The sequence below is a fragment of the Hyperoodon ampullatus genome, assembly GCF_949752795.1.
Source record: "Hyperoodon ampullatus genome assembly, chromosome: 13".
Lineage (NCBI taxonomy): Eukaryota > Metazoa > Chordata > Mammalia > Artiodactyla > Ziphiidae > Hyperoodon > Hyperoodon ampullatus.
The window spans coordinates 72822597-72894685 of NC_136926.1; positions in this window are offsets into that span (position 1 = coordinate 72822597).

Genomic DNA, 72089 nt, shown 5'->3' on the forward strand with positions numbered 1-72089 from the left:
CAGCCCACGTGGCCTCCCGGGGCCTCAGTTCCCTCATCTTCCTGAAATGCTCACGCCGGTGGCTCCACAGCAAACATGGAAGCTACATCAAGAAGGCCGCTTCTGAAATCCTCCTTAGTGATCTGGAAGGGTTAGGTCAGGCCCTTTCTCAGGAGTACACATCGACTTTCTAAGTCAGTTCATTGTATCCCTATACGGAAGAGATGAGATCACTGAAACCAATGGTTGGGTTTGAATGGCTGAGTTTTAAAGCTAAGACTCCAGTGGTTGAGTCTGAATGGTTGGACATCCCTCTGGGAGAGCTGAGGGTGGAGGTCTGGGGTTGGGGCAGCTGATGGGGCCGGGAAGCCCTGAGGCCAGGTTGGGGAAGCCCATGCCGAGTGGTCAGTGGGCTCAGGGCCCCTCCTTCCTCCCAGTGCCCCCCACCCAGCACCCCGCATGCGAAGCACGTTGTCTCCTCCACGAAATGCATCGATTCAGAAATAATTTATTTTCCTACTTTTTTTTTTTTTTTTTTTTGCTTTTTTTTTGCGGTACGCGGGCCTCTCACCGTTGTGGCCTCTCCCGTTGCGGAGCACAGGCTCCGGACGCGCAGGCTCAGCGGCCATGGCTCACGGGCCCAGCCGCTCCGCGGCATGTGGGATCTTCCCAGACCGGGGCACGAACCCGTGTCCCCTGCATCGGCAGGCGGACTCTCAACCACTGCGCCACCAGGGAAGCCCATGTTCCTAGTTTTTGTTAGTTAGCACTGAACAAAATTGGTAACTGAGTGTCTAGGCAACCGTACTGAGTGGACAAATAATTCCAGGCAAAATTTAAAAACAATAATTATATATACATCTATATATACGTGTATATATGTATACATATATATATACACACACACATATACCTGTACAGCTTATTGTGAATAAGTGCATGCATGATTTCTTTTTCTCTCTTCAACAATTGAAAACAGGTCATGAACTCTGGCTTTCGAGCACTTCCGGGATCTGGGAGACTCAGGCTGGGAGAATGAGTTTCTAGATTAGGGTCAGGAAGAGGGCTCCAGAGCAGAGGGTGGCAGACCCCTGTTTGGGCTGCATGGAGCCGGAGGCCCTGCACCCTCGAATCCCCTCCATCCCCTCGGAGCCCCCCACCCACCCCCCACCCCGCTCCATCGTCAGCGCAGGGACCGACCTGACCTCCTGTGCAGGGTCCTCTTGGCAGCCCGCTTCCAGGCAGCCCTCACGCTCTTCATACCCCAGCCTGTGTCTTGGCTCGCAGCTCATCTCCCCAGATCGCTGACACAGGCTAATTGCTTGTAACAAAACTTGGCCTTAGAAATGTCAGGCGTAATGGGAAGATGGGGGAGGAAGACGGGAATCAAAAACAACAAGAGAAATTCGGCAGAAGCCACCACGGAGGGTGCAGCCTCCGGGGCTCCCGGGGCCGGCCGGGTTCATTAACTGATCCAGATTTAGAAGGTCACCACCTTGCACAGCAGTTGCTCCAGCTCCGCGGCCCCCAGGTAGCAGCTGTCATGAGAACACCTTGGAAAGGGCAGGGAAGTGTCAGCGGGGCCCACAGCTCTTCAGAGTGCTCTGAGGCCTGGCCCGGCTCTGCCCTCCTCCAAATGCCAAAGTGAAAACATTTATTAAGCGCGTTCCCTCCAGGCCGCTGGGCCCATCGCTGACAGGAGGCAGGCTCCTTTGAAGGCTGGGCCTTGACTCTTGGAGGCCACAGGGCACCTTCCTGACCACCCACCTCCTCCTGCAGCTGCTCTGGGTAGGGCAGAGCTGGAAGTGCATGCAAGATTCTAGCTGATGATCTTCGCTGGAAGCTAAGAAATGGCAAGCGTGACCTTGGGATTTCCCCCCCAGGAAACCCTGATTGCAGCACATTACTGATCTCTGCTTTCAGAGCTCTTGATTTCACAGTCATTCAAAAACTGGTAACAGTGAGGTCTGGTTTCTGGACTATTGCAGTTCTCAGCAGAAAGGTCTGGCCAAGGGTACCGCCCCCGGCAGAGAGGCTGGGATTCCCCTCCAGGCTGTGCAGGCTTCCTTGGCTTTTCTGCCCCATTACCCCAACCCCCATGAACCCCAGACCAATGCCACCTATGCACTGCGTGGGTCCCCAAGTGCCCGTGGGCGGGGAGGGTTCTGCTCCTCCCCCCACATCCAAATGTCAAAATTAAACATTCATGAGGTCAGCTTCTTGCCTCCCCGCTGAGGTCCCCTTGCGTGTTCAGAGGCAGCTCTTGGGCACACAGCTAAACCCACCCAGCTGGTATTCTGGTGTCCCAAGCAGACAGTGTGGGTGTTAAAAGCCAGATTCCCTGGGTTCCCTTTCTCTGCACCTTCTAGCTGTGTGACCTTGGGCAATTCACTTCACTCAAATGCCCCACCTGTAAAACAGGGTATGGTATCTACGTCCGTGGGGTTGTCCTGTGGATTAAATGAGTTAGTATGTGTATGTAAAGTGCTCAGAACCACGCCTGGCACGTGGTAATCTGATATGAGTTTATCAGTATCACGCTTTGTTCATTTGCTGTTTGAAATCTTTGCGCTCCTGTTATTAAGGGCGGCTCTCCTTTCCCTAAAACCCGCTGTTAGGAGAGGATCTGACGGAACAGCCTCATATGCAGACACACACGGACAAGGCAGACGCCAGGCGGATGCCCGTCATTTGCATCTCCCCAATGGAAGCCGTTTTTCGCACGTAGGATGTCGGCAAACCTGGGTAGAAAGGTCCGTGGCTGGCAGATGGTGCCAAGGGCCACAGGGCAGGAGTGCTGAAGGGCTCAGTCACTCCAGTCGGCCCGGGGTGGGGGCTGGAGCCAAGCCCTCCTGACCACAAAGGTGGGTATTTGGTTGCTAATTTTTAAAAGAGTGAAAGAGACTTAATAGACATATCAATTAAATCTGATATGTGGACCTGGCTTGGATCTTGCTTTGAAAAACCGACTGTAAAACCACATTTTTGAGACAATTGGGAAAATTTGATCACGGACTGGTTGTTAGGAGTGATCGTGGTATGTGGTTATGTTTCAAAAAGTCTTTCTTGATTAGAAATATACACAGGTGTTTATAGATGAAATGTTACAATGTCTGGAACTTGCTTTATTCCCAGCTTTATTGAGGTACGATTTACAAGTAAAAATTACATATATTTAGATTGTACAACATGATGTCTTAAAGGTGTACAATGTGATGATTTAATATATGCATGCTATGATTACCATAGCCAAATTAATTAACACATCAATTACTTCACCTTTTGTGTACATGTGTATGTGGGTGTGTGGTGAGAACACTTCAAATCTACCCTTTAGCAACTTACAATGCAATATTATTAACTATAATAATAACTATAATAATTAACTATATTATTATTAACTATTAACTATATTTATTATAATATATATTTAACTATTATTATTAACTATAACTATTATTATTATTAACTATAATAATCATGCTGTACGTTAGATCCCCAGAACTTATTCATCTTATAACTGGAAGTTTGGACCCTTTGACCAACATCTCCCCATTTCCCCATCTTCCCTCAGCCCCTGGTAACCACCATTCTACTCTCTGCTTCTATGAGTTTGACTTTTTCAGATTTCCACACAGAAGTGAGATGATACAATATTTGTCTTTCTGTGACTGCTTGTTTTAGTTAGCATAATGTCCTCCAGGTTCATCTATATTGCTACAAATGGTCGAATTTCCATCTTTTCATGGGTCAAATAATATTCCAGGGTGTATATACACCACATTTTCTTTATCCATTCATCCATTGACAGACACTTTTGTTGTTTCCATATCTTGGCTACTGTGAATAATGCTGCAATGAACATGGGAATGCAGGTAACTCTTCAAGATACTGATTTAATTTCCTTTGGATAGTTACCCAGAAGTAGGATAGTTGGATCATATGGTAGTTCTATTTTTAATTTTTAGAACCTCTATACTGTTTTCACAGTGACTGCACCAATTCACATTCCCACCAACAGTGCACGAGGGTTTCCTTTTCTCCACACCCTCTCCAGCATTTGTTCTCTCGTCTTTTTGATAAGAGCTAGTCTAACAGGTGTGAGGTGATATCTCATTGTGGCTTTGATTTGTATTTCTTTGATGATCAGTGATGAGCACCTTTTCATTAACCTGTTGGCTATTTATACGTCCTCTTTGGAGAAATGCCTGTTGAGGTCCGTTGCCCATATTTTAATCAGGTTTTTGGTTTTTTGCTATTGAGTTGTAGATGTTTCATCAGGAATTTGCTGTACGGTGTGGGGTGACAGGGAAAAGAATGAAGATAAAACAAGACTGACCAAATAGGATAATTGTTGAAGCTGGGTGACAGCTACAGGGGAACTTGTTTCACTATTCTCTCTATTTTTGCATATGTTTGAGAATGTCTGTAATAAAATGTTAAAATGAAAACACAGTGGACCCCATAAACATAGTCAACTGATCTTTGACAAAGGAGCAAAGGCAATACAATTAAATGAAGATTGTGTCTTCAACAAATGGTGCTGGATCAACTGGATATCCACATGAAAGAAAGTTAATCTAAACACAGACCTTATACCCTCTACAAAAATTAACTCAAAATGGATCAGAGACCTAAATGGAAAATGCAAAAGTATAAAACTCCTGGAAGATAATATAGGAGAAAATCTAGAGGACCTTGGGTACGACGATGCTTTTTTAGATAGAACGTCAAAGACATGATCCATGAAAGGAATAATTGATAAGCTGGACTTCACTAAAATTAAATATTTCTGAACTGTGAAAGACAATATCAGGAGAATTAGAAGAGAAGCCACAGACTGGGAAAAAATATTTGCAAAAGACATACCTGATAAAGGACGGTTATCCAAAATATACTAAGAACTCTGAAAATTCTACAAGAAAATCTGATTTTAAAAGTGAGCCAAATGGGAATGTGAATTGGTACAGCCACTATGGAGAACAGTATGGAGGTTCCTTAAAAAACTAAAAATAGAACTACCATATGACCCAGCAATCCCACTACTAGGCATATACCCTGAGAAAACCATAATTCAAAAAGAGACATGTACCAAAATGTTCATTGCAGCTCTATTCACAATAGCCCGGAGCTGGAAACAACCTAAGTGTCCATCATCGGATGAATGGATAAAGAAGATGTGGCACATATATACAATGGAATATTACTCAGCCATAAAAAGAAACGAAACTGAGCTATTTGTAATGAGGTGGATAGACCTAGAGTCTGTCATACAGAGTGAAGTAAGTCAGAAAGAGAAAGACAAATACCGTATGCTAACACATATATATGGAATTAAAAAAAAAAAAAATGTCATGAAGAACCTAGGGGTAAAACGGGAATAAAGACACAGACCTACTTGAGAATGGACTTGAGGATATGGGGAAGGGGAAGGGTAAGCTGTGACAAAGGGAAAGAGAGGCATGGACATATATACACTACCAAACGTAAGGTAGATAGATAGTGGGAAGCGGCCGCAGAGCACAGGGAGATCAGCTCGGTGCTTTGTGACCGCCTGGAGGGGTGGGATGGGGAGGGTGGGAGGGAGGGAGATGCATGAGGGAGGGGATGTGGGAACAGATGTATATGTATGACTGATTCACTTTGTTATAAAGCAGAAACTAATAATAAAAAAAAAAAAAAAAAAGTGAGCCAAAGACCTTCACAGACACCTCGCCAAAGAAGATATACAGATGACAAATAAGCATATGAAAAGATGCTCCACATCCTATGCCATCAGGTAAACGCAAATTAAAACAACAACGAGATACCACTACACACGTATTAGAATGGCCAAAATCCGGAACACTAATAACACCAAATGCTGGTGAGAATGTGGAGCAATAGGAACTCTCATACATTATTGGCCGGGAATGCAACAGGGTACGGCCACTTTGGAAGACTGTCACTTTGTTATACAACTAAACATACTCTTACCATATGATCCAGGAATCATTCCCCTTGGTATTTGCCCAAAGGAGTTGAAAACTTATGTCCACAAATAAGTTTATAGCAGCTTTAATTATAACTGCCGAAACGTGGAAGCAACCAAGACGTCCTTCAGTAGGTCAATGGATAAACAGTGGGACATACAGACGATGGAATATTATTCAGCACTAAAAAGAAACAAGCTATCAAGCCCTGAAAACACACAGAGGAAACTTGTAAATGCATATTACTAAGTGAAAGAAGCCAATCTGAAAAGGCTGCATGCTTTATGATTCTAACTATATGACATTCTGAAAAGGGCAAAACAATGAAGACAGTAAAAAAAGATCCGTGGCTGTCAGGGGTGAGTAGAAAGGGAGAAATGAGTAGGCAGAGCATGGAGGATCTTTTTTTTTTTTTTTTTTTTTTTTTTTTGCGGTATGCAGGCCTCTCACTGTTGTGGCCTCTCCCATTGCGGAGCACAGGCTCCGGATGCGCAGGCTCAGTGGCCATGGCTCACGGGCCCAGCCACTCCGCGGCATGTGGGATCTTCCCGGACCGGGGCACGAACCCGTGTCCCCTGCATCGGCAGGCGGACTCTCAACCACTGCACCACCAGGGAAGCCCTGGAGGATCTTTCGGGCAGTGAAAATACTCTGTATAATACCATAATGATGGCTACGTGCCATTACGTATTTATCCAAACCCATAGAATGTACAAACCAAGAGCGAACCCTAAGGTAAACTATAGATTTGGATTATTATGATGTGTCAACGTAGGCTCACCCTTGGTAACAACTGTACCCATCTGGTGAGTGACGTTGGTAATGGGGGAGGCTGTGTGTGTGATGGGGCAGGGGGTATATGGGAAATCTCTACCTCCCTCTCAATTTTGTTGTAAATCTAAAACTGCTCAAAAAAAAAAAAAAAAAGAAAAGTAAAAGAAAAAAACCACACGCAATGGAGAGGCAGCTGCTTTGGCTGGGACAAAACCTCCCACGACCTTGCTCTTCACAGACGGGCATGGTCACCCGTTCCTTGTCCCAGTGGCCCCAGTGTAACCACATCCCCTGTGTCCTTACCGTGGGGTGAGCACACTTCGACAGTGAAACCAGTGGTTATAGGGACCAAGAATTCATATTTTTGAAGGAGCCCTACAGGTAAAACGTGGAAACCAGGAGAGTCCATTCCTTGGGTTGCAGTGCATCTGCTAAGCAGCCTGCCCTCTCCCCGCTCTGATCCAAGGGCTGCCAATGAATTGTTTTGCCCACCCTCAGGCATGCAAGAGGAAGAGATTTCCACTGCCTTAAAAGGCCCCTGTGTCCCGGGGCTCCTTTGCTCTGCCATTTCCAGAAAAGCCTATTTGTGGGAGAAAGCGGGCTGGTTGCAGCCCTATCAATGTCTGAGCCTAGTGCTTGAAGGATCCATCCCTGAATGTCTGCGAGATCGCTGTCACTTTCCAATTGTTTACATGCAGGTCCTAGATGCTCCATCACTCTCCCAAAACATCTCCGGAAAGTCACCAGAGGTTCCTTTTCTTCTCCCTCCCTCCTTCGATGAGTCCACTCAGCACCCCTTTTTGGAGCTTGGGAGGGTGGCGTGTGCGCGGGGGACGAGGGGGCTGCTCACCGTCGTGGAAAAGCAACACGGCCCCCATTGGACTGTGGGGAAGGTCCCGGATTAGAGGTCAGGAGCCCTGGGCTCCCCTCTTGTGTTATCTGGTCTGGGTCATAGAGGACAATGCCTTTTGTCTTTCTTCAGTCCAATTGCTCTCCTTTAGAGGACTGGATTGAAAGGCGAGTCTAGCTCCAAAAGTCAAATATTTCCTTTTTTTTAAAAGAACAGCTGGCACATTTCCATTTTAGGGAGAGTCCCACAAGCCCATACGGATCCTATCTCTCCGTGCCGCGCCCCAGTGATGGTGGGAAGAGCCTCCGTGCCTCCTGATGCTGCCAGCTGTGCACTCACACAAGACCCTGCCCTGCTGCCCTGAGCGCTCACCATGCAGTCCTCCGGGAGGAGAGCTGAGTGGTACCCAGGTCAAAACTATCCCTTGTCCCTGTGATGGGAGGGGACATGGTTTTGTCAGATCTGCCTGGGTCTGCATTCTAGAATCTTCTGAGCAATCCTGGGGATGTCAGCACAACAGTTAGCAAGCTCCTGTTAAGCCTGTCGCTTTCTAATCAGCTAGCTAGATTTCTTGCCGTTTGGGAGCTTTCCCCAGCTACCCATAATTCTGGTCTCTCAGGCCACACCAGCCCCATCTGGAGGAGCGGGTGGGATAGAATGCCGTCGAACGTTGTCTGGTTGGAGTCCTTCCTAACTAGCTGCTGGCGCTCTGCCCCAGGTCCCTCTGACCTTGGGTGTGGTGTCCCCCAGGCATACAGCACCCAGAGCCAGTTCAGTGTGGCGGTTAAGAGGAAGGTTCAGGACCCTCCGGAGTCAGATGCCCGAGGCCCACTCCCAGCCCAGCCACGGACCAGTTCTATGTGCTAGGACCGGGTATTTAACTTCTGTGGGCTTTAGTTTCCCCATTTGTGAAGTGGGGATAATGAGGCTCCCTACCTTAAAAGTTTTTTGGTGAGGGCTTCCCTGGTGGCGCAGTGGCTGAGAGTCCGCCTGACGATGCAGGGGACACGGGTTCATGCCCCGGTCCGGGAAGATCCCACGTGCCGCGGAGCGGCTGGGCCCGTGAGCCATGGCCACTGAGCCTGCGCTTCCGGAGCCTGTGCTCCGCAACGGGAGAAGCCACAGCAGTGAGAGGCCCGCGTACCACAAAAAAACCCAAAAAACCAAAAAACAAAAAAAGGTTTTTTGGTGAGAGTTAAATGAGTCAAGCTCTCCGAAAAGCACCTGACACAAAAGAGGGCTCAATAACCAACAGTTACATTATGATTATTCCACTTGCTGCGCCCATCACCACGTGATTTCCGAAGAGCCAACTCTGGCAGGTGGGAGTGGGTGTGGAGTTACTGTGTAGTGGGAGGTGCGGAGGGACGAGAGTGTCAGTTATTTTATCATCTCACAAGTGGGGGTCTATGCAGTACCCTGAGAAGCAGCTCAGACCTTATTTATGTCTTTGGGGGTCACCCTGCCGCTCTCCTGGGCCAGGAGTTTTGGGGCTGAGTGACGGGAAGGTCAGCTCTTCCTGGACCTCCGGTCCCACACCCAGCGGCGGCCACCAGACTTTCCCTTAGAGAGTAACCTGGGAGGCAAACCTGTTTCACCTGGGAGGTGAGTTAGTTCCCTTGGATGCCTTATTTCTTGAGTGCCTACGATGTGCTCCCACTTGACCAGGTGCTGTGGACCGCAGACTGCGTAAGACAGAGGCTCAAATCTTCTCTCAGCCTCAAGGCTCCTTCTCACACACACCCCCCGCCCACTGAAAGAGCTCCACCCCAGGTCCACGCCCAGTGCCCTCTTGTCTCAGACCCTTCACCTTGCTGACCCCTTAGCTTGTGTGTTATCTTGGAGAATGATACACACACGACTCTCCCTGGCTTCCTGCAGGTCCGTGCTCAAATGACACCTTCTCAGGGAAGCCTTCTCTGATTTCACTGTTTAAATCAACCCACCACTCACTATGCCTTTCCCCTGCCTTTTGGTCTTCAATGAACCTATTACTACCTGACATTATCTTACATACTCATGTAATTTGTTTTTGGCCCGTCTCTCCCAGACTTGGATATATATCAGGTGTTCTTAAGCATTTTTGTGTGTCCCATGACCCCATTAGCAATCTGGTGAAGACTACAGATCTCATTTCAGAATAAAGTATTATAAATGCATACGATCCAGTACAGCGGGCCCTCGGTATCTGCTGGATTGATTGAATCCACAGATGTGAAAACCTGCAGATACTGAGGGCTGTCTGTACGTAGTTTTACAAAGGAAACCAACCATACTGAAATATGGTTATCGAAATACAGAAGAACCCACAAATTTATGACACTGGGGTATATGTGCTTCTTTAATAACACATAAAATAACACTTTAGGGCTTCCCTGGTGGCGCAGTGGTTGAGAGTCCGCCTGCCGATGCAGGGGACACGGGTTCGTGCCCCAGTCCGGGAAGATCCCACATGCTGCGGAGCGGCTGGGCCCATGGGCCATGGCCGCTGGGCCTGCGCGTCTGGAGCCTGTGCTCTGCAACAGGAGAGGCCACAGCAGTGAGAGGCCCGCGTACCGCAAAAAATAATAATAATAATAATAACACTTTAATGATCTAAAGTGGTCTGCCAAATCCTGAGTTTTGAAGTAATGCTAATTCTAATAAATATTCCCAGATATCTGCAAGAGCTTGTAGTGTGATATGGAAATATTTATTGCTTTTGGTGACAAACCACAGGTACTGCTAATATAGTGGTTTGTGGCCTATATTCATAATCGAAGGAATGCTAAAGTTTAGTTATTTTAGTGAAAATAAAGATACATTTTTTTCCCCATCTGAGTTCACAGATTCCCTGAGTGCTTAACTTCTGCTTAAGCTCTTCAGGCCTACTAGCAGCCAAAACCATGCCTGGCATATCACAGGCACTCAGTAAATATTTCTTGAATAAATAAAAGCTTATGTTACAATCTAATAGTTAAAGGGTTAATGTTTTTCCCTACTCTTTCACATCCATTTTAATAATAAAATGACAGCAGTAGGTAGTGTTCAATGATCATTTGCTATGTGCCAGGCATTGTTTTATAAATATTATGTCATTTATTCCTTCCAACAACTCTGAGGAAGGTACTATTAATACTCCCTTTCTGCGGTTGTGGAAACTGAGCCAGACAGAGTTTAAGCAGTCTGTTCAAGGCCACACAGCTGGTGTTCTAACAACTGTGAGTCCAGAGCCTGTGTTCTTAGACTCTGAAGGTAAGCTTCCTCAGATGTCTCGGCCTTGGGAACTGGCCCTCAGTTCCAAAGGTCCAGCCCTGGTCTCCTCCTCTGGCTAAGGCTCAGACCAGCTCTCTCTCACCCTCATCTTCTGAGGTGCCATCTGAAGGATCTCAGCCACACCCCAGCATCACACAACCACCTCAAAGCTAATGACCACCATCAGAATGGCTGTCATTAAAAAGTCTACAAGTAACAAATGCTGGAGAGGGTGTGGAGAAAAGGGAGCCCTCCTATTCTGTTGGTGGGAATGTAAGTTGGTGCAGCCACTATGGAAAACAGTAAGGAGCTTCCTCAGAAAACTAAAACTAGAATTACCATATGATCCAGCAATCCTACTCCTGGCCATATATCTGGACAAAACTATAATTCAAAAAGACACATGTGCCCCTATGTTCATAGCAGCACTATTCACAATAGCCAAGACATGGAAACAACCTGAATGTCCATTGACAGGTGAATGGATAAAGCAGATGTGGTATATATATTCAATGGAATATTACCCAGCCATAAAAAAGAACAAAGTAATGCCATCTGCAGCAACATGATGCAACTAGAGATTATCATACTAAGTGAAGTCAGTCAGAAAGAGAAAGACAAATACCATATGCTATCACTTACACGTGAAATCTAAAATATGACACCTATCTACAAGACAGAAACAAACTCACGGACATAGAGAACAGACTTGTGGTTGCCAAGGGGGAGGGGGTTGGGGGAGGGATGGAGTGGGAGGCTGGGGTTAGCAGATGCAAGCTATAATATATAGATTGGAGAAACAACAAGGTCCTACTATCTAAGCACAGGGAACTATAGTCAATATATTGTAATAACCTATAACAGAAAAGAGTATGAAAAATAATATACATACATAGCATTCACAGTGGCTTGTATTGGTTTGTTATATATGTACATATAGCTGAATCACCTTGCTGTACAACAGAAACTAGCACAACATTGTAAATCAACTATACTTCAATTTAAAAAAATAAAAAGCTAATGACCACCGGGTCGGTATCTCCAGAGCAGACTTTTCTTCTACTCTCCAAATATCAATGTCCACCTGCCCCCTGGACATCTTCCCCTGATGTTCTTCAAGCCCTGCTGTGCCAATGTAAGGGTCACCTTCTCTGTGAGGACTTTCCTGACCTTTCCCGGACAGATCTGACCACCTGGTATCTCCACTGTTCTCTGTACACAACTTATCACCAGCCCAGTGATATGGTGCTACTCAATTTGCTTACATGCCTGCCTCTCCTTACCATTCCGGCAGCTCCCTGGAGACAGGGACTGTTTCTAGTGTGTCTCTAAGTCCCTAGGACTTTGAGCAATATCTGACACAGTAGGTGCCCCGTGGATGCTTATTGAATGGGTGAACAGATGAATCAATGAATAAATGAGTAAATATATGGTCCAACTTTACTTACCACTTTGTCTATTGTGTATATTATAATTCACAACCAAGCATCTAGTACCATTAATGACCCAAGGGAAATGAATTCCGAAAGTGCGAGGACAGAGTTCCTCTTTATTTCCAAGCTTGAAGTCAGTCTGAGCAGTAAAAATACAAAGAACTAGATCACAACAGGGTATGATAGTTATTTGTTTCAGTTCCTCGAATCAATTCAAACCCCGTTAATACTTAATTTAATTCTTTGGCTTCCCCCCCGACCAGAACATTAACAGATATGTTATTAAGCTGTGGGGTCATCTATAATTGGTCATCTCTCTGTGAATTAAATTTTAAAAAGGAAAAGTAAGATCAAAGAATAATCAAATTTCCTATTTATACAGGACAACTGAGTTAAATTATATTTACTTTCTAAAAATAGATGATTTTCTTAAGAATCAAACATTTATTTTTATCTCAAGCAATCTCCATACATCTTATGTAGAGTTAACAAATAAATTCCAGGTAATAGTATTACATATTTAATAAATGTAGCATGTACAGGATGGTGTTTGAGTGCAAAGCATCGAGCAAGCTCTTGAAGGCAAACAAAGATGGATTGAATGGTGTCCTCCCTAAAAAGGAGCTTGTGAACCATAGAAGGGTGTGAGCCTTGAGGGAAAGACTGAGCAAAGCTGGCCACAGAACTTATATTTCAAAACACCAAATTGAAGCTTTGAGGCATTTTGAAGTCTCAGCCTAGTGGCACGGTTAATGGTGGAGAGGTCTGTTGGGTCTGAAGATAAAGGAGAATGTGGGATAAAAGGCTTCTTTACACCACGCTTGCCTTATTAATTCCCCTCAGGCACCTGGAGTGTGTCCTTATTACTAGCTGCCACAAGCAACACTGTGCTGAGCATCCTTGCACCTGTTACTCTATGTGACATTGCTGGCATATGTGCCCAGGATTGCTAGATCACTAGAATGGCACTATCCGTCCTGATAGCACAAAATATATGAGATAGGACAATGGTTCTCAACTGGGGACAAGTTTTGCTCCCCCAGGGAACACTTGGCAATGTCAGAAGACATTCTGATTGTCGTGCCTGGGGGGGGTGCTACTGGCCTCTAATGAGTAGAGGCCAAGGATGCTGCTAAACATCTTACAATGCACAAGACAGCCCTCACAACAGAGAATTATCCAGCCCAAAATGTCCATGTGCTGAGGTTGATACCCTAGTCAAGGTATCTTAATCTTTGGTCCATATTCCTTTCTGATGATCTATTGATAGACTTGAGTGATTCCATGAACCTCCTGAAAATGTAGGCCAGATTTTATGCATGTGTGTTTCTGAGGTGTCAATCGTATCCTCCCTACCTCCTCAATTCATGTCCACCCAGAACCTCAGAATATGATCTTATTTAGAAATAGGGTCTTTGCAGATGAAATTAGTTAAGGATCTCAAGATAAAATCTTCCTGGATTTAGGGTGGGATCCAGTGACTGGTGTCCTTAGAAGAAGGAGAGATGGCACACAGAGATACACAGGGATGAAGGCCACATGAAGGTGGAGACAGAGAGAGATTGGAGTTACGCTGCCACCATCAAGGAATGCCAGGAGCTGCCAAGAGCTGGAAGAAGCAAGAAAGGATTCTCCCCCAGAGCCTTCAGAGGGGGCATAACCCTGCTGGCCCCTTGATTCCATATTTCTGGCTGCCAGAACTCTGAGAGAAAACATTTCTCCTGTTTTAAGCCACAAAATTTGTGGGAATTTGTTACAGCACTGCTAGGAAACGAATACAAAGTATGTGCATTTTTACTGGGCAAAGAGTTTATTTTTTGCTTGCCCAACATTCTTTTTCTTTTGTTTTGTAACAGTACCCCAGTTTTCCTCCTACTCATTTCATCCCAGAGGTTTGGGGTGGGGTTGACCTCATCCCCAGTCATGTGACCCAGTGATGTTTCAGGATTAGACGTGGGGCTCCTCCTTTCAGCTCAAACGGCCACACAGCTACATAAGGCTGCCTTTGTTGGTGGCCCTCTTACCACCGTGTAGAGAAAGCCTGCTGAGAATAAAATCAACACAGAGGACAACACAGCCAACAGAGAGAGACGATATCTATTGATTTCATTGGAGACCCTGGGTCAGTCTGTTCTTGAAGATTTCATCCTTAAACTTTCCTTTAACTACTCTCAGTCCCATACTTTTTTGGTTTAATCCAGGATAAATTGGGTATTGGTCAACTGAAAATAGCTAAAAGAGTTCTGACAAATAGAATCCCCAGCTTTCATTGAAATTGCCATAGAGAGAGTCCCCTCAGATGTTTAGGAACCCCTGACCTTTTTTTATTATTGTTAGCAAAGTTTGTAATTCTGTGCTTAAAAGGACACTTGTATGACCATAATATTAACTGGACATTCTCAAACCCAGGAATAGGGTTTCTTTGATTTATCGAATTTGGGATTCTAAAAAGTTTTCACAAGTTCCTAGAATCATGGAATATTAGAACTGAAAATGATATCAAAGATATCCTGATTTTTTCTAAAGATAAAAGCATGGAGGAAGAAGATATTATACACCAACCTTCCAGATCATTAGAAATATAATTTATCTCAAAGGTCCTTTAAATAAGCAATTTTCATTGCACATGTAAAATAAAATTTATTTAGAACGATATTTCTCCTTAGAACTTCTTTGGAATGCATCTATTATGTAAAGAAAGATGAGCTTGTAAATGGCACAATCATATATTCAAATGAGAAGTGAAGAGGAATATTAAACACCCGCTTATTCTGGTCAATGTTCCCTTTCTGAGATGTCTGTCTGACTTCCCTGTGGTTTGTGACTCCGCCAGTGTGCTCAGAAGTTCCTTAATAAACAAGGTCAACACGTCTCTATTGTTTGCCCTTCCTCTCTCCTCTGAGCACCCCTCTCTGGAGGGGTGCCCTGAAAACATTCATTGGAAAAAATGAAAATGATGATGCTTCGGTCTTTACCACAGTTATGCATAGAACCAGTCTTGTGGATTCGGGGAGCACATCTCCAGGTTGAGCCACTTGTTTTTGGTGGCTTGGAAGGTGCAGCATTTTCACCCCTCACTCGCACACCTACATGAGGTCTTGGTAAGGGTCCCCATCTTGTGCTCCAGGTATTGGCATGATGGCGTGACCTCACTGATCCCCCTGACCCCTTTAACATTGTAAGGCGGAAGTAGCAGCATCTTTCTCTTCTGCTGGAACGAGGAAAAAAGATGGTATTGGCTAAACCCATCCATCCCTTCTCCCCGACATTTCCCTAACTTGGGGGATATTTGATGCTCTCTTGAGCAGATCTCAGAGTTGACACTAAAGTAACACTGAAGCAGCTGTTCTTTTTTTCTGCTTTCTTCTGAAGAATGACCTTTAGATTCCGAGCAAGCTGCTGCACAATTGTGTCCTCATGCTGGGCAGGTCTGAGGGAGGAAATGGCAGGATAACTAGGCCTGTATCCCAATAGTTGAGTTCACCTCCACAGCCTTCTTAGGAACTCAGGGGGATTTCTGAAATTGACCTAAAACTGCAGCCAAACTAAATAAGCCCCACAAGGACATGGATTTCAGGCGTGTGTGAAGGAATCTCAATATAATATTAACCATTGAAGAACTAAGACAAATCCTACAGAGGAGTCTCCCTGCACACACATTCTCTACCTCTCCTACTGGTGATGTGTAGACATAGAATCAGAGGTCCTTAGATAGTTATAGTACCCAACCTATTCATCTTGCTTAAGACTGGACAAGTAAAGGGATCCTCCGATATGACAGAACTAATTGCAAAGGTGGATTCATGCCGGGCAGCCTGATTGTGATGGTTTTAAAACATGTCCTCCAAATTCTTTGACATTCCTACCATTGAGAGAGTGTCTATGTCCCCTCTCCTTGAATCTGGGCCCCGTGACTGACTGACTAATAGAACAGTGGCAGGAGTAAGTGATGCTGTAGTAGTTTCCCAGCACAGGAACTTAAGAAACTGGCAGCGTCTGCCTTCTGTCTCTCGGAACTTGCATTCTTGGAATCTAGCCACCATGTTGTGAGGAAGCCCAAGCAGCCTGTGGAGAGGCCCGTGTGGAGAGGAATGAGGTCCCTGGCTGTTAGCCTCAGCTGAGCTGCCAGCCAACAGCAATATTGACTTACCAGCCTTGTCAGTACGTCATCCTGGAAGTAGATTCTTCAGCCCCCCACCCCAGTTGGTGTCACATGGAGCAGAGATGGGCTTTCCCTGCAGATTGGTGGGTTAAATAAAGGTTTGTTTCTAGCATTTAATGGTTTTAAGCCACTATGTCCTGGGTGGTTTGTTATATGGTAATAAATGACACGAACACTCCCTGTCTGATACAGACCCTATTACCCCATCAACCAGCGTCTTTTGGGGTGTGGGAGCGGGGCAAATAGGAAGGTGCTACATCAGTGGTTGTCACACTTAACCAGAGAGCAGAATGGCATGGGGAGCTTGTTCAAAATGCAAATTGCCTGACTATCTCAGTAGCTCTGGTTTGGGTCCGAGTACCTGCATTTTTTTTTTTTTTTTTCGGTACGCGGGCCTCTCACTGTTGTGGCCTCTCCTGTTGCAGAGCACAGGCTCCGGACGCGCAGGCTCAGCGGCCATGGCTCACGGGCCCAGCCACTCCGCGGCATGTGGGATCTTCCCAGACCGGGGCACGAACCAGCGTCCCCTGCATCGGCAGGCGGCCTCTCAACCACTGCGCCACCAGGGAAGCCCCTGAGTACCTGCGGTTTGAACACACACCCCCGCTGGCCAAGAATATCGTACAGTGATCAGTTAATTAGATTATAGTTACTCTAACGAAAGAGCAAGCTGGCTGGACAAAAACGCTTTGGGAAAATTACAGCTGTCCTTCTGATCTACCCTCTCTCCCGCCTTCATTATCTTTCAGCTTGAAGAAGACTGGTAGTTGGCATTCTAGAAAGAAGGATAAGATATTGCTTTAACCCACCTAATCACACGTGGTGAAGCTTCATGGATTTGAATTCGTTCATTCAAACCTTGTATGTTCAGAGCTGCCAGCCCCCAGCTCTGCCCTGTGTCCTCCCAGCTGCCCGTCACTTACTTGGGGCAGGGTTGCCTAGTGGTTAGAACACATACCCTCAAATCAGACAAACCCAGCTTCAAAGCCTGGGGGGCTTATTAGGCATGTGACCTTTAGCCAATGACTTCCCCTTCTTAGATCTCCAATTACTCATCTGTAAAATGATCATAATCATGTTGCCCGTCTCGTAGGATCTCTGTGAGGAGTAAACGACTAATGCACATTAGATGCTCAACACAATGCCTGGCTCAATACATATTTGTACTATGACTGGTCCAACAGAAGATAAAGAAGGGGGGCACTCTACATATCACTCATCCCGAATTTATACCTGAAGACAGAGAAATGGACAAAATCAGTGGTAATGTCGGCCTGGTGTGAACCAGGGTCAAATCCCTTGGGCACATCTTTAAAAACACAGATTCCCAGGCCCCAGTCTCACAGATTCTGATTCGGTGGATATGCACAGGCCTCAGAATCTGTGCACATAATTCTGGGGTGCTGTCAGGTTTGGGATCCCGTGGGACACTCAGGGCCCATTGCTCTTGAATATGATGACTACCTTATACACTAAAATAATATGCAAGATGTTGTTCCATTGCAGGAGATTTGCATATGCATTTTATGCACCTCTGCGAGAACGAGGCTACTGTGCTCCTTAACCAACTTGAAAGACACAGGCCTCTGAGGACCAGTCCTGTTTCTATCCTCCAAAGAGGCTGGACCTCCAACATGTCCAGGGCACAACCTCAGGGTGAGGGATGTCCCTGGGCACCTCTGCTTCCCTAACCTTCCGGAAGCTTCACAGTAGCCACCTGCACACCTGACCCAGTTCTCGCCCACAGGATGGGAGTAAATGTCACTGCTGGAGATTTTAATTAATCATCTTTCTGTTTTTTTTTTTTTTTTTCCTTTTGGGTCAGACTCTTAAGTGTCTATCAAGTTGATGTTGCTCTAGGGAGTCTTTTGTTCTGAATAGGTGAAAAATTGTACCCACAAAAAGAGCTCCTCATCCAATCAATTCTCTCTAACAACTTTATTGATTAGCTGCAGGAACATTTTTCATTTATTAATTATGAAGAAGATGTCTCAGAGATTTTTTAAAGTTAACTATTGTAAGATTTTTTTTTTAATACTGAGTTAACATTGACTTGCCTCAAACTGCTTACCAGGGCACAGTCCTAAAGCAGGTATTTGGGGGTCCTGGCAAAGGAAGGTAATAAAATGCCTGTGAGCATACACAGTGGTCTGAATCTTCATTTGGGGCTGATTAATTGATTCCTTGAAAAAAAAAAAAACATGGTTTGTCCTTTTCAATAATGTGTTAGCATCAAAATATCATCCCATTATGATGTCCAGGCTAGTGATGGTTAATTAATTAATTGCCGCCAGTTAAAAAACACTGTTCAACCCAGGTAAATCTTTCATTTATTAAAATCAATTTTGATAATGGCTTTGCAGAGGGATTCGGGGGCAGAGTCAGGAGTCTTGACGGGCCCCTCCTTCCCTCCCTGCCGCTTCTCTTCCTTTCCCCTCTTCCTCCTCCGCCCTTCCCTCCCCCTTCCTCCTCCAGGCCCCGCCCCCGCCGACCTGCCTGAGGCAGATGTCTGTTACAGCCCCATTCAGCAGTGCCGTGCAGCGGCTCCCTGGGCTGTGGATACTCTGAAGTCTGCAAGCTGGCTTCCTCCCCCTGAGTTGCCCAGCTGAAAGCCTCTGATGGTGGGCAACCTTGCCAGCTTGATTCCCCAGGCTTCCTGAGGAGGCCGGCTGGGCTGCTAGGAAGTGAGGGAATTTGTACCTGGAAATAAAATTCTTGCTGCCCAGCAGCCAGTAGCATCCCCAGCCCTTTCCCTCATCACACCAGTGCTGGACAAGGTTCATGTAAGTAACCCTCATCCTGGATGCAGGAAGGAAGGCGTCCAGTTATCCAGTTTCATTCCACAATGATCCTGCGTACATCAGGCTGGATGAACCAAGCGCTGTGGTGGCACAAACATGAATACGGGTCCACCCCTGCCCTCAGGGTGACTGCAGTCTACAGAAGGAGACTGAAGCCTACTCACAGTTCTAGCACAATTGAAGAACCCTCAAAGAATATGTGTATGGGGCTTCCCTGGTGGCGCAGTGGTTGAGAGTCCACCTGCCAATGCAGGGGACACGGGTTCATGCCCCGGGAAGATCCCACATGCCACGGAGCGGCTGGGCCCGTGAGCCATGGCTGCTGAGCCTGCGCGTCCGGAGCCTGTGCTCCGCAACGGGAGAGGCCACAACAGTGAGAGGCCCGCATACCATCAAAAAAAAAAAAAAAGAGAATATATGTATGTATTGGGTTGGCCAAAAAGTTCGTTCGGGTTTTCCATATAAGGTTACAAAAACCCGAACAAAGTTTTTGGCCAACCTAAATATATATATATATCTGTATATATATATATGTATAGCTGAATCACTTTGCTGTACACCTGAAACTAACACAACATTGTAAATCCACTATATTTCAATAAAAAATTTTAAAAAATAAATGAAGGACCCTGAAGAAGACAGCTGGTGGTTGGTGGGCAAGATCAAAGACAGGAAGAGATGCCCACCTCACCTCCAGTACTTCAGAGGGCAAATGGGTTTGATCCCAAGGTAAAAGATTATAAAAGGGAGTATTTCTCATGGGGAATAAGAGAGGGTAAAAATGAATCGGATTATTGAATGTGAATGATCCCAACGAAAATGAAAAGAGAGTGAGAGGCACAATAAAATAAAACAAAAAGCAAAACCCCGGGTGCTGCTCAGGGAGCTCAAAGTGGAGTGTGAAGTTAGGGAGATCTGGTGAGAGTCGGTTGGTCCACCATGGGACGGGGTGGGGTGGGGACTGAGGCAGAAGGAGCCTGGGTTCCCAAAGGGCTCATGAGAATCTCAAAAGCTCTAAACCATGTGTCTGGTGTAAGAAGAAACACGGGAACGGGAGGGATCCAGGTTTGAGAAGGGTGCTGGGGGATTATGGGGTTCTGGGGCCCCATCTGTGTTCTCAGGCAGGAACCAGCCTTCCTAGTGATGGGAAAGCTCCGCGGTGGGGAGACAGTGAAGGACGCAGGGAATGTGTGACCATTTGAAATGGACTGACGTCGCCAGATAAAGTGCATGCCAGGCTCCAAAAAGTGCTGACGAATGTGACCTTAGTACTACTTTCTGTTGCTGAGAAATCAAGGAAGGACGATAGGAAAATAGGTATTGGTAAAAGTCCTCATTTTCAAATAAAAAAGAAAGGGTAGATTCTAGAAACCGTAAACGTGAACCCTGGTAAAATTCCAGAACAGATTATTAAAAGGAAGATTGGGGGCTTTTAGAAATAAAGCCAGGGGTTCTCAGTAGTTATCATTGATTTGTGAATAACAAGTCAAACTAAACACATTTCCTTTTTTTTTTTTTTGCGGTATGTGGGCCTCTCACTGTTGTGGCCTCTCCTGTTGTGGAGCACAGGCTCCGGATGTGCAGGCTCAGCGGACATGGCTCACGGACCCAGCCGCTCCACTGCACGTGGGATCCTCCCGGACCGAGGCACAAACCTGCATCCCCTGCATCAGCAAGCGGACTCTCAACCACTGCACCACCAGGGAAGCCCCACATTTCCTTTTTGATAGGGTTCTAGGCTTGTGTATCACAAGCACAGCATAACTGTGGATCATCTTGATTCTAGCAAAACAACTAAGCTGATCATGCTCCACATTCTTATGGGCAAATCTGTAAATTCTGGGTTCAATTTGGACAGTTAGTTTGAATCACCATCAGTGAGGATTCTTAGGAAAAAGATCTTGATTATTCAACCCAAGGAGGAATTGAGTTTAGAATTCTGTCCCTAATCCTACCTTGTTCAACACTCTTCTAAAAAAAGTCAATGAAGGCACAAAAGACATGCTTATCAGATTTACAAATATGACTCATGTCTGGGAGGGATAGTTAACACAGCAAAAGAACAAATCAATATTCAAAGTTATTCTGTTAGGTTGGAATATGGAAATAAACCAAGAGTATAACAGGAATGAACACAAAGTCTGAGTTTAGGTTAAAAAAATCAATAGGAAAGGCATAGCATTAGACAAGTATGACTTGGCAGCAGTTGACATGAATAAAATGTTGGAGATTTATCTGACTGTAAAATCAGGATAAAGCAGCAGCATAATGTGACTGCTAAGAAAGCTGATGCAGTATTAGGCTCTGTCTTAGTTTGGGTACCCCCAGAAGCAGAACCCAAGATAAGGATTCCAGTATAAGTAATTAACTGGGGAGGTGACCCCATGACACCTCGTCCTGTAGGGGGTGGAAGAAATGGGACACGGAAGGAGCCAATAAAGAGTGAGTATCAAGCCAGTAACTATGCAGGTGACAGGAGCTTGATGCTGCTGGGACACTCGGTGAAGCATGGAGAATGTGCATCTCAGGGTCACCCTGGCTGAGAGGTGAGAGAGCTGTGGCATTTATACTCCAACTCCCATCGGTCGTTGATTGAAGGCCCCTGTGGGGAGTGCTCATTCCTTGGCACTTGCAACTGGGCACAATCCAAGTGGACTCTGGTAGCCAGAGAAAGCCCTCCAGTGAAGACATACAGGTGCTGGCAGTTAGAAGTCAGACGGGCATGTACCAAAATGGTAAGGCTCAAGGGGATGTGAGCTGTGCACCAGGAATATCTGCTACAGTCTCTAAGACTCATACAACAAACAAGTGTCTTTCTTGTTGGTCAACCATTATCTGGAACACTGTATTTAATTCTGGTGCCGCATTAAAGAGGAACCTTGAAAAATGGAGTAATTCTCAGAGTAGGGTCCCAAGACAATAAGGAGTTTGAGGACAATGACATCTGAAGATGGAACTATGGAGTCCCAGTTTGGACTTGGGGTGGAGGATATATGCTTGCAAGCTCCTGTTGGCTGTGAAACAGACATGTCCAACTCCACATGTCCACGTGGGAATTCAATTCCTCCCCTGTCTCCCAAAAAACTAGAACACCATGTTTGAAATAATTGTGCATAAATACAGAAAATACAATATGACCCCTACTTCCCACTAAAAAAAAGTGGTGATACTCTTGTTCTAAAGGGATGTTGAGGAAGGGGAACTGAATAAATATGGAAGGCTGAAAACCAAATACCAAAATGTCATATATATATAGATAGATGATAGATAGATAGATAGATAGATAGATAGATGTATAATTTTAAAGACGTACCACATTTTGATATTGAAGCAATTAGTTGAAAGAATATACAGAACTTGGACAAATTCTTAACCTGAGACCATAAAAGAACACGGGAATTCATTAAAAAAAACTAAAACACCACCATGGATGAAAAAATAAAAGATTATTTATATTTATGTGAGCAGATAGTATATGAATAAAGATCCCCATATACAGGGCTTCCTTGGTAGTGCAGTGGTTAAGAATCTGCCTGCCAATGCAGGGGACACGGGTTCGAGCCCTGGTCCGGGAAGATCCCACATGCCACAGAACAACTAAGCCTGTGCGCCACAACTACTGAGCCCACGTGCCACAACTACTGAAGCCCACGCGCCTAGAGCCCATGCTCTGCAACAAGAGAAGCCACCGCCTGCTCACTGCAACAAAGAGTAGCCCCTGCTCGCTGCAACTAGCGAAAGCCCGCGCACAGCAACAAAGACCCAATGCAGCCAAAAATAACTAAATAAATAAATTTATTTTAAAAAAAAAGATCCCCACATACATACATATAGATATAGTTAACTGTTAACTATTCACTCACGTGTACACACATACAGTAAATTATAGCTGGGTATGACACTAGGGTGGTTTTGATTTTAATACCAGTTCCTCCTGATTGGTGAAAATAAATTATGACACACCCATAAATAGAATATGAAGCTAGGGAAGTCTCTGGGTATTGATGGAGAATAATCTTCAAGATACAGTTTACTCTAAACAAGCAGAGTCTCCCCTGCCATGAACACTGGCCCTGTGTTTTGTTTGGTTTCAGTCCTAAAGGGATCCGTCCCTTCCTTTCATTGCTCCTGGATCCTGGTCAGACTACTTACTAAGCATGTGGCCTTGAAAAAAATCCTTTAACTTCTCAGGATTCTAGTTTCCCAAAAATACCTTTGTCATAGGCTTACCGTGGAGAACATTGGGAATAAGAATGAGCTTTTGGGATTGAGAATTTGATTTTTTTTTTTTTTTGAGTTGACCTGGGGAATAGAGAAACCAAAGCTGTCCCTAAAGCTTTTGTGGAAAGGAGCATTTATTCCTCTTTTCATTTACTGTTACTCTAGCCAAGGGACAAAATGTTTGTTCCTGGAATCCTTGCTTCCCCTGAGGAGATCATCAGGGATACAGTGGCCTGGACCAGTAGTAATGGACACGTAAAAATCAGAACAAAAGCAGGAGAACAGTACAGAGAAACAAAGAAAGCATCTGCATCCAAGTCACCTGGATTGGTACAGTTCAGGTCAGAAGCTGTGATAATAGCACTCTGGGAATTCCAAGGCAACGTCGAGCGGGGAAGCTGTCAGCTCTCATCTAGGCTTGTTCCAAGACCTCCTGTGACAGTCAGGATGCCACCGCAAATTGAATGAACAGAAAGACACAGTGTGAAGACCAGACCCAGGAAACGTCTTCCAAGAATGAGGGAGAACTGAGCCCATGCAGAAAAGGACACTTAAATGTCTAGCATTCACAAGAACAAACTCAAGGAGACCATCTCCCTATAACCAAGAAGAATTTGTTACTGAGCAAATCTAAGAAATTGAAGTCAATGTCTGAGGCAAGATGAAAAAATGAGAGTTGACCCTGATGATGGAAAGATTTTCACAAGGGTTTCATTGTTTAATCTATTGCTGTCTGTACTTCTAGAGAATGAGGTGGAAACAGTATAGAACAATTTTTTCCTCCTTTCTTGCCAAGTGCCTGCCTCGCACAGGGCTGGCATTCCTGGCAGCTCAGCACTCTGGACTTTGGGGGATGCTGGTGAAAGAGTAACAGTACCTGGTACCTTACAAAATACTTCCACATCAGTTATGTTAGTTGACCTCAACACCACTAAGAGAAATGTCATATGAGGAAACTTGGGTTCTGCAAAGTGACGTACATCACACAGTTAGAAATGGACCGCACCATGGGCCATGCTACCTCTACCAGCCACCCCTCCATTCCTCAAGTCCTCCTTGACCTACTCCCGTCCCTGTAGTGCCATTCATTCAGCAAAGGGATCTCGGGAAGCCCCATCCCAAGATGAAAATACCTCTAGGAGGATTATCACATGGATGACATTATCTGCCAATGAGGATGAGTTTATCCAATAGGACCCTTAGGAGATGAAAGACAAGACAGACACGTTCTGAAATAAGGCTGGAGAGAGTAGAAGAAACCTGGAGCACACAGCACTGTTAAATACAGTCAGCGAATCCAGGCAAGAAACCCAGAGGAAAGTCTGAGCAGCTGGAGAGCATTTTGAAGGCATGGAGGGACCCAGAGAAAATGGACAGAAAGGTCCTAAGACAAGTGTCACCTACGCTGAGGTTATATCTGGAGATGGTCCAGATCCCGTGACTTGTGGTAGGTCTTCAGTTTCAACACGGCCGGCCAGCTAGAAGGAATGAAGGGTTGGGTTTGATGGAAGCAGACAAAAGGGAACCTGGATGCACAGAGATGACTACGGAAGAGGTCAGTTAGCACTGGAAAGAGCTCTCGGGAACTTTAAATCTAGACAGAGGCCATAATCCCAGGGTCTGGGGAACAAGCCCAGGCAGAGAGGAAGATGTCTGCAACCTTCTGTAATGTGGAAGCCTGAGTCTCAGAGGCTCAGCTGGGTGCCTACCAGGGAGCACACTGGGCAGGTGAGGGTCAGTGGGCTGCCCAGACCCATTGAAATGCCCCTGGAAATCAGGGCCCCGGGGTAGAGACTTGGGACGTAAATGAGCAGAGGCCTGGGCTCTGTTACCCAGAGTGCCAGGGATTAGAAGCCTGACTCAAAGTGGATGGGAAACTGGAGTTAAGATGAACAATATACCCTCTGGCTTACAATTCCACTCCCATGAATTTTATTCTACAGATATTCTCATACATGTGGGAAATGGCATACATATAAAAATATTCACTGTGGCTTTGTTAGTAATAGCCAGAGGTTGGAAACAACCTAAACATTGTCTATGCCATCAATAGAGGATGGCTAGAACAAACTATGGCCTACTCTTGTGAAGGAATTAAGCTGCAGAACTTCTATGCATGGATCTGGAATAATCTTCAAGGCATAGTTTCCTCAAAATAAGCAGAGCAAACCACTATGTACAGCAAGCACACAGCACTGTATTTCTTTTTTGTAAAGCATGACTGGGGGAACCCTCTGGGCACGAGACCTGGGTGCCTGGGTTATAGGGTAGGAAGGAAATATTTATCAATATGTCCTTTTGTAACTCTGGGGATTTGTACTATGTGTATGTATTACCTATTAAGAAAATACAGGCTTGGAAGGATTCGATGACAGGGAGTAGGATATCAGAGCCAGAGAAAAGAGTTAGCAAAGATGGGAGCTCAGGCAGAGGCAGGGCCAGTGTGTGTGCTGTGGTGTGCTCCTAGCCAGGGTCAGAGGGAGCCAGAGGGGGTGAGGGTGAGGCAGCTCAGCCCAGGAAAGGGACACCTGACCGTAAGGAGTAAGGAGAGGGCCAGGTGACGAGGCAGCTCTCCAAATGCCCTCCTGCCTTGGAGATTTAGTTCTGGAAGGAAATTTTCAGATCACTCAGTCTAGTGGTTCCAAAATGTTAGTCTGCTATTTGACTGTGTCAGAACCAACCAAAGCCCTTGTTAACAAAATTCAGACAGGTGGCCCCATCACAGATCCCTGAGTTTAAAAGTTTTAGTTGCGAGTGGGAGCTGGGCCTTGGCATTCCTACAGATTGTAAGTTCAGCCAGGTTGGGAACCACTGACTTTGACCATCCACCTCTCTCATAGCTCAAGGGGATTTCCAAGCAAGATAATGCTGGTGTAGTGACCACAGATCAGTCAGGAGGCTTCAGGTTAGTACCCACAAGCAGTTTAGTTCATCATCCATGGCAAAGAACACAGGTTCATGGTCACACAGACTATGTGGGAATCCCAGGCTTGCCACTTGATAGCTATGTCCTTGGAGATGACTTAATATTGTTATGCTTCAATCTCTTCTTCTCTACATGGATTTAATAATACTTAGCCCATAGGCTTAAAATTTTAAATAGGATTGTATATAAATATATATGTATATCATCCACTTGTTATTACTATTGCTGTTGCAACCCCACAGGAAGATAATGACCTTGCCAAAAGACAAAGGACTGTCATCACAGGAAGAGTCAGAAATGGACCAACCAACTTCTGCAACATCATTGAAGCCCAGCATCAAACCATCAGAGGAACCAGAGCAAAAAGTGAGCCCAACATGACATCAGTTTTCTGTGAGGCTCATAATCCCATGACTGCCTGAGCCATTTACAACTCCATCCTGGTGAACATTTAGTGCTTAATCACCCTCAAAATATACCATTCTATGCTGGCAGTGCGACTGTCTTGGGCTTATGCAGTGAGCCACACTAGAGGGAAAAACAGACAGGTTCTGGATCTCCAGAGTACTTAGAGCCCGCTGCACTTTTTGTTGTATTTAACTGGGCTCCTGATCAGATCACTTTCCTAGGATAACAGAATGGAAGCCTGAGGTATTCATCTGATCTCTTTCTCTCCGAGCACCTAATTCCATTAATGAGCACAGAAGCACCTTCCCGGAGCGTTTAATGGGTTTGGGCTCAGAGTCACTTCAATTTCGCATCACGCCTGGCTGGCAGAGACCCCGAAGTGCAGGGAACTTGGCAGTGTAGGGCTTTGAGAAGCTCATCTTGACCCCTCTTTCTCAGGCAGAACTAAATTTTACCCAGAGCCCAGGCTCCAAGCAAATATTTCTTCAGATTTGGAACTTTCAGGGGAGACTTTATGTGAAGTGTGGTAGCTTGGTTGCAGTTGGGTTTTTTAAACTTATTCCTATTTTGTTAGGTACTGAAGAATGGAGAAATGGCTGAGGGGCTCGCTGAATCTGGCGCCGAGTGTAACTGGTGCACCGGGATTCCCTGTCAGGGTCCTCCTCGGGGCTCCTGTATTTTCACTTCATTTCTTTTCTCCAGAATCTGCACTTCATAAATATTGGAGCCTCTATATCTGAAGTGAGGGGAGAGAGAAAAATGAAGACTAAATGCAAGGAGACGAGGTGAAGAGCTCACCCCTGAGAGGCACAGAGAAGAGGTCCCTGGAGCAAGTCCCTGGGGATTGTACCCCACCCCGTCTTCACAAAGGGGAGGCAACAGACACCTAGAGAGGTAGGGAGTTCTGTGGCCAAGCAGGGACCAGGACCCAGATGTTTGAGACTGGCTAGTTTGGCAAAGTCAGGAAGAAAGCCCTGGGCAGGGGAAAGGAGAACCGAAGCTGAGGAGTTAGAGCTAAATTTGTTGGCAAACCTGTCCCTAGGACTTTTTCAAAAGTAATTTCTAAAATATCGTTACATCAGTGTCTCACTTTCTATTGCTGTGTAACAAATTAACACAAAGCTAAACAGCTAAAAATAACACACAGTTATTATCTCCCAGTTTTTGTGAGTCAGGAATCCTGGCACAGCTGAGCTAGATGCCTCGGGCTTAAGGTATCTCAGAAGACTGCAGTCAGGACTTCAGCTGGGGCCATGGTCTCATCTGCAAGTCCGTCTAGGGGAGGACCCACTTGCATGTTCACTCATGTTCCTGGCGAGACTCAGTTCCTTGTGGATTATTGGACTGAGGGCCTTAGTTCCTTGCTGGCTGTTGGCCAGAGGCCCCCCACAGTTCCTTGCTGTGGGGACCTCTTCATAGGGCAACTCATAACATGGCAGCTGGCTTCCATTGAAGCAAGTGAGGAAGCAAGAGAGCATGGGAGAATGCCCAAGACAGATGCTTGTCTTCTTATACCCTATTTTGGAAATCACATCCCATCAACTCTACTGCATCCTATTGTCTAGAAGCAAGTCACTAAATCCAACCCACATGCAAAAAGGAAGCAATGGTTCAAGGACATGAATAACAGGAGATGGGGATCATTGGGGGCCATCTTGGAGACTACCTGCCAGTAATTTGTGTTTTTTGTAGAAAATCAGAAAATGCAGACATGCTATACTTCATAGGCAATTTTATCATGAAGATTTTAACTACTTACATATTCTTTCATGATGTTTTATCTACACATATATGCAGTTTAAAATATGTATCAAACAATAGAGACTCTTTGGGAACATATCCTGTTAACTCAGGAATATATCATTAAATCTGTATCAATAAATATTGTTCTATATCATTTTCAATGGCTGAACTACTTTCATCATATATTCCATCATATGAGCTTTGATGGTTAATTTTCTGTGTCAGCCTGACTGGCCCATGGAGTGTGCAGATATTTGGCGAAGCATTCTTCTGGGTGTGTCTGTGATGACATCTCTGGATGAGGTTAACATTTGAATTCACAGACTGAATAAAGCAGATTGCCTTCCTTGGTGTGGGTGGTCCTCATCCAATCCTTTGGAGGCCTGAATAGAACAAATGGCAGGGTAACAGAGAACGCCCTCTCTCTGCCTGACTATTTTTGAGCTGGGGACCAGTCTTCTCCAACACATGGACTTGGACTGGAATTTACACTATTGGCCCTCCTGGTTCTCAGGTCTTTGGAATTGCAGACAGTTGATCATGGGACATCTCAGCCTCCATAATTATCTGGGCCAATTCCTTATAATAAATCTTGAAAAACAATTCTAAAATTTGCATAGAACCAGAGAAGACCCTTAAATAGCCAAAGCGATCTTGAGAAAGAAGAACAAAGCTGGAGATATCACACTTCCTGATTTCAAATTATATTATAAAGTTAGAGTAATCAAAATAGTATAATATTGACCTAAACCATATCCAAAGATTGGATACACAGACACATGGATAAATGGAACAGAATAGAGAGCCCGGAAAGAAACCTTGCATTCAGGGTCAATTAATTTACGACAAAAGGAGCTGAGAATATGCAGTGGGGAAATTATAGTCTCTTTAATAATGATATTGGGAAAACTGGACAGTGACCTGCAAAAGAATGAAACTGGAGGCTTATACCATACACAAAAATCAACTCAAAATGGAGTAAAAAGTTAAATATAGACCTGAAACCATAAAACTCCTAGAAGAAAGCACAGGGGATAAGCTCTCTGACATCAGTCTTAGCAGCGGAAGAAGGAAACCATGAACAAAGTGAAAAGGCAACCTACGGAATGGGAGAAAATATTTGCAAATCTGATAAGGGGTTAATATTTTTAAAAATAGTCATTTCTTGGTATCTCCAGGGGGTTGGTTCCAGGACCAACAGCAGATACGAAAATCCACAGTTATTCAAGTCCCATGGTTAGCTCTCCGTATCTGTGGGTTCTGCATCTGTGGAGTCAACCAACCACAGATTGTAAACACAGTACACAATGTTTACATCATGTAAACCTTGATGTAACACAGATATGAAGTGTTGACTACATATAAAGAACTCACACAACTCAATAGAAAAAAAACAAAATAATCTGATTTTAAAATGGACAGAAGAACTGAGTAGACATTTTTTCAAAGAAGACATACAAATGGCAAACAGGTACATGAAAAAGTGCTCAACACCACTGATCATCAGGGAATGCAAATCAAAACCGCAGCGAGATACCACCTCTCATTGTTAGAATGGCTATCATCAAAAACTCAAGAGATAAGAAGGGTTGGTGAGGATGTGGAGAAAAGGGAACCTTTGTGACCTGTTGGTGAGAACGTAAATTCATGCAGCCACTATGGAAAGCAGTTTGGAGGTTCCTCAAGAAATTAAAAATAGAACTACCATATGGTCCAGCAATTCCACTTCTGAGTATATATCCTAAGGAAACCACATCAGTATCTCAAAGACATATCTACACCCCCATCTTCATTGAAGTATTGTTTACAATAGCCAAGACATGGAAACGACCTAAGTGTCGATCAGTGGACAAATGGATAAAGAAATTGTAATATATTTATACAATGAAATATTATTCAGCTATAGAAATAAGGAAATCCTACCATTTGCAACAACATGGATAGACTTTGAGGGCATTATGCTAAGTGAAATAAGCCAAACAGAGAAAGACAAATACTTCATGGTAACACTTATATGCAGAATCTAAAAAGAAGTCAAACTTATAGAAACAGAGAGGAAAGTGGTCGCCAGGGTCTGGGGGTTGGGGGAAATAGGGAGAGGTTGGTAAAAGGGTACAAATTTCCATTTATAAGAATAAGGATCTAATGTCTAACATGGTGACTGTAGTTGACAACACTGTATTGTATAATTAAGAGAGTAAAACTTAAATGTTCTCACCAAAAAATAAAATAAAACCATCAGTTGAATGGTAGAAAAATAGGAAGAAAGAGAGACAGACAATGAGACGGCTGGTTTTGAGGAGATTGTCCCCATTTGGGGCTTTGTAGGAATTCCCAGTTCACATGCGAAGTATCTATCGCAAATATGCACATTTAACTTCATGGCACACCCTGAAAAGTGCTACCTAAAGGCAATGGACCAAAGTCAGCAATTTCAGTTCAATTCCTGGTTCTGCTAACTAGTTTTGTGACTTCAGGAAAGTCACCTCATCTCTCTGGAAATGAAATTGTGGAACCAGATCAGAGTGAGTAAATATACAGCCCATAATTCCATCCTTGCATCTACAGCAGACACTGATAATTAACTGTTGCATTCTTGATGACCAGTCTACACAGCAGCCTCATGAACCTTAACCCAGCTCTCCAGGCAGACACTACCAGTGGCTAGAGTTGGCCCTCCAGAATGCAATCTTGGAACAAAATGATCCAGTGCCAATACTCCATGATTGGGCTTCACCTCATTTACCTTCTCCACAAGAAGCTGGGATGATTTCATCTGCAGGGGAGGTAGCGGAGGCTAAGAGTGGAGAGGGCTCTTACATAGGACACAGAGTAGGTGTTCTCCTTCCCTCCTCAAAAGCCAAGCTGTTTTGGCCAAAATACTCTGACAAGGCACCAAACAGACCTGTGAAAAAGGAACCAAGAGTCCTTTCAGGGGGCTAACTTCCTTCATGGGTTCCTGTCACATCCCAGGGGAACATGTTTTTGTTCTCTTTGGTTTTTGGGGTCTGAAGGAGCCATCGAGAGGAATAAATGATTGCCTCTTGGTCAACCATGTGGACCCATGACCAGGTGCTGGTCTCGGGGGGAATGGCTGAATTCCTTCAGTCTTGGGGTCTCCAAAATGGGACCCCTTTGAAGGTAGGACTTGGATTTGGATCTAGGTCAGAAGGACAAACATGACTACCTGGCTGGACAGATGGTAGAGAAAAGCAGAGTTCTGAGATTGAGCATGGGCTGAGGATAGCTCTTCCGCACCAGGCATCTGAAGGTGGTGGCAGGCACTCAGGAAGCAGACCAGACAGCCAGGTTAGGAGACTCAAGGTGGAGCCAAGGGAAGCAGGCAGGATCCAGGCCCAGGGAGAGGAGGGGCTGGGATCTGAGGGCTCGTGGACAGGGTGGGAGTGGTGAACAGGGAGAGAAACCAGGCAAGAAGGGTGGGGGGATGTGAGGCCAGGAAGTCAGAAACCAGGCCCAAGGGCAGGAGAGCAGGGAGGAGACCTCAGTGACAAGGACAGCTCCACAGAGGGGCAGTTTCCCACTCAGACAGAAAACTTACTACATGCTTCCTCCCGGGATGGGACAGCTCCTGGTAGAGGGAGCCCTGAGCATTCAGTAGGCAGGGGCTGGGGAGGTAAGTGCCTGCCTTGCCTAAGTGGGGGAGCCAGGCTGGGGATGGGGGAGATTCTGACTGCAGTGATTAGGGGTGGTGATCGCAACTGCTCTGCTGCAGCTCCTTTTTCAAACCTCTTCACAGGAGTACGCTCAGTTTCAATCAGTGTGTATGACATAATTTTCATGCCACTAACTAATGCTTCCTGGGTGTCTTTCAGATGGAAGTTGAGTGGCTCTAACACTATGGAGTACAACTGGGTAGAACTTGTTGAGAGAAATGGGTTACCAGCATAGCCTAATGCCAGGTTGATGCCAGAGGAAGAAGGTGTGTTCACTGGAGCAAGTAAGAACTTGGCCTTGAGAGAATCTAAGAGGGTCCAGACCAGGCCCAGGTTTTGTAACCCAGTGGGAAATGGCGACTCATGCAATAGCATATACAGCCATTTATAGAGACACCGAAACAATCTGTCCTGTGCTAAGTGACAGCTGGTCGGTGTAACTTCAAGTCTTTGAATCACCACAGGTGGGCTGCCAAAAATCTCAGAGTTGAGTGTGACACGAACGCAGAAAGCTTGACAACCACTGAAATGAAGTGCCAGAGCCAGTAAGGGAAAGAAAAAGACCCAACAGGGGTCTTGACCCGACCAAGTTGGGTGGCTGGAAAATACAGATCAGCAAACGCAGCAGTTCTCAACTTGGCTACACATTGGAATGACCTGAGCAGTCTTATAACTGTTGCTGCGTGGGTCCCACCCTCAGAGGCTCTGAATTTAATTGGTCTGGGTGGGAGTTTTCAAAGCTCCCCAGATGATTATAATGTGCAGCCCAAGTTGAAAGCCAATGAGCCAGCTGCACAGCACTGATTTAATCAGGGGTGGGAGGAAGGAAAGGGAACAGCAATCCGTTTTACCTTAATTTCCCTTTGCAAACTACTAAAACTGAGCAGCACCACTGAAAACCCCACTGCTCTAGGAAGAAGTCATTATTGGCTGGAAACAAGCATAAGAGAATTTCACTAAGTGGAAGAACTGATTTTCCCATGCTGGTACCTCCAGGAAAGGCCTTCTATCTGCCCAGTTAGGGAGCAGGCATCCCATCACTTCATAATTTAAACTTAAAGCCATCCCAGGAAGACGTATACCATTTGCCCTGTGTTGGTGGGTCTTGGCTCAAGTCACCAAATGGGTCTTGCCCATCTCACTTTTATATTTTTTATGGAGGAATTCAGCATTATCCTCCAGCCAAATGGTACTGATGGAGCATGTCCATGCCCGTACCCTCTTCATTTCTCACCTTCTGTCTCCTTCTCAGAGCTTCAAAGACCACTAACTGGCCCCCTCTGATGCCTCTCCCCATCCTGACCTCACCTTCCCAGGGGACATAGCAGATGGCAGTTTCCTTCTTGAGTCATCAAAGTTTACTTGTCCCACCTCCCAATTCTTCAGAGTTCTGATAAATGATTTCAAGTTGATGGGCTGGGATGTGATAGTAGCTTACTGAGTAAGATATGGCACAGAACCTTCTGGACCAGGTGTTTCCCAAGAGGTTGGTATTAATTGAGAGAGACCAGGCAGTGGGATGGGACAGGGTAGGGAGTGATGGGGGACAAACAAGACTTTGTAACGTGCCTCAGATGTCACAAGTGGTTTAACCTGCCCAGGAGCTGCAGGAAGAAACTAAAGAAGGAGAAATGGGGGAAAGTTGTATGCACGGGGAGGGGGTGGGTAAGGGAGAATATGGGAAGGAAAGAAAACTGGAAGGACATTTTAGGCAGTGGTTGGAGTTTCTTGGTTTCTTCATGGAAAGAGAGTGAAACCATTTCCTCTAGTGAGTGAGAATTATACAATTAATCTACAAATCTAAGGGCTGCTGTGGGAAACGAGATCTGCAAAGAAATGCCAGGTTGGCATCTTGGGTGATGGGTGTAAATGTGTATGATGAAGCAGAAAGTCTCTTCTACACTAAAATATCTGCAGAATAAATCAGGACGAGAATTGCCAAATTCTAATAGTACATTAGGAGCAATTTACTTTATCTTGATTCATTTCTTTGGAGGAAGAAAATTTAGATTTGGGGTTGAGTGCAAAAGTCCATGATCCTTAGTAGGCATTGTTAATGAAGAAGAGAGAGGCTTTGGAAAGCAGATTTCTATACCTGAAGGAATTTATAAGAAGTTTCTTACTACGTCATGGAGGAAAAGGCTCAAGTAGATAAAGAACTATGGGGGAAAACAAGTGCCCTTTAAATAATCAGCTCAGGGGGCTCAGGAAAAACACTGGAACGCAGAAAGGACAGGAAGCGTAGCAAAATGGTGCTGTGTTCTGGGACCTAACAAGGGGGCAGGTGGGAGCCGATGGAGAGGAGAGGAGGAAAAGAGCAAATCACCGAGGAACAAAGAAGTGGCCTAAGCACCAAGGCACAGAAGCAGAAAGGTTAGACAGGCTTTTATGAAATTTTACCAGAAGTATTCTTCATTTACATTGCACAGAAGAAAAACCCAGGAAAATACCATTCCTGATGGGCAAAGAGGGCAAGCAGGTAACAGGAGGACTCAAAGTAGCAGAGGTTTTAATGTGTATATTTACTTCTGTCTGGACCAAAAGATGTTACATTTTGATGTAAGGTCTGCGGGTCACACTCAGAAAGCAACAACAACCAGACATTCTGTCTCGTGTGGAACCCGTTCCCAATAATTCTCAAAATTTCTGATCTCCTTTCAGCCCCACCATGGCTGCTGAGTACCGTAGGTTTCTTCTTTGAGTCTTCCTTCTTTAACCCTGGGTTTGTTTTCTAGGCATGGAGTCCCACCCTATATGATATGGCTGGGACCAGTGTACCTGAAATAGAGTGGAGCATCCTTTGCAAAAAGCTATCTGAAACTAAACCCACGGAGACTCGCAACACTCAGTTGAATGGATATGGGGAATTGGCAGGGACCATTGGGGAGGGACCAGCAATTATTCTGAGTGTTTCCCAGGGAAGGGGCGTTACCTTGGGAGCGTCACAGAGAACAAACACGATGCCCATCTTTTAGGAAGCAGAAAAAGATGACCACATTCCTTACAGCCTGATAAGCTTAACCTGGTTTCCAGGGAAGATGCTAGAACAAATCATCAAGCAATCAATGTGCAGTCAGCCAGAAGGGGGCAAGGCCTGGGGAGCTTATGGACACAGCCGTGTGAAGAGTAAATCAAGTCGGACCAATTTAATTTCCTTCTATGATAGAGTGACAGGCCATGTAGATAAGGTGGAAGCAATAGATGTAATCGACCTGAGACCTCAGCAAGGCATTTGCTTCTGCCCCACGTGACAGGCTCAGTGACAAGCCCTCTTGCTACGGTTCAGGCCAGGGGTCAAGAACCCCAGAGCTGTCACACAAGACGGTGGGAGAGCCAGCTCCTGCCACGCTCGCTTGCTCTTCTCTCTGTGGCCTGAGTGGGTTGAGGTTCATTGTCACACAATTTTATTTGACGAGCATTTGTTTTGTGCCTCCTGGGTTTGCATACTCTGGCATTTAATAAACGTTGAATAAATGAATGAACGGATTCTTAGGCACATGAGCTACGACCTTAGGAGACTGGCACCAGGGAGCCTAACCGCAGTCCACCTCCTCCATGGCAAACAGACAAGCGGAAAATACTCAGCTAATTGCTCCTCCATCCATTCAAAATACCAGAACTCATTTTTATATTTATACCATATTGACAATGGGTGTGTGCAGAGTAGAAAGCAGGATCTTTCCTGCTGCCAATGGTTGCCATTTTTTTCAGAATTGAGAGATATATATATAGAGAGAGAGAGAGAGCTAGTTCCAGAATGGATTAATGATCTTCAGATTACCCATCTTTGCCTGTAGGCGAGATGACAGAATGTTAATAATGCAAACTATCCATGGGTCATAACAAATTAGACTAAGTTGAAACGTTGAAGCAGGCACAGAAAACAGCCTACTGCAATGGGGGCCCATGAGACAAAATTCGGGAATGAAACTGAACACGATTGGTCTTTGTCAAGATTGTAGGTCAGGCTAGAGCTAAATGCGACCTAAATGTAGTTTTCAACAGACCCCCAGATGGCAGGAGAAGCCATACGGCTTCAACCAATGGCATAAGGTGAATGCTATCCAGCCAGGAAGCAAACATTCTTCAGTGCCCCACAGAGCAGATCTCATGTGATTTCCAGCCCCATTTCTTTGGAGTGAGTGCAGAAAAAAATGGCTGAAATAACTAAATGGTTGGGGAAATACCTGAGATACAAGAGAAAGGGCTAAAACAGTTAACTAAGGAGAAGGCTATCAGGTTGTCAAGGGTCTAAAAGGGGTAAGTGAGGCACAAATAATTATTCTCTCCCTCCTCGTTGGGTTAGGAAAAAGGAAATGGAATATTTTATTTTTAAAATTTATTATTTTTAAAAATATTTTATTTTTATACAATTTTAAAGGTTACACTCTATTTACGGTTTTTACTAAATATTGGCTATATTCCTCATGTTGAATATAGACCCTTGTAGCCTATTTTACACCCAATAGTTTGTATCTCCCTTATGTTGCCCCTCCCCCACCACTGGCAACCACTAGTTTGTTCTCTATATCTATGAGTCTGCTTCTTTTCTGTTATATTCACTAGTTTGTTGTATTTTTCAGATTCCACATCCAAGTAATATCACACAGCATTTGTCTTTCTCTGTCTGACCTATTTCACTTAGCATAATGCCTTCCAAGTCCATCCCTGTTGTTGCAAATGGCAACATTTCACTCTTTTTATGGTTGAGTCATATTCCATCATGTGTGTGTATGTGTGCGTGCATGTGTGTGTGTGTGTGTGTGTGTATGCCACATCTTCTTTATCCATTCATCTGTTGATGGACACTTAGCTTGCTTCCATACCTTGGCAATTGTAAATAATGCTGCTATGAACATTGGGATGCACGTATCTTTTCAAATTAGTGGTTTAAAAAAAAAATCTAACACCATAAACAAAGTAAACTCAAAATAACTTAAAGACTTAATTGTTAAGACCAGATACTATAAAACTCCTAGAGGAAAACATAGGCAGAACACTCTTTGACATAAATTGCAGCGATATTTTTGTGGATGTGTCTCTTAAAGTAAAGGAAATAAAAGAAAAAATAAACAAATGGGACCTAATTAAATTTAAAAGGTTTTGCACAGCAAAGGACACCATCAACAAAATGAAAAGACAACCTATGGGAGAAAAGATATGACTGATAAGAGATTAATATCCAACATATATAAACAGTTCTTAGAACTTAACATCAAAAAATAAACAACCTGGGGCTTCACTGGTGGCGCAGTGTTTGGGAGTCCGCCTGCCGATGCAGGGGACACGGGTTCATGCCCCGGTCCGGGAAGATCCCACATGCCGCGGAGCAGCTGGGCCCGTGAGCCATGGCCGCTGAGCCGGCACGTCCGGAGCTTGTGCTCCTCAACAGGAGAGGCCGCAGCGGTGAGAGGCCCGCGTACCGCAAAAAAATTAAAAATTAAAAAAAAAATAAATAAATAAACAACCTGATTACAAAATGGGTATAAAACTGAATAGACAATTTTCCAAAGAGGAAATGCAGATGGCCAAGAGGCCCATGAAAAGATGCTCAACATCACTAATCATCAGGGAAATGCAAATCAAAACCACAGTGAGATATCACCTCACACCTGTCAGAATGGCTATCATCAAAAACTCAAGAGATAGCAAGGGTTGGTGAGAATGCAGAGAAAAGGGAACCCTCATACACTATTGGTGGGAATGTAAATTTGTGCAGCCACTGTGGAAAACGGTATGGAGTTCTCTCAAAACACTAAAAATAGAGTTAACGTTTAAACGTTTATTTTTAAAAATAAGACATGCATACACTTTGAAGAGTGCTAAAAAACTTATATCAAAAAATAGCAGGCCCCTGACCCTGATCCTTCTCATCCTCAAGTCCTGCTCCCTGGGCAGCCATTTTTTAAAGGTCTTTTAGCTGTTTTCAGTTGTTTACCTTCAAATGAAATGCTTACACTACACTTCTTGATTTGCCTGATTTTTCTATTGTCTGTTGAGTTTTGTTTTGGGATAAAGACAATGTAGCTCTCAGTTGCTCCCTCTGTCCTCTCTCCCATCCTCCCAGTATAGTTACATCACGACTTTTGATTAAGTCGACACTCAAAGTATACATTGTTATGATTATGATTACTGCCAAGCCAAGTAGTGTGCTATAACTGTGTTTCCTTTTTCTGTGTATTTTGGAGTCAAAAGTTTTCTCCTTTCTTTGTTTTTTTCTTTAATTTTTTGAATTGAAATATAGTCGACATACAATATTATGTTAGTTTCAGGTACTACATAATTTTACGCTTGTATACATTATGAAATAATCACATTGATAAGTCTAATAACCATCTGTCCTCATACAAAATTATCGCAATATTATTGACCCTATTCCTTATGTTGTATATTACATCCCCATGACTTATTTATTATGTAGCTGGAGGTTTGTCCCTCTTAATCCCCTTCACCTATTTCACCTACCTCCTACCCCCTCACTTCTGGAAACCTCCCATTTGTTCTCTGTATCTATGAGTCTCTTTTCATTTTGTTTTGTTTTGTTGTTTTTTTGATTCCCCATATAAATGAAATCATGTATTTATCTCTCTGTGTCTGACTTATTTCACTTATCATAATATCTTCTAGATCTATCCATATTGTCACAAATGGCAAGATTTCTTTTTTTATGGTTGAGTACTATTCCATTGTATATATATCCCACATGTTTATCTATTCATCTACTGATGGACACTTAGTTAACTTCCATATTTTGGCTATTGTAAACAGTGCCTCAGTAAACATTGGAGTGCACATATGTTTTCAAATTAGTGTTTTTGTTTTTTGAGGAGAGTAAAATTGCTTGATCATATGGCAATTCTATTTTTAATTTTTTGAGGAAGCTCTATACTGTTTTCCATGGTGGCTGCATCAATTTACAGTCCCACCGACGGTGCACAAAGTTTCCCTTTTCCTCACCAACACTTGTTACTTGTTGTATTTTTGATGATGGCCATTCTGACGGGTGTGAGGTGGTATCTCACTGTGGTTTTGATTTGCATTTCCCTGATGATTAGTGATGTTGAGCATCTTTTCATGGGCCTCTTGGCCATCTGAACGTCTTCTTTCAAAAAATGTCTATTCAGGTTCTCTGCCCATTTTTAAATCAGGTTGTTTGGTTTTTTGATGTTGAATTGTATGAGTCCTTTGTATATTTTGGACATTAACCCCTTATGGTATATATTGTTTGCAAATATCTTCTCCCATTCAGTCAGATGCCTTTTCATTTTGTTGATAGTTTCCTGTAGTGTGCAAAAGCTTTTTAGTTTGATGTAATCTCTTTTATTTTTGCTTTTTTTTCCCCTTGCCTGAGGAGACAGATGGAAAAAAATAGTAATCAGACTGGTATCAAAAAGCATACTGCCTATGTTTTCATCTAGGAGTTTTATGGTTTCAGGTCTAACATTTAAGTCTTTAACCTATTTAGAGTTTATGTTTATATATGGTGTGAGAAAGTAGTACAGTTTATTTTGCATGTAGCTGTCCAGTTTCATAACACCATTTATTGAAGAAGCTGTCTTTTCTCCATTGTATATTTTTGCCCCTTTTGTTGTAGATTAATTGACTATATAAGTATGGGTTTATTTCTGCACCCTCTATTCTGTTGCATTGATCTATGTGTCTGTTTTTGTGCCAGTACCATACTGTTTCGATTAATGTAGCTTTGTATTATAATTTGGAATCAGGGAGCATGATACCTCCAGGTTTGTTCTTCTTTCTCAAGACTGTTTTAGCTATTCAGGGTCTTTTGTGTTTCCATACAAATTTTAGCATTATTTTTACTAGTTTATCTTTATAAATGATAAATTCTATAAGTTAAGTTTCTGTTTAAGCTGCTATAAGAGAATTCCCCCAAACCTTAGATTCAGTAGAGAATTTTATTTTCCTGTCATATACTTTTCTAGGCATAGGTTGTCCTGGTCATGTAACTCTGCCATCCTCAACAAATGGCTTTCATCTCTGGGTCAATTTGGCTGCCTTAGCTCCCACCATCACAGCTGCATCCCACCCAGAGGGAAAGGAGATTAGAGGAAGGGAGCACATGTCCATTTCCTTTGAGGATATGACCTGGCAGTGGCACACATCACTTTCTGATCACACCCTATTGGCCAGAACTCAGTCACATGGTTATACCTAGCTGCAAGGGAAGCTGCGAAACACTCTTATGCTACCTTGCCATATTTTCAGCCAAGACTCCAGAGTTTTAGAGTTAAAGCGAATAGGTGTTAGTAAAAAGCTAGCAGTCTTTGCCACAGCCCACCTCATACTGTATTGGTCAAGGATTAGAAGCAGGCCATAACACAAAGATCACTCTAGATATTAAAGAAGAAAAGGATTTAATACAGGGAATTCAGTGCTTTCAAAATCAGTGGAAGGGCCAGAGGACTGGGCTGTAGGATTCTGTGCTGAGCTTCCAGCAACTTCAGAGAACTAACTGTCAAAAGGACTACTACTTTGCCACATTCAGAGAGATAGGGCACCAGGAGGCTGCCATGGGAATAATTAAATTCAAAAACACTTTTCCGGAGATTCAATGCAAGAAACAAGAAGCTGCCACAACTCATGAGAGCCTCAACAGTCACTCACTTCCACAAAGCTGGAGACATGCCCTGGGAGAGGGCTGCTGTTAGAAACTTCCATAACCTGCTCACCAGCAGGAAAACATCCCAAAGTATCAGGAAGATGACCTCTACCCGCCTTCCATCTTCCCAAATTGTCCAAGTGCTTCTTATTGGTGGGACCAAATCTCTTCTCATACCCTAGCTACAAGGGAGTCTGGGAAATACAGGTTTTGACCTGCTGGGTTCCAGACAGCAGGAGGCAGAGATGGAGCTGAGTGCTGACCCATCACACCCAGGACTCTGGTGATCTTTGAAAGTGTGGCAGAAATAACAGATTATGTGGGAACCTTGCCTTTTTATTTGGGGGTAGCTCCCCAAATGTTATTAAAGATGGTCTTTTTTCTGGGGCTTTCAGTTTCTCCATAGAAGAAGCCCTCAATCTCCATCCTGGAATGATAAGCCAGTTCTCAGCATCCTGGGGGCTGGAGGTGTCAGTGCTTGGTGTGCCTCACCCTGTTCTCCCTCTACCTGAAGTCCCTGAGTTCAGAGTTTCAGTTTTTAACCTAAAAATTCACGTGGATGAATCCACTCCATAATAAATCTTAGTTTGTTTTAGTAAAAAATAATAATATTTGTTTTAATATAAAAATATTCTCTGCTGAATCTTTGGGTGAAATAATGCTCCAGAAAGCTACTCCATGTTTAATTTGTATTTTAAAATCTACTCCCTGATACATGGCCACATACCCCCCAGAGATACATATCATCCAGTTTGAGAAATACGGGCCTGGATTATTTCTCTAATATTCTAAGATTCAATGACTATTTTTCTCTTCTTAGTAGGTAGGTAAAAATGAAAAACAACAAAAGAAAGGAAGGGAAGCTTGAGAAGGAATGACCTCCCTCCTGTTTTACAAATAAATCATAGAAGGACAAAGCTGGAATGGAAACTTCAGAACAGTGATCAATATTTGCAGAAAAGAAACCAAAAGGCCATGGTTTATTGCATGATCCATGCACTACGAGCAAGAAAGCAGCTAACTGTGAACACACGTTTCCAGGGCTGGGAGGAGATAGAGACAAATCCTTTTCTCAATGAAAGGAGCCAGTGAGAGCCTGCTGGAAGTAAATTCAGTGCTTCTGGAAAAAGCCATAGTCCTGCTTTGGGAAGCTCCCAGCATGCCTTTTTTTTTTTTTTTTTAAACTTCCGGGGCACTAAACACAGCAAATCATACATTGTTTTCTTCCAACCCTTAGACTGACTGATGGTGACAGGTCCAAGACACCACTCACTACCTTCTTTGGGTGTCAAGCTGGGCAAAATCAGTTGGTATAATTGGGTGAAAGAAAATGAAAATCAGAGCAGTGTGTAGTAAAGTGAAAAGAGAAAGATGTACAGGAACTCCTTTGAGTAGGAGAGAAAAGGATGGAAATGTGAACGAGGATGCTTAGGTTTGTGGTACCCTCTGGGGGTAGAGTACTTGGACAGACATGAACTCATCCACTCCTCTCAATGCTGTCTGATAGTCCCATTTTATAGCTGAGTAAGTGAACTCTGAGCAAGGTCCAGAGATGTGCTCAACGTTACAAAGATAGAAAATAGTAGACCCTGGATTCAAACCCAGGATTATGGGCTTCCCTGATGGATGATCATTTAACTGCACTCCTATGTCTGAAAGGGAGGAGCTAGGAGGCTGGGATACTGTCCCAGCTCTACCACTAACTGGCTGTGTAACACTGAGCATGTTACTTAAATGCTTAGTTTCTTCATCCGCACAATAGAGATAATAACAGCATCTGCCTCACTGGAGAGTCAAGGGGATTAGATGATATAACATATATAAAGTACTTAGCACAGGGCTTGGTGCATATCAAGGGCTCAGGAAATGCTAGCTACTGTTGCTGTGCAAATACCTGGGAACTGTAGAAGAAAGGAGTATTCCAGGAAAATACCAAGCAGAAGAATTCAGAATGTCACTCCAGGTAAGAGACTGTGCTAATCGCATTTCCCTGCTTTGCATGGAATCACAGGGAGCTACATTTCTCAACCCAGCTGGCTTCTGTGTAGTTTGGGCCAATGCAATCAGTCAGAATCTCTAGAAAAACAGAACCAGTAGGAGGTAGATATATAGTAGATAGATAGATTAGATAGATAGATAGATAGATAGATTAATTGATAGATTTATCTCAAGGAACTAGTTCATGCAATTGTGGGGTGGGGCTGGAAGGTCTAAAACTTGTAAAGCAGGCTGGCAAGGCTGGCAACTCAGACTGGAGTTGATGCTGCAGTCTTAAGGCAGAATTTCTTCTTCTCCTAGAAGTCTCAGGTTTTGCTTTTAATGCCTTCAATTGATTGGATCAGGCCCACCCAATTTGTGAAACATAATCTCCTTTACTTAAAGTCAACTGATTGTTAGCCACCGTTACTAGATGCTAGCCATGTCTACAAAATATTACCATAGCAACACCTAGATTAGTGTTTGATTAAATACCTGAGTACTCTAGCCCAGCAGTCCCCAACATTTTTGTCACCAGGGACCAGTTTCATGGAAGACAATTTTTCCATGGACCGGGGATGGGGGGGATGGTTCTGAGATGATTCAAGTGCATTACCTTTATTGAGCACTTTACTTCTATTATTGTTACATTGTGATATATAATGAAATAATTGTACAATTCACCATAATGCAGAATAAGTGGGAGCCCTGAGCTTGTTTTCCTGCAACTAGATGGTCCCATCTGGGGGTGATGAGAGACAGTGACACCTGAAGCTCCACCTTAGACCATCAGGCACTAGATTCTCATAAGGAGCACGCAACCTAGATCCCTTGCATGCGCAGTTCACAGTAGGGTGTCTGCACTCCTATGAGAATCTAATGCCTCGGCTGATCTGACAGGAGGCGGAGCTCAGGCTGTAATGGGAGTGACGGGGAGTGGCTGTAAATACAGATGAAGCTTCGCTCACTCGCCCACCACTCACCTCCTGCTGTTCGGCCCGGTTCCTAACTGGCCACGGACCGGTACTGGTCCATGGCCTGGGGGGTTTGGGACCCCTGCTCTAGCCTAGCCAATGTGACCTAAAATTAACCATCATAGAAGCACAGCCAGTGTCGGGAGGTAGAGGAGGGGAGAAGCCAGGGCATGCCTCCCCATCTCCCCGTCTTGTTCTGCCTCAGGAGCATCTCCAGCAGCAACGGTGGGCTCAGTGGGCAGGCTTTCCATCTTGGACCCAGGTCCCTCTAAGCAGCCCCAGACAATGATTCTAGCTCCCACAAGATGGCCTGGCTTCTGGTGACAAGTCTTCCTCCATTGCCTCCGTGGCCCTTGGTGGTAATGGCTTCCTGCTCTTACCAACCTCTGGGCTGTCTCCTTGTCTCTGTTTGGCTTACTTAGCCTCTCGTGTGTCTCTGATGCCCTGTGTGGGATCTAGAGTGGCTTCTGACTTGACCCTGACTGCATCAGAGGCCCTTTTTGTTAGTTGGGATGCTTGCCCAGCCTTTCGAATTGCACTGGTTTCTTAGGACTCTGTAGATGAGTTGTGGGGATGAATTTAGAGAAGTGAAGAAGACAGAGGCAGAAGAACTTGTCCCATGACCTCACTCACAGCTGCTCAGTCAGAGCAATGCCAGATGGTGAGAGAGGATAAAACCATGGCGCAAACTTCCTGAGGGCAGATGGGGGGAGATGGCCCTGGTCCAGGGGATTCCACTTACTCGTGAGTGTTGGCATCTGCTTCTCTCACATCAAGAGGGTCATCACCAAAACCCTGCATGTCTCAGAGGGCAGCCCTGCATTGCGCAAGCACCGCCCCTCCACTGCTCAAGACCCGGGTTATTTTGGGAGTAGTCTCTAAATGGCTGAGGCAAGTACGCAGCTGCTGATCATGGCGTCTCTGGGCATCTGGCTGTTTCATTCTAGAAACATCTGTCTGAAGATGTTGGGGCTGCCCGTGAGGAAAGTTCAAGAGCCAATGTCCCCCCCACACACAAACCCTGGCCTCTTTCCGTGCTTCAATGTTCTCCCAAACACTTAGCAATATCTGACGCATTGCACATTGTGATTATTTATTTGCTTATCATCTCTCTGCCTGCTCAAATATAAGCTCCACCAAGGCAGGCAGTTTTGTCCCTGTGTTCTCTGCTTTATTTCTAGTGCAAAGAGCAGCGCCCAGCTCAGAGCAGGCACTCAGTGGATGCCAAATGGAGCGACATCATTGCCTCTTTGAGCCAAAGGACAGGACCCAGAGACCTGCATTCTCTATTAACTCTTAGCAGATATCCTGCTAGAGTCCAGGGCACGGCCGTTCTTCCAGCGTGCCCCCCAAACACAGCAGCCCAGAATGGTGGGAAATTGGGAAAACACTCCCAATTCCATGCTGGGCAGAGACAAGGAGGGCGTGGAAAGAAAGGCAAGGAAGAAAAGTAGTTTCTGTGGCAAGAAACACATAAGTCAGGGACTGAAGGAGGTGGCTGTGGACCCCAAGTCCCCTGCCCAGTTCACACGCCTACAAAGGGCTCCTGACACCCCTTAGCCCCCTTCCCACCAGATAGAGCTGAAGGATGTCTGATGGCAAATACCCCTCGCCTCCCCTCCCTCCTTTCCCTCCCTTCCCTTCTCCCAGCTTTAACGCCATCTGAGTTCTGTTCCCTTTCTCCTCACGTCATCTCTCTCGTCATCTCTCTCTCTCGGGCACGGTCCTTTCTTCAGAGTTAGCAGAGAGCAGGGTGGAGGGAGGGACCGAAGCCAGTGGGGTGGCCCACCCTTCCAAGCCCCTTACTTCCCATACCCTAGCAGGGTGAACCTAGCCCCTTGTGAGCCACCAAGCCCGGAGATTTTCTAGTGACAGTTCCAGCAGTCACCGTGACCCCAGGAGCTCCGCCACTTCCAGCTGAATGGAGGCCTCTTTCCCTCCTCCAGTCCAGCACACCCCAGCTCCCCTGTTCAAGCCCATGATCAGTGGCTCCAGATCAAAGTGATTGACTTTTCATGGCAACCTTTCCCCTCTCCAAGGTCTAGATCAAGTCCCACTTCTCCACTGACTGCAGCCCCCGCAGATGGATCCCTTCTCTGAAAGGGTGAATGCCACATCACCATAGCTCTGGGGGGTTTGTTTGTTCGTTTGTCCTTGAAATATATTTGACATATAACATTGTGTGACTTTAAAGTATCCATGTTGATATGCTACATTTATGTATTGTAATATGATTGCTAGTGTAGTGATAGCACCTCTGTCACCTCACCTAATTATTTCTTTGTTCTGGTGGAAATAATAAAGATCTAGTCTCTTAGCAAGTTTGATGATTAAAATACAATATTGTATTCACTTTGTATTTATTGTATTTATAGCCACTAGACTGGGCATGAGATCTCCAGGACTTGTCTATTAGTTGCAAGTTTGTACCTTAAACAGCATCTATTCCCCCTCCCTCAAGCCCCTGGTAACCACCAGTCTACTCTCTGTTTTTACCAGTTCGGTTTTTTCGATTACACAGATAAGTGAGACCCTACAGTCCTTGTCTTTCTCTCTCTGATTTATCTCATTTAGCATAATGTTTTCGAGGTCCAGCCATGCTGTCATAAAGGGCAGGATTTCCTTCTTTCTCGTGGCTGAGGCTCTGTTTTTTTCTGGGCTGCTTCTCCCTCTCTCCAGCCAACCCTAAAGCCCTTTGCACGCTGCCCGTCTCCCCGCAACCCATCACCTCACCCAGAGGAGGAAGCGCAGTGGGCGCTCAACACATCATTGCTTCGTGCACCTCACCTCAGAGGAAACAATTTCTTCCCAGTTCCCAGAGAGAAGGACAACAGAATAAAAGGCATGATAATACCAATAACATAGCCAAGGCTACCAGCCATCTGTGCTCCTTTTAATCATTGTAAAAGTAACACATGTTTGTTTTAGAAAATTTGGAACATACAGAAAAGAATTTTTAAAAGCCACATCTATCCTGGTGTGTTTCCTGCCAGTGCAAATATGCACATGTTTTCAAGGAAATTGGAATCATAACACAGTTTTTTTAAATTGGAATATGAATATATTTCTTTCTGAGGATGCTCACAAGTGTAACATCATTTCTGATCCTTCTTTCCCTTTATTATTTTATGGGGAAATTTTCCATGTTGTTAAATAGTTTTTAGGTTGTTAAATATCTTTCAAAAATGTGATTTTTCACAGCCGCAAAATGTACCACCATATGGATGTGCCCTGCCCTATGGCCCTGTTGTTGGGTATCCCAGACATTTCCCGTTCCCTGTTGCCTCCAGGCCTGTGCTCCACTGTTTAGCCCCATGATGTGCCCACACAAAACAGACCCTGCCTGACGCTGACTAACCCTTCCACCAGGCTCCCAAGCTCTCCCTCTTCCTCATTTATTCTGTCTTCCAAAAGAAGCAGCTAATCCTTAGGACTTCCTCTGTCACCACTCACCACCTGCCACTCTCCCCCCACCATGGTCAGACTCACCCACGATGCTTTAATCAGTCAGCCTTCCGGAAGTTTCCAAGTGCCCTAACACCCAGAACCAGGGCACATTTCTCAGTCTTGTCTTCCTGGCCCTCTTTGCCTCTCTGGGACCTTTGATCCCACCCTTCGTCCTGAATCCCTCCCCTCCCTGGGCCTCCAGGATGGGGTGCTGCCTTTCACCCATCTTTCTTCCTCTCCTGTGCTGCCATCTCCATGTCCCCCCCAAAATGTGGATGGACTCCAGGCCTTGTCCTCAACCCTCTTTTCTCTCTCTCTCTTTTTTTCTTTTTTTTGGCCGCACTGAAATGCTTGCGGGATCTTAGTTCCCCAACCAGGGATCGAAACGGCCTCAATCACCCCATTGGTACGTGATAATGAGAGCCATTAAGCTGGGGGAATGGGAATCGCCTACTTGTCTACACGTGGCCCAAACCCAGCTCCTGGGCACTGTCCTCTCTAAGAGGCCTGAGTGGAGGCCTTCAGAGCGTCCTCTTCTGTTTGGGGAGGGCTCACTCTGGACCTTGGCCGAGCTTGCTTTCATTTATGAGAACTCTCTCATAAATGAGTTCAGCTCTCTCTCTCGAGGGCTTTTAGGGGGCTGAGTAGAATGAGCTGGCACAACAGCAAAGAATCAGAGCACTGATTTCCACAAGAAAATGGTGTCTGGGTTCACTTTCTAGCTGTGTGACCTTGGCACTTGGCCAAGTCACTTACCTCTTGTGCCCCAGTTTCATCGCCTGGAAAATGGAGACGGGATAAGGGTTACACGAGTCATGCACATAACATGCTTAGAACAGAACCTCGTGTGTAGTAAGCATTTACTAAATGTTCGCTATTATTATCAATGTTCAGATCCTTCTCTCAGGGAGATAAGGAGGTGAAAAAGGATCCTTGCCCCCCTCTACTTCACCTCTGCCTCCAGAGTGGAGGGAACTGGGGATCAGAGGGGGATGTTATAGTCCAAATACATCAGGGAAGAGGGGGTCGGGAAGGTTTCTTTCCAAATCTTAGTTATGATCCTCCTCTCTTACGTGCATATCTGGAGTTATAGATACACAACTATGTCCCTGGTTCAACTCTCTGGGCTGTGAGACCCTTGTAGACCAGAACTTACTATGCTCATCTCTGTGTCCCCATGGCAACCTGCATACAATAGGTGCTCAACTTATGTGACAAATGGAATAAGTTAAGGAAGGTATTAGAAGAAAGAAAACTAAGGTCATAGAGGCTGAGGCTGAAGTCATCAATATTTGAAATTATTGACCAATCTAGGAAGTTAGCTTCTGGGTAATTATGAAGCTACAGCTGCTCAGACTGAAGAGAACCAAGAACTGTGCATTCTCAAGCAATAGGCATTTTGGCTGTTATCCCCCAGTGTTGATTATGAAGGAAGTAGAGAAAAAAAGAAAATAAAAGGGGAACGTTTTGATGGACATGATTTTAAGATGGTAAAAAGTGAGCACCACTGGCTACTGTTAAATTAAGAACAAGGTTCAAGGACTCATCGGGCAGTGAGTCGAGTATTAGCTGGACAGAAAGCATCCAAACATGGTAACACGCGAGATGGAGTTTGTGGAAACTCACGTCTTGACTCAGGATTAGTGAGGTGGGAAAGAAGATATACCTTGTTATGGGCATCAGAGCAGGTGGCAGTCAGTGCGAATCACCTCAGGCTCTTCTGGGGGAGGGGTTCCTTCCTTTGTGGGTCCCTCTCGCTTGATGTTACCCCATCCCTCCAGTCCACTGGAGCCCTCGTGTTAAGCAAGCTTCCTACGTGGGGCTTCAGCTGGACAGTTAACTGTGCCCCAGATTTCCCCTCAACCTCCCTCACCCCATTCCTCAGCAACCTGGCCAAAAGATATACTGCCAGTGTAGTGGGTTAAAGCATGCCCTTCCCTCAAACTTCATGCTCACCCAGAAACTCAGAATGTGACCTAATTTGGAAATGGGTTCTTTATAGATGTAATTAGTTAAGGACCTTAAGATAAAATCTTCCTGAACTTAGGGTGGGTCCTAAATCCAATGACTGGTACCCTTTTTAGAAGAGGAGAGGATCCACAGACAGACACAAAGAAGAAGGCCATGTGAAGGTGGAGGTAGGCAGAGATTGGAGTGATGCTCCCACAGCCAAGGAATGCCTGGGACTATCAGAGCTAGAAGAGGCAAGGGAGGATTCTTTCCTAGAACCTTCAGAGGGAGCACGGTCCTGCTGCCACCTTGATTTCAGACTTCTAACCTCCAGAACTAAAGAAAGTAAATTCCTGTTGTTCTAAGCCATGAAGTTGGTGGTACTTTTTCATGACAGCCCTAGGAAACTAATACAGCCAGTGGGATGCTAGTGACTGAAAATGGGTAAATCTATTACCCCAGGAGTATTTACATTTTAAATCTAATTTAACTGGACAGCAGGAGACTTTAAACTCAAAGGAATGAATCTCAGCGGGTAGAGTGTCCAGCAGTATGGTGGGCCGTAGGGCTTTTAGGTAGAGGTCCTTTCCAAGTTCATCATAAATTACCCTATGAAAGTAACCAATGCTCCCATCTCTATGGCCCGAGCAAGTGGATGTGAACCCGTTCAAAGGTGGTAAAAAGTTGATGGACAATAATATTCCAGTTTCCCAAGTCATTGACTCAGGTTTGCTTCAGATAAAAATTTAATTTCAAAGTGGAACAATTAAGGAAGTATGTAGAAATTGTACTAAAAATGGTTAGAATGATGTTAGGCAAGAAATCCGCTCTGTGATCTGCAAATATTGACTGATCTATTTTCTAAGCATTGAGGAGTAAGATATGAATACAAATGTGATGCAAAGCAGAGAGTTAACTCTACTTATGAAGTATTCTTCCTCCCTCCCCCCCCCAAATCAGCCCTAACTCTGATCAAACCTTTAGATCTAACTATGAATTACATTAACTATAGAGAAGAGAGGACCATATTCAGGGATACTGTGAGAATGCGATCAGCAATGCTTTTTCAACTTTAGCTGCATGGAAATCACCTGGAGGGCTTGGGGGGTGGAGAATTCTGATTCAGTAGGTTTTGGGGGGTGCCTGAGATTTTGTACTTCTAAAATCTCCCATGTAATTGATTGAGACCACACTTTGAGAACTACTGCTATAGAAGGTAGTTTTTCCTTCTTTTTTCTTTCCTTTCTTTTTTACTTGAGATATAATTGACCTATAACATTGTTTATTAGTTTTAAGTATACAACATAATGATATACATAAATATGGCAAACTGGTCACCACAATAAGTTTAGTTAACATCCATCACCCAGAGTTACAAGTTTTTTTCCTCGTTGAGAACTTTTAAGATCTACTCTCTTAGCATCCTTCAGGTATACCATACATCATTATTAACTATAGTCACCATGCTGTAAATTACATCCTAAGGACATATTTACGTTATAACTGGAAGTTTGTACCCTTTGACCCCCTTAACCCATTACACACACACATACACACACACACACCCCGCCCGCCGCCTGCCTCTGGCAACCACCAATCTGTTCTCTTATCTATGAGTTTGGTGTTTTGGTTTGTTTAGATTTCACATATAAGTTACATCATATAGTGTTTGAGGCTGCTCTCTTGCTCTTTTAAAGAATTCTTATCTTTTAAAGATACTGCAATATTTATGGATGAAATAATAAGATGTCTGGGATATATTTAAGAACAACTCAGGGAGGGGGTAGGCAGAGAGCATAAATGACACAAAATCTATGACAAAGGAGTCAAGAATATACAGTGGAGAAAAGACAGTCTCTTCAATAACTGGTGCTGGGAAAACTGGACAGCTACATGTAAAAGAATGAAATTAGGACACTCCCTAACACCATACACAAAAATAAGCTCAAAATGGGTTAAAGACCTAAATGTAAGGCCAGACACTATCAAACTCTTAGGGGAAAATATAGGCAGAACACTCTTTGACATAAATCACAGCAAGATCTTTTTTGACACACCTCCTAGAGAAATGGAAATAAAACCAAAAATAAACAAATGGGACCTAATGAAACTTCAATGCTTTTGCACAGCAAAGGAAACCATAAACAAGATGAAGAGGCAACCCTCAGAATGGGAGAAAATATTTGCAAAGGAAGCAACTGACAAGGGATTAATCTCCAAAATATACAAATAGCTCATACAGCTCAATATCAAAAAAAAAAAAAAAAAAACCCACAACAAACTTCCCAATCAAAAAATGGGCGGGGGCTTCCCTGGTGGTACAGTGGTTGAGAGTCCGCCTGCCGATGCAGGGGACACAGGTTCGTGCCCCGGTCCGGGAAGATCCCACATGCCACGGAGAGGCTGGGCCCATGAGCCATGGCCGCTGAGCCTGCACGTCCGGAGCCTGTGCTCCGCAACAGGAGAGGCCACAACAGTGAGAGGCCCGCGTACCACAAAAACAAAACAAAACAAAAAAACTACAATGAGGTATCACCTCACACCAGTCAGAATGGCATCATCAAAATATCTGCATGAGCTGCTTTTATATTTTGGAGATTAATCCTTTGCCCATTGCTTCATTTGCAAATATTTTCACCCATTCTGAGGGTTGTCTTTTCATCTTGTTTATGGTTTCCTTTGCTGTGCAAAAGCTTTCAAGTTTCATTAGGTCCCATTCGTTTATTTTTATTTCTGTTTCTCTAGGAGATGGGTCAAAAAGGATCTTGCTGTGATTTATGTCATAGAGTGTTCTGCCTATGTTTTCCTCTAAGAGTTTTATAGTGTCTGGCCTTACATTTAGGTGTTTAATCCATTTTGAGTTTATTTTTGTGTATGGTGTTAGGAAGAGTTCTAATTCCATTCTTTTACATGTAGCTGTCCAGCTTTCCCAGCACCACTTATCGAAGAGGTCCTTCTCCACTGTATACTCTTGCCTCGTTTATCAAAGATAAGGTGACCATATATGCGTAGGTTTATCTCTGGGCTTTCTATGCTGTTCCATTGATCTATATTTCTGTTTTTGTGCCAGTACCTTACTGTCTTGATTACTGTAGCTTTGTAGTATAGTGTGAAGTCAGGGACCCTGATTCCTCCTGCTCTGTTTTTCTTTCTCAAGATTGCTTTGGCTGTTTGGGGTCTTTTGTGTTTCCATACAAGTTGTGCAAGTTTTTGTTCTAGTTCTGTGAAAAATGCCATTGGTAGTTTGATAGTGATTGCATTGAATCTGTAGATTGCTTTTGGGTAGTATAGTCATTTTCACAATGTTGATTCTTCCAATCCAAGAACATGGTACATCTCTCCATCTGTTTGTATCATCTTTAATTTCTTTCTTCAGTGTCTTATAGTTTTCTGCATACAGGTCTTTTGTCTCCTTAGGCAGGTTTATTCCTAGATGTTTTATTCTTTTTGTTGCAGTGGTAAATGGGAGTGTTTCCTTAATTTCACTTTCAGATTTTTCATCATTAGTGTATAGGAATGCAAGAGATTTCTGTGCATTCATTTTGTATCCTGCTGCTTTACCAAATTCATTGATTAGGTCTAGTCGTTTTCTGGTAACGTCTTTAGGATTCTCTATGTGTAGTATCATGTCATCTGCAAACAGTGACAGTTTTACTTCTTCTTTTCCAATTTGGATTCCTTTTATTTCTTTTTCATCTCTGATTGCTGTGGCCAAAACTATGTTGAATAATAGTGGTGAGAGTGGGCAACCTTGTCTTGTTCCTAATCTTAGAGGAAATGGTTTCAGTTTTTCACCATTGAGAACGATGTTGGCTATGGGTTTGTCATATTATTATGTTAACCCCTTTACTATGTTGATGTAGGTTCTCTCAATGCCTACTTTCTGGAGAGTTTTTATGATAAATGGGTGTTGAATTTTGTCGAAAGCTTTTTATGCATCTATTGAGATGAGCATACAGTTTTTCTCCTTCAATTTGTTATTATGGTGTATCACATTGATTGATTTGCATATATTGAAGAATCCTTGCATTCCTGAGATAAACCCCACTTGATCATGGTGTATGATCCTTTAATGTGCTGTTGGATTCTGTTTGCTAGTATTTTGTTGAGGATTTTTGCATCTATGTTCATCAGAGATATTGGCCTGTAGTTTTCTTTTTTTGTGGCATCTTTGCCTGGTTTTGGTATCAGGGTGATGGTGACCTCATAGAATGAGTTTGGGTGTGTTCCTCCCTCTGCTATATTTTGGAAGAGTTTGAGAAGGATAGGTGTTAGCTCTTCTCTAAATGTTTGATAGAATTCGCCTGTGAAGCCATCTGGTCCTGGGCTTTTGTTTTTTGGAAGATTTTTAATCACAGTCTCAATTTCAGTGCTTGTGATTGGCCTGTTTATATTTTTGATTTCTTCCTGGTTCAGTCTTGGAAGGTTGTGCTTTTCTAAGAATTTGTCCATTTCTTCCAGGTTGTCCATTTTATTGGCATATAGTTGCTTGTAGTAATCTCTCATGATCCTTTGTATTTCTGCAGTGTCAGTTATTACTTCTCCTATTTCATTTCTAATTCTGTTGATTTGATTCTTCTTCCTTTTTTTCTTGATAAGCCTGACTAATGGTTTGTCAATTTTGTTTATCTTCTCAAAGAACCAGCTTTTAGTTTTATTGATCTTTCCTATTGTTTCCTTCATTTCTTTTTCATTTATTTCCCATCAGATCTTTATGATTTCTTTCCTTCTACTCACTTTGGAGATTTTTTGTTCTTCTTTCTCTAATGCTTAGGTGTAAGTTTAGGTTGTTTGTTTTAGATGTTTCTTGTTTCTTGAGGTAGGATTGTATTGCTATAAACTTCCCTCTTAGAACTGTTTTTGCTGCATCCCATAGGTTTTTGGCCGCCCTGTTTTCACTGTCATTTGTTTCTAGGTATTTTTTGATTTCTTCAGTGATCTCTTGGTTATTTAGTAGCGTATTGTTTAGCCTCCATGTGTTTGTATTTTTTACAGTTTTTTTCCTGTAATTGATATCTAGTCTCATAATGTTGTGGTCGGAAAACATGCTTGATACGATTTCAATTTTCTTAAATTTACCATCTTCATCTTCATTTATTTGGTCTTGTAGGTTTTTACCTTGCTCCTTCGTCTGTAACATATTTTTTGGTCATTTCTTTTTTGTTGTTGGTTTTTTTATGGGTGGTGCTGTATTCCTTTCTTACTGGTTGTTTGGCCTGAGACATCCAGCACTGGAGTTTGCAGGCAGTTGGATAGAGCCAGGAATTGGTACTGAGATGAGGACCTCCAGGAGGCCTCACTCTGATTAATATTCCCTGGGGTGTGAGGTTCTCTGTTAGTCCAGTGATTTGGACTCGGAGCTCCCACCACAGGAGCTTGGGCCTGACCTCTGGTCTGGAACCAAGATCCCACAAGCTTCGTGGCATGGTAAAAAAGAAAATTAAGAAAAAAAGAAAGAAAGAGGAAAAACAGGAGCAGTACAATATCAAAGAATAAAAAACAAAATAAAATTAGAAAGATAAAAAATATATTAGGAAAAATAAAACTTTAATTGAAACAAGCTGTGGCTGGGGGTTCCACCCGTTCTCTTAGGGGTCTGTGGTCCCCCACCAGTGTCTGATGGGTGTCCTAGTTGTGCAGAGATGCTAATTCCCTGTCCTCCTAGTACACTGTCTTGACTCCGCCCCCTCCAGGATGTGCTTTGATCTTAGATTTTAGGTTATCCCTACATAGCAAGGGACAGAAAGGCATTTCAGCAGGAACCCTGTATTATGTTGCTTGGTCCTAGGATTAGTTTAGCCTTGCAAAATATAGGTGTCTCAGTGTTCTTCTGGGATCAGAGACACTGGTCAGTTTCACTGGAAGTTAAAGTGATCCTGTTGAGTTGACTCAGTCTTCACCATCCATAGTGGATAATGCTTTAAGTTCCTCTGCATTCTGATTTCAGAGGCCCAGCACCCCAGCCAGGGCTTCCCTGGGCTCTCCCAGAGGGCTCCTGACACATTTTTAAGGAAGAGAGGCTGCCTTTAGGTACCAGGATGCTTTTCTTCCCATTTGTGCCAACATCTTCATTGTATGACATGTTTTAATGAGGGAGGATAAAGGGAGAAAATGATGCCAAATGTTTCTGAAATGGGTCTGAACAATAATTACATTCTGCACTGAAATGACAGAAATTCTCCACCCAATATGCTTTGGAAAGGCTTGGCAGGAGAGAAATATGTGTTCCAGAAAGCACAATTGAGTGAGCACATTTTAAAGTTCTAACATAAAAAAAGAAGTCTAAAACACCTAAAGAAAACCAAAGTTTAACACTCTCCTTCCACTTTTTTAAAGGAATAAATGTGGATTGAACCTCAGTAAAGAGTGTGAATGACCAGCCCTGCCGAGAAGTGGATTCCTCCCATGCTGGATTCTAAAACAGTAAGGGAAGATGACGTGGTCTATCCAACCTCCTCAACCCTGGGGGAATTTGACTGAGGGACTGTGGGTTGGATACTGGGAAATCCAAAGATAACGGTGCTCCATAGGGCAGCCCACTCACCCTCGGCCAGGCCATAGCTTGTCTGCAACTAAAGGCAAGTGCTGGAGGAAATATGAGCTGTATCTCTGGTCTTGGAGGGTGGTCACCACGAGGGACAGTGCTGCTGACACTTTCAGGGAGAGCTACTGCACACATCCAGGGATCCAGATGCTCCCCTGAGAAGGCAAGGCACCTGCCTTAAAAGTCCAGCATTTTCTCTTAAAAGTCCAGTATTTGAGTCTCCACCCTTTTGAGCCTTATGCAATTTGAAGTCAGGGCCTAGAAAGCCCAGCCACCCACAGAGCCCATCTCATTTTGCTGACAGTAGCCATTCTCCCTTCATTTACTTATTTACCACCACCACCACCCCCAGTAAGATAAGGTAGTTCATGGAAAACACACATTTTAAAATATAAACATCAGATATAGGCAAACCATTTTGTAATGGGAGGCCAAGTGTGAATGTGTTCATAACTACAGGTCGAACTTTCATACCCTTCACTGAAGTTCAATTCATATTTTTTCTTTTGAAAAAATGGAAGGGTTATCAATGTCAATATCCTGGTTGTGATATTGTACTATAGTTTTGTGAGATATTACCATTGGGGGAAACTGGGCAAAGGGTACATGGGATCCCTCTATAATATTTCATACAGCTGCATTAGAATCTACAATTATCTTCAGGTACAAAGTTTCCTTAAAAAAATACCAAAAACAAATGGAAGCGGCAGGATCCTAAAGAGGTTAGATGATGTATAGATTTGGCTTGAGATTCAGGAATGGTGAAGTGAAAAAGGAAATGGGATTATTATGAAGTCTTGGCTCATGTGATTACAGAGGCCGAGAAGTCCCAAGAACTGAGAATCAGGAGAATTCATGGTGTAGGTCCCAATCTGAGTCCTAAGGTAGGAGAAGGCCCCGGCCCCAGCTGAAAGACAGTCAGGCAGAGAGCAAATTCTCTCCTGTTCAGCTTTTTGTTAGACTAAGGCCTTCAACGCATTGGATGAGACCCACTCACAATAGGGAGGGCAATCTGTTGTACTCCCTCTCCTGATTCAATCTCATCCAGAAACACCCTCACGGACATACCCAGAATAATGTTTAGCCAAATATCCGGGCACCCCATGGCCCAGTCAAGTTGACACAAAAAATCAGCCATCGAAGTTACTTCACATCTCAGTGTCTCGGTCCCTCGTCTGTAACATGGGCATGATGAGAGCACCTTCCTCACCCAGTGGGAGAGAAGTTCGAGAGAGACAGAATATTCAAAATCCTTAGTAGAATGCTTGGAATATAGTATGTGCCCCAGCTCCCAAGAGGGGAGAAGTTGTCAAGGAGCAGGGAGAAATTGGACACAGGCTTCCTGAGCTGACTCACCTCTAACTTGCCTCCAGGGCCCCTTCTCTCCTTCTTTCTCTTCCTCTTTTTGCAGCAGTTCTAATACCAACATTTGAAAAGGTTCCGATTGCTCAGAGTGACATTTCCTTTGCATCCCTTTGCCGGCAGCCTCTCTTCATCGAAAGTCTAATTGTTCCACCAAGGATTTCTGATCGAGACTCAGGCAGAGAGAGGGCTGGGCGGGTCTCAGGGACTTTATCAAATGTCTGCTACCCTGACATTTGATATTGTGGAAACGGATTAGCTGCCTCCCTCGCCATAATTGCTGTTGACAAAACACAAGAAGCCCGAAGGCATTCCCCCCGTGCTGACCCAGCTCCCTGCACGGCTGCGCTTATTCAAATGACCACTGCGTAAAATATCTCCGTGGAGACAGCGAGGCAGCAGCATTACAAGGGCGGGGGGATTACACCTTACAGTGCAAGTGCAAGGAGGCAGGAGGCGGTGGCAATGGTTTATGTGAAAGAAGCCTCCCCTTTACACACAAATATCTAAAAACTATTAATTTGGGGGCAGCAGCAAGGAAGAAATACATGAAAGGAAAATTGATTTCTATTTAAATGGTATGTTTTCATCACCTTTCTTCGGAGCCTAAGCATCCATCTTTGAGTACCTGTGCTAATTGATTTCAAATGCAATTCAACGCCATCGCTGTAGAATAATAAATCGCAGGGCAAAGAGGCTAAGGGGGAACTTGAGCGGAAGAGGAGGGGGATGTAACCTGTGGCCTTTAAAAGGCGTGTCTGTGTCATCCTCGGTGAGCTCGAAGCAGTCCCTGACGGGGTGCCGGCAGCAGGGGTTGCTCAGTTGTTTGTGTAACGGACAATCCCTTGAACTTGAAATCCTCCTACTGATCCAGGGAGTGTCCATTGCTGGGTTACGCCTGGGGCCCAGGTGGCCACACCCAGGCACATGCTGTCCCTCTTCTGAAGGACTGAGGCATTCTTGAGGCCACCATTCCCCTCTTCCTTGCAATGCCTGATGCTTTCTTTCCCTGGGGCCCCTCATGGGCCTGTTCTTCCTGGCAAGCCTCTTTCCTATGACCCTCTCCTTCCTAAACTGGTGTCCCTTCCTCCCCAGGGGGCTGTCACTTTGAGATGCAAGCAGCTGAGCTGGTCCCTGGAAGGTACAGAGACTTGCTAGAGACCCAGACGTCTACCCCGGGGTGGAGGGATGAACCTCAGAAAGAGGTGGGTCCAGGCTCCATGGCTGGTCATAGAGGGCAAGTGGAGCGTTTGGGTTTCATCCTGGTGATTCCCTCCCTGCCTGTGCTGGAGTCTTGCCCTTGCTCATCCCTGGGAGAGGTGAGGACTGAGGCCACGAGGGCTGGGATGCAAGACTGGATAGGAAGGATCGACGAGGGGTCTTGCTTACTCAGTGGCCACACGGCAGCTTTAATGTTGTTTTCCTGAGCAAGAATCTAGCCGATAAGGAGGAGAACCACTAATCTGTCAAAACGTCCTATACAAAGGAGCTGAGCAACCACAAAAAAGTGATGCGCCCATTCCAGAAAACAATTCATGGGGGACAGGCCAATCCCCAAGCCCTGTGTCAGCAGGTACCCTTACTAGGACGGAAGGAGCAGGTAGTCTAGCGAATCTGCGGGGGCCAGAGAGGAGCTGGGGCTGCAGACCTGTGCCCACCTGTACAACGGTTGTGACCTGGTGGGGTTGTATAGGGGGGAGCAGTTAGATTTGTGCAGGGCACCATCCAACCTGCATCAGCATCAAATCCTTGTAACTCCCCACTTTGCATTCCAGGAACTCTGCTGGGGCAGGACTACTCCCAAGAAGAAATAAACTCTCTCCAAGGCTTTTTCTCCAAATGACTGAGATCAGGAGTTTATTTCTGAAAATGGACAGCCCTACCCAGGATCTATCCACATAAACCAGAAGCAACATCTATATAAGATCAAAATACAGAGTCATTTCATTCAGTTTGGGCACAAAGGCAAGTAATCCAAATTTCCACTGCATAGACAAATTATCCCAAGACAGACTAAATTATTGATGGACTTAATGGTATCCTTTTTGTATAGATATGACTTCATTCTTTATGGTAAGCATCTCAGTAGTTATATAAGTACATTTAATCTGCCATGTTTTCATCCCACTGAATTCTCAGCCCACATAAATCACTTTTAAAATTTTACATTTTTTCTTCCAGTTTTATTGAGATATCATTGACACATAGCACTGTAAAAGTGCAAGGGGCACAGCAAAATGATTTGACTTGCATACATCATGAAATGATTGTCACAGAAAGTTTAGTGATCATCCATCATCTCATAGAGAAACAAAATTAAAGAAATAGAAAAAAAATTGTTTTCCTTGTGGTGAGAACTTAGGTTTCCCTCTCTGAACAGCTTTCGTATGTAACATATAGCCTTGCTCATTATATTTATCATGTTGTACATTACATCCCTGGTACTTCTTTATCTTATAAGTAGAAGCTTGTATCTTTTGACTGCCTTCATCCAACTCCCCCAGTTGCTTCTGTTTACGGCATCAGATGAGCTAGGTCCTCGTGTCCCACGTCTCTGTCTCTCCCCATGACTTTCACATTCATTCATTCATTCATTCACTCATTCATTCAGTCTCAACCCTCACGTAGCTCACTGTTTGGTGGGCAAAGCCAGACATGAAACAGATGAACGTTCCTTCCTGTGTTGTGAGGATATGATAAGGGGGATTTAAAGCAAAAAGCCCTGGCGACTGGCTAAGCCGAGTCAAGCTCTCATGTCCCCTCAGTTTGCCCATCTCCCACCTGCCAACCCCCCATGGGGCCTATTGATTTCTGACACGCCTTGATGTAAAATTACACGTCGTGATATCATTCAGGATAATGCTGACAAAGGCAAAAGGGGCCCCTCTGGCTCCCACTGAGAGTTCCTTCCCTCAAACCCACCGCCAACCAGAGTCAGTTGCTGAATTACATTTACAGCTGGGAGGATGCAGCAGCAGCAAAGACACCCCACGGAGGGAGGAAGATAAATAAAATTGCAATCGGGCCCATTGATCTCCCCTCTGATGAATTTAATAGGGAAGTGGAGAAACGGCAGGAAAAGCCCCTGCCATGCTGCTGTTTAACTCACTTCTGAGGGCAGGGGACGTCCCTAAGTAAATTGGCCACACTCCCGCTAACAGTCCCCGGGTGAGAAACCCCTGACTCTGCAGCCCCAAAACAGAAGAAAAGGAGGCGGGAAGTAATCTGGAATAGGAAAGAGCAGGCATTAACAAGCCGGACTTAAAATGCCCATTAGGTGATTAAGGGGATTAGGCTGGTATTATTTGTGTGCTCTTTCTCTGAAAGCTACGAGGGAGGCTGAGACTCCGCAAGGCGCACTCCCTGCAGCCTGGGTAGAAATGCACAATGACTCATCTTTCTCCAAGCAAGAACCAGTTGGCACCGGGGGAAGGTCTGTCTGCCTTTCCTCTGTACTGGGTAAAGTACAGCTTCTCATCATGAAGATCAACCTTTTCCCGGCAGAGCAGAAGCCCTGTTGCCTTTTTGCTCCCAGGTCTGTGCTATGACGGGGTGGCTGGAACTCTGGGTCTGTCTCAGGTGTCCCCAGTTCCAAATTCTATCCCACTATTGTCCTGGTGGGGAAATCCTCCATGTTGGTATAGGCACCCCATGATAGACTAAACATGACAGCAAGTCTGGGGGTTCTCCATGATGAACTGAGACAGGAAGGAACTTGGATCAGATGTCGCTGAGTTCAACAGAGGCAGCTCTTGGTCACCACCCAGGATTTCTCAGAGGAAGAGCCTACGGGTGTCTCCTGGTTGAGCAGCGTCCGCGAGTGGACAGGACTGGGCCTCGCAGAGAGAGAAGGAGAGGGCTTTGACCTTGCTTCTTAGGGTCTGCTGCTCCCCTAGCCTGGCCACCCTGCCCTCCTCACTCCCCCTGGCTGAGGCCCCCAGCGTCTTCCTGCAGTTTCCTGCCACACGCTCCTGGAGCCCCACCTTGGACCTCTCACTCGCCCTCTACCAGGCATCCATCCAAAGGGCAGTCAGCATTGTAACCACAAACCAAGCCTTGAGCTAAAGGGAGGGAGCTCTAACCAAGGTGGACGGGGTGGGGCTTTCAGACATAAGAGGACATTGTTGGAGGCCTGGGCCTGCCGGTGCTGCAGGAACCACACCGCATGGCTGATCCCCTGTGTGCAGCCTGCCTGGAGGGACCTGATGTGCATGGGGCATCGCTGCGGTTGGACTCTGCCCAGTCGCCTACCCCTTGACCCCAGTGTGGCAAGGTGGCACTGACAGTGCAGGCAGCCAATGGATACAAAACTCCAGAATGGTACAGCATTGCAGGAGGCCCCCTCCTGGGTGCCCCAAACTTGTTTTGGGTTCAGGAAACCCCACACTGAACTGTCCTCAGTAGGTAAAACTGTAAATATCTGCACACAGCTCTCCTGCCGCCCCTGGGCTCAGGCCCTCAGTCCTTCCACTGTCTTCATGGGCTCCAGACCTTTTTCACCCCAGACCTCTGGTTTGCTTCAGGTTGTCACATTCAGAGCCAAGTGTCCCCAACATGCTAGAGAGAGAGTTCTTTTGGATAAGAGTTAAGGAACTTATGGAGCTGGTCTCTGCAATTTGTTCATCTGGAGAGGAGATGGTTCCTATTTTTCAGGGATGGGCAGCCATCCAGGTGAGTTTTTTTTTTCTGTATCTCCAACGTAATCCAACTTGATTATATCAACAGGTATTTACTGGGCATCTATTAGATGCCAGGCGCTGGGATGACAGTAATAAACAAGCTGAATTAGTCTCCGCCCTCACAGAACAAATAGTCTAGAGGATGAAAGGGGATACAAACAGGGTAACAGAACATTCTAGTACAGTGTGATAAGGACATTAGCAAGAGAAGCAGAGGCTGCAGTCAAGCTCCTGAGCTCTTGATGGAAGTCAGGAATGGAGATCAGTGGGAAAGAAGCAATGTCTGAGCTAAAACTTAGAGGATGAGCTGGGGTTAGCAGGCAAAGGGGATGGGGGTGGAGGGAAGGAGAGGACCACAGGAGGGAGGAAGAACACGTGCAAACACGGAGGCAAGAGATTACTGGGATAGTGGGAGGACCTGTAAAAAGTTCATCTGGAACGTGGATGATGGATGATGGGGGAAACGGGGAGAAATGAGGCTGGAGGAATCAGGCAGGTACAGCTCACAAGGGACTTAGCAGACTGACTAGGGGTTTGGGCTTCATCTCTCCTATGGGCACTGAGAGGCCAGTGGGAAGTTTTAAAATGAGGAAGTGACAGACTCATATCTGCACTTGAGAAAGATCTTTGTGACCTGAGGGCATGAGCAGAGGGTGGAATTGGAAGCAGGGAGATCAGGTTGAAGGCAACTGCAGAGCCCAGGTAAGAGAGGCGCCGGAGAGCATCGGTGGGAACAGAGACAAGGAGGGACACGGGAAAGTGACTGGGCAGGACAACTGATGCTCTGATTGAGAGCTGTGCTGCCATTCGCTGGAAGAGGGGACCCGAGAGCTGAGAAAGTCTCTCAACTGTAAGCCCAGATGCTGGTGTACCCGTGTGCCCTGTGCCACACCAGGCCCTAAGGGGAGTACACAGACCCTGAACTGCTTGTCATTGGCTGATGCATCATGCTCTCTTTTGGGTCCCCAACACCTGGCACATAATTGGTGGTGAAAAGTATTTATTAAATGCATGCACGAATGAATGCATTAATACATGAATATAAGACAGAATCTCTAACTTCAAAGTTCTTTGAGTCTTATTGCAAGACAAGGTGATCCTACATCAAACAATTAAAGAACAGCACAAGATAGAACATAATTAAGTTCTAAATCATCTGGTTCAGGCTGTAAGTGCTGGAGTTTCAGAGAAGAGAAAGATCCATGTGGGCTGGAGGAGTTAAGGATGGCTTAAATATAATTCCCCAACATTACAGTACCCTGGAAACAGCAGTGCCGGTCTTAAAACTGAAGAGAGATGAAAGCCAACACAGACAGCCTTATTTACCCAGTGTTGTACAGCAGACCACCATGATATTGGGGGACTGAATTAATATCACTGGCCTTGGGAGGTTAACACTGTTCAAGTGGACTTATTCCTGCACAATTAATAATGGGCTTTGGGCTTCCCTGGTGGCGCAGTGGTTGACAGTCCGCCTGCCGATGCAGGGGACACGGGTTTGTGCCCCGGTCCGGGAAGATCCCACATGCCGCGGAGTGGCTGGGCCCGTGAGCCACGGCCGCTGAGCCTGCGCGTCCGGAGCCTGTGTTCCACAATGGGAGAGGCCACAACAGTGAGAGGCCCGCGTACCGCAAAAAAAAATAATAATAATAACAATAATAATGGGCTCTGATGTAGTCCATTCTCATTGTATTCTTTTTTTAAAGATGCTTTTTAATTGAGGTAAAATCCATGTGACATAAAATTAACCATTTTAAAGTGTACAATTCAGTGGCATTTAGTACATTCACATTATTATGTAACTACCTCCTCTCTCTGGATCCAAAATATTTTCATCACCCCCCAGAAACCCTGCTCATTTTACACTTGAACCAGCAAAGCAATATGGCGGACTGGAAGGAGCCCTGACATGCAGGGCCTTGAGTTCCCATTGGGGTCTATGATTAAGTTACTCAAATCTGACCCAGGGTAAGTCACCAGTGATTTCTTTCTTTCTGACCCAGGGCAAGTCACCAGTGATTTCTTTCTTTCTTTTTTAATAAATTTATTTATTTTATTTATTTATTCTTGGCTGCGTTGGGCCTTTGTTGCTGCACGCAGGCTTTCTCTAGTTGCAGCGAGTGGGGGCTATACTTCGTGGCAGTGTGCAGGCTTCTTATTTCAGTGGCTTCTCTCATTGTGGAGCATGGGCTTTAGGCAGGAGGGCTCAGTAGTTGTGGCTCACAGGCTCTAGAGCGCAGGCTCAGTAGTTGTAGTGCACGGGCTTAGTTGCAGCACGTGGGATCTTCCTGGACCAGGGCTTGAACCCATGTCCCCTGCATTGGCAAGCACATTCTTAACTACTGTGCCACCAAGGAAGCCCACCAGTGATTTCCAGACGTCAGTTCCATCATGTCTAAAATGGGGATATATGATTAAGATGATATCCAAGGCCTCTTCTAAATTTACAACACAGTTATTTTAAGTACAGTTGTCTTTCACATTTGAAGATAGTTGGCATAAAAACAGATTTGTTGCTTGACTGTATTATGCAAAAAAAAAAAAAAATCATGGTGAATGTCTGTAAGTATGTATGCATTTGAAAGGGCAGAGATGGGAGGAGGGTGGACTAGCTGAGGCTAAGATGGAACCAGAGCCATGCATTGGTAAAGAGAGTGGAGTCTGGGGAGATTATCTAGCTGGCTCTTGCATTTTGTGTTCACTTGGGTATTTTAGTGTTTAACTCCTTGGTCGACTCTGAATTGAATTCAGCAATTGGGTTTGTTCTAGAGTTGCATTAGGTGCTACCACTGAGTTGTGTTTGTATCTTGAATAATTTTATATCTAATCCCAAGGCTAAAAATGTTTTTCTCTTTCTTCCTGCCCCAAACCTTTAATTACCACTTTTCTTTACCAGCCTCTCTGTGCACGCCTCATGGAAAGAACATGTTTCCAGTTTTCTAAGTAATTTCAAACTTATGCAGAGTCCAAGAAAATGCACAGAATCTCAAAACTAATGGAGCAAGAAAAGAATGATTATATGCTGAGTCTCCTGGGTTCATGAGGAGTCTTCTAAAGTTCAGTAGCTATCTGGAGGTAGTAGTCCATTGCCAACATTTGAAGTTCAAGAATGGAGAGATTCCCTGAGCATGGGATTGCCTCCACACGCTGCTTTGGGTAAAGATACTAAAGGTAAGTCTAATAAAGTGAGCCTAGAAGCCACAGGGTTGTTATTGTGAGGGTCCTTCAAATCATAAGAACAATAAGTACAATCAAAGGCAGAAGAAATAAATACATCGGTGGTTAATAGGACAGATTTTGGTGCAAGGCTGACTGGGTTTGAATTCCACTTTATCTACTTACTAGCTGGGTGATTGGCAACTTACTTAACCTCTTTGATGTAAGTCAGCCTATGCTAAATTATGCTGCAGTAACAAACAATTCCCAAGTCCCAGTAGCATAAACAAACAAAAAGTTTTACTTCTTTTTTATTTCTTTTGGGGATTTTTTGGCTGTGCTGGGTCTTAGTTGCAGCATGTGGTGCCTTTGTTGAGGTGTGCAGGATCTTCGCTGCAGTGCGTGGGCTTCTCTCTAGTTGTGGGGTGCAGGTTTTCTCTCTCTAGTTGAGGCATGTGAGCTCAGTAGTTGTGGTGCATGGGCTTAGTTGCCCCGCAGTATGTGGGACCTTAGTTCCCTGACCAGGGATTGAACCTGCGTCCCCTGCATTGCAAGGCAGATTCTTTACCACTGGACCACCAAGGAAGTCCCAAAAGTTTTATTTCTCATTCACTATCCCATCTCTCTACTCTGGTACCCAAGCTGAGGAACAAGCCTCTATCTGGGTGGGACATGCTAACTTTGCAGCAGAATAAAAAGGGAAATGGTGGAATCATGTAATGACTCAAAGTTTCTCATCAGAAGTGCTTTACATCACTCCTATCATATTTATTGGCCCAAGCAAATCACACAGCCAAACCAGGCTTCAACAAGGCAGGGAAGAGCAGCAAATACTTGAGAATCGTACAATCTACTATGAAGTTATCCTGTTTTCCCATGTGTAAAATTGGAATAATAAGAGTATTTACTCCATAAGTTTGTAATAAGATTCAATGGGATAATAGTTTTAAAGTGCCTTAAAGCATGTCGTAAGTGCTAAGAAAATGTTAGCTATTGGTATGGCCTTACTGATACATATCTGCAAGTGGTTTTCATTAAAAAAATTTTATTATGAAAAAATAATCAGAGAAAAATACGGCATATCACACAAGCAAAGAGAAAAAGAATTAGGATCACTTTTAACCTGACTGTCAGTCAGGTAAGGAGAATACCATAAGTATTTTGGAGTATATCTTTAAGACTTTATACGCACAATCACATCACATCACACACACACACACACAAACACACACACAGATGTATGTTACAAAAATGAATTATAGGGGCTTCCCTGGTGGCACAGTGGTTGAGAGCCCGCCTGCCGATGCAGGGGACACGGGTTCATGCCCCGGTCCGGGAAGATCCCACATGCCGCAGAGCGGCTGGGCCCGTGAGCCATGGCCGCTGAGCCTGCGTGTCCGGAGCCTGTGCTCCACAAAGGGAGAGGCCACAACAGTGAGAGGCCCGTATACCGCAAAAAAAAAAAAAAAAAAAAAAAAAAAGAATTATAACAAGTTGTATTATAATCTTTTTTTCCATCTAACTCTAATGTAACCATCTCCATGATAATAAAAATATATTCAATCCATGATTTTAATCGGTTTCATAGTATTACATTCTTTGTATATAACATTTTCCTTCAAAAATACCATCCGTGTACTATTCGGGATATGCAGATTTTTAAAATACTGTTTCCAAGTATTTGGAACTCACTCTGGTTAACAGTGGTTTGCTGCTCACTCTCCCTCATCTTTCCACAGTTCGGTCTTCTCCTCAGGTCACATTTTTAGAAGTGGAATTACAGGTATCTTCCCAAGGCTTTTGATATGGATTGCCAAAATGTCCTCCAGGAAAGGTCCAATTTGTAAATTTCACTAGCAGCGCAGCTCTCACTAAATAAGATTCCTTTTTTTTTTTTTTTACACTTTTTGCTATCTTAGAATCTAAGGGTGGCAAATGTCATCCCAGTTGCTACTTTAATTTACATTCCTTTGATAACAAGTAAGGAAGAAATTTTCCTACAGTTATTGGCTACTTATATTTCTTCTCATGTGAGTATAACTGTTTTTCAAATATACTCGAGAACTATTGTGATTTTCTTTTAAAAATTACACTAAGTCAAAATTATCACAAATATTAAATTACACCTAGTAATTATTGTACATTTTGTTAGATTCAATAGTGGTATCGTAGTTCTGTAAGAAGTTGTCTGTATTGTTAGAGATTCTTACTGAGGAACCAGCAGTGTATGGGTGTTCTCATTTTCCCACTACCTCACCAGTGCTTGATACGGTCAATCTTCAATTTTTGCTTTCCTGGTTGGTGCATAGTGTATTACATATTACCTTGTGGTTTTAATTTGCATTTCCCTTTTGGCTACTGAGTTTGAACACATTTTTATATATTTATTGACCATTTATTCTTTTGTGAAGTATCTGTTCAAGTATCTTGTTCATTTTACTATTGGAATATCTGCTTTTTTCTTGTTTTGTGAGAATATCTATATATTTTCTACATATAAGCCCTTTGTCATTTATAAGTGTTGCATATATTGCAACGGTGGCTTGCCTTGCCCCTCTGAAAACCGTCTTTTGATAAGTAGAACTTCTAAATTTTAACCCAGTCCAATTTATTAATCTTTTGTTTCATGGTATAGTACTCTGTGTATCCTGTTTAAGAAATCTTTGCCTACCCTAAAATCATGAAGTAATTTTTCTACGTTATCTTTTGGAAGGTTTTGGTTTCCCACTTATGTCCATGATCCATCTGGAATTGATTTTTTTTGCTTAGTTGTCAAGGTTTCCTGCACCAGATATTTAAAAAAACAAACAAACATCCTTTCCCCTGGTCTGCAGTGCCATCTTTGTAAAAATTGCAGTGTCAGCATATATGTGTTTGTTTCTAAGCTTCCTATCTTGTTGCTTGGCCTATTTGTCTACCCTTTTGCCAATTCCACACTGTCTTAATTAGCCTAGCTTTATACATCTGGATATCCAGTAATAAAAGTTTCTCTGCCTCATTTTTCTTCTTTAAGTGTTCAATCCCCACAAGGGACTGTATATATATTACTTCTGGGGTTTAGCCCTTTGGGTCCTCACTGTAACATGTGGTGGTGTTTAGGAACCCCCGTTCCTTGCTGTGCCGCCAAATTTTATCTCACGGTCATACATGCTCTACTCAGCTTCATGGCCGCTCCCTCTTGAAACAAGCAGGTACTTCTATGGACAAACTAGCCCTCCCAGTGCCAGGCTCAACACTCTAGGCTTCCTTCTTCTGCTGGTTCTTGGCATCATGATTCTTCAGCCATGTCCTGTTAGCCCTCCAGTACCTCAAACTGGTATATTTTAGGTTATGTCCGGCTTCTCTAAGTGAGAGGTTTAGTCTGAATTATCTAGTCTGCCATTACTGAAGACAAAATTTCTAACCCTTTTAACATTTAAGTATATTTGGAAATGTTCACAATACCATAATTTTTTTAATGCAAAACAAGAAAGGAATCTCAAATCCACAGGACTTTGGGTCATTACATAACTCCTGCATCATTAGCTACCAGACATGACTGCGCACCATTGAAGTGCTAACACAATGTTCTGATTCTGGCCGAGGTCCTCAGACTGGAAATGCCTGAGGCTCACAGATGCCACTGGAACAGAGGCAGGGTCTGGAGCCACACCTGGAGATGGTGCCACCTGAACCAGCACTTCTGACGTTTGACCAGCCCAGACAGGTTAGGGAACTCAGTGCCAAGTACTTAGAACTAAGAGGGAAAAAACGCTTAACTGACTGAAGTTTTTCATTTTCAAAGGACTTCTCTGGGCTGTGTCAGAAGCACCTTATATAGATACCCATGTCACTGTGCGAGGTCTTTTGATATTCTCATAGGCGGATTTTTGTATGCAGAAAAGACTGTTTCAAGTTTTGTTTTAGAAATAAGATTTCCAATTTATTACGAATGAATGCTAACATTTAATGGGTTCTTATCATATAGAAGGGACTATTCTAAGAGCTTACATCTACTATCTTATTTAATGCTCTATTAATATTCTGCTATTAATGTCAGCATGTCCATTTTATAGGTGAGAATACCGAGGCACAGTCAGGTGAATCTACCAACCCAGGATCACACAGCAATTCAATGGCAGCACTGGTTTTAAACCCTGGCAGCTTGGCTCCAGCAGCTTGGCTCTGACTGTCCACTAGCTTAAAGAGCCAAATTTGAAAACCTGCTTCTAAGTTATGCTTTTACTTTTAGCTTATAAATCTCATTATTCTATATGTAAGCCTAACACATTTTAACAACCACTTTAAGGGAGACTTTGATGCATGGTTGATTCAATTTATAAACTTGGTTAATTAAATTCCCTTAAACATTTTAAACTGTAGTTATAAATTTACTATGTTCTCTTTCCTTTTTAAATACCTCATCTGACTGATTTAACAAACAAAAACTTCCCAGCTACTTACATTCTTATAAATCTAATAAATTAAACTTCTGAGTGTGGTGAACCCTAAGTTCTCCTAAATGTTTTAACCCTGTATGTTAATTTTATAAAATTTCCATTTAAGATCATAAGCCTCATGAGTCACTCAGTTCCCATTTTAAACTAAGATTGCAAGGCTGAACTGTTTCTGCAGAAGACAAATTCTCTTCAACTTTAGAAAATTAAGATACCAAATATGCAAAGAATTCCCTGATATGAAAATATCAATGCTACCAATTTGATTCTTTTAAACATTCCTATTTTTAATTTTAAAAACTTCTGAGTTAAAACATGCCTGCACTCTAAGGAAACAATTTTGTCCTAAACAAATTTGGGGGTTACCTTCCCTGGCTTTTTTTTTTTTTTTTCCTCTCTCTCTCTCTCTACTGGAGAGGATTCTTAAATGACCAAGGGTATTAACCAGAATTTGACCAGACTCTTGTTTGCAACTCCAACGTCCAGGATAAAGCCATGTTTGCAGTCACCACTCCTGGCTTTCAAAAGTCCAAGAATGGAGTGGGCATGTGGTCCCAATCCTCCCTGGGTTATGATTTTAGCTAATTTTTTTTTTTTTTTTTTTTTTTTTTTGCGGTACGCGGGCCTCTCACTGTCGTGGCCTCTCCCGTTGCGGAGCACAGGCTCCGGACGCGCAGGCTCAGCGGCCATGGCTCACGGGCCTAGCCGCTCCGCGGCATGTGGGATCTTCCCGGACCGGGGCACGAATCTGTGCCCCCTGCATCGGCAGGCGGACTCTCAACGACTGCGCCACCAGGGAAGCCCGATTTTAGCTAATTTTTAAGTCATACAGTGTCTATAACCTCTCCTCAGGTATCCTCATATTTTATTGGGTTCAAAAATCTATTTGCTACTGCATTCCATTCTGATCTATTTTGTATTCTTCTTCTCTGTTAAAGCTATGCAACTTGTATGGATATTAATATAATAACTGATTGAATTCTGTGTGTCTCCAATGGCTACGTCTGACTCGAATTATAACTTCTGCGATATTCACGCATATATACGCAACACTCACCCACACGCCCCAAGATATTTTTAGGCTCACCTAGTATCCTAGACAAACTATTGACCAGTTTTGAATATCCAAAGAATCATAAGTCTTAAGTATTTGCTTAGGTGAGTTCTAAGAGAAATGAATAAGAACATTTGCATAAACTAAATGTGAAGATACTTGCCAAAGAAACATGGGTTTGACTGCAGATTTGAAATGAAATTTCTCACTTAGCTTGGGAATTGCAAATCAGTTGGTCTCACAATCTCCACCCCTACCCACACTCGACCAGGAAAATATTCCCTTTTTGCTTTAAGACTTTTGAAGCCAATGTGAAGGATTCAGAAGTTCATTTTCTCTCCTCCAGACTCAACGCATAAGCCCCCTGTACTTGCATTATCATAAAGCCATGGTAATTGCTTGAACATGTTCATTTATCCTGCAATGTGCTGGTTTTATCTGCCTGTATTTAAAGGACTGAAGGGGTGACAGGGAACAGCTAGAGAGAGCAGTTTGGTCTGCGAACGCAGAGAGCCTGAGCTCAGAGATGGATGTGTTAGGACTCAAGTTTTCTTGAAATGGAGCAGCTCGCTGCCTGGCTGGTACTGAGTCTACTCTACCCTCTCCTTTCTCTCCTCCCTCCTCCTGGGGCTTCCCTCACCACTAGCTCGCACACACTCTCTCTCCCTTCCTCCTTACCTGCTCTCTGCTCCCTCACCTACCCTCCCTCAGTCCAGAGACTGTAACCCTGCAGGGAGTGGTAGATAGACAACCCCTGCTCCATCAAAAAAAAAAAAAAAATCGTATTACAATTGCTACAATCAGAGCCAGGAGCCGTTTGAACGCCCGTATTGATAATCACAGCTGGGACTGCATAAGCAGAATAAAGCCAGCAAAGTAAGAGCTAGTGGACAGTCAGAGACCATGGAAAACCCATCGATTGTTGCTGTGGCTTCCTTCCATAGCACAGAAGGAGCGCGGAAGAGCTGAACTCTGGGTAATTTCGAGCAAACAATATGCTGTAGAGCGTTATTTGTAGGTCCTGAAAATCGAAGTGGAACCCCCAGCTCCCCACAGAACATGCTTCGTTAGTGCAGAACAAAGGGCTGGTGCTGGCTGGGGACCGCAGTGCAGTGGGGAGGGGGGATGCAGCAGGTACAATGGAAGCTCAGGGAGACTGTGTGGACCAGTCCCTGCACCAGAGAGGACTCGGAGATAGAGGAGAGCCACCCTGCTTTCTCAGTGTAGGGGCTGCCATTCATGAGGTCAAAGATGGCAGCCCTGATGCTCACTAGATGGGTGAGCTTCTGCGACCTTTCATCCAAGGGTCCTCGGTTTCCCTTCTGCCTGCAATGCAGGGTTCTTATGAGGACTAAGTATGACTCAGCGATGTAAAAGCATCTATTTCATATGCATTGATATGATTTTAGAGATCTGCCTAGCACCATGATGGGGCCAAAGTGTGCATCAGGGACCAGCATGGTCAGGCCCCAGAGGAAACAGAGGGCACAGTCAGTCAGGGTATCTGGGGGAGAGTTGAGGAAGGGACTCTCACAAAGAATAGACAGGGTTAAAGGAAAGCAGCAAAGGAGGGCAAAGCACCAGGGGTTAGCCCAGCAGAGAGACGTTCCAGCCCTAGGTCCAGAGGAGGAAACAGGTTCCCGGACTTGGAGAGAGCTGCACTTGTAGCTGCAGGAGAGGACCGCCCCACAGAAGCTGTTGCCTGTGTTAGGT